This window comes from Rattus norvegicus, chromosome 7 (genome assembly GCF_036323735.1).
Source record: "Rattus norvegicus strain BN/NHsdMcwi chromosome 7, GRCr8, whole genome shotgun sequence".
NCBI lineage: Eukaryota > Metazoa > Chordata > Mammalia > Rodentia > Muridae > Rattus > Rattus norvegicus.
In genome coordinates this window covers 37,936,174-38,008,262 of record NC_086025.1, presented here as the reverse complement: position 1 = coordinate 38,008,262, position 72,089 = coordinate 37,936,174, and positions in this window count along the sequence as shown.

Sequence of the window (72,089 nt, the reverse complement as noted above, 5' to 3'; positions counted from 1 at the left end):
TTCTTTCCAGGACTTTTATCATGAAGGGGTGGTGAATTTTGTCAAATGCTTTCTCAGAATCTAATGAAATGATCATGTGGTTCTATTCTTTCAGTTTGTTTATATAATGGATCACGTTGATGGTTTTCCGTATATTAAACCATCCCTGCATGCCTGGGATGAAGCCTACTTCATCATGGTGGATGATTGTTTTGATGTGCTCTTGAATTCGGTTTGCCAGAATTTTATTGAGTATTTTTGCGTCGATATTCATAAGGGAAATTGGTCTGAAGTTCTCTTTCTTTGTTGTGTCTTTGTGTGGTTTAGGTATAAGAGTAATTGTGGCTTCGGAGAAGGAATTCGGTAGGGCTCCATCTGTTTCAATTTTGTGGAATAGTTTGGATAATATTGGTATGAGGTCTTCTATGAAGGTTTGATAGAATTCTGCACTAAACCCGTCTGGACCTGGGCTCTTTTTGGTTGGGAGACCTTTAATGACTGCTTCTATTTCCTTAGGAGTCATGGGGTTGTTTAACTGGTTTATCTGTTCCTGATTTAACTTCGATACCTGTTATCTGTCTAGGAAATTGTCCATTTCCTGAAGATTTTCAAGTTTTGTTGAATATAGGTTTTTATAGTAAGATCTGATGATTTTTTGAATTTCCTCTGAATCTGTAGTTATGTCTCCCTTTTCATTTCTGATTTTGTTACTTTGGATGCACTCTCTGTGTCCTCTCCTTAGTCTGGCTAAGGGTTTATCTATCTTGTTGATTTTCTCAAAGAACCAACTTTTGGTTCTGTTGATTCTTTCTATGGTCCTTTTTGTTTCTACTTGGTTGATTTCAGCTCTGAGTTTGATTATTTCCTGCCTTCTACTCCTCCTGGGTATATTTGCTATTTTTTGTTCTAGAGCTTTTAGGTGTGCTGTCAAGCTGCTGACGTATGCTCTCTCCTGTTTCTTTCTGCAGGCACTCAGCGCTATGAGTTTTCCTCTTAGCACAGGTTTCATTGTGTCCCATGAGTTTGGGTATGTTGTACCTTCATTTTCATTAAATTCTAAAAAGTTTTTAATTTCTTTCTTTATTTCTTCCTTGACCAGGTTATCATTGAGTAGAGCATTGTTCAATTTCCACGTATATTTGGGCAATCTTCCCTTATTGTTATTGAAGACCAGTTTTAGGCCGTGGTGGTCCGATAGCACGCATGGGATTATTTCTATCTTTCTGTACCTGTTGAGGCCCGTTTTTCATATTTCTATTCTTTTATTTCCTTTAATTGCTGTCATACAGTTGGTGTGTAATCACATATACATACACACACCCCACACCCCACACCCCACACACACACCCAAACACACACACACACACACACACACACACACACACACACACACATATATATATATATATATATATATATATATATATATATATATATATATATGAATCAATGTCTATGTGCCGGTGAGTGCAGGCACAAGGTAAGGCAAAGCCTGTGATTGGGCAGTGAAACAGAAAGGTGGAGGCAGAGGTTTTGAAAGGTGGGCAACATAGGAGAAGAGCAAAAGAAGAGAAGATGGAGGAGAAGGATGACCCAATATCGTGTGACTATCTTATAAGGGATGGATTACTGTAGGATAATTTGTTTTATCTAAGTGGGCAGTTTATATAAATATCAGTTGGCTCTGAATTTATTGTGTGGGCATTTTGTAAAGTGAGAATTTATTGATATAAATCTGATTGATAAATTATAAGCTTCGAGAGTTTTGATTTTACCGGGTTACTGGGAATTATAACTATGACCACAGGGGTCAGATGCTGGGAATGTGAGCAGAGTCTGCAGCAAAGAGATAGGTGGCCACTACATGTGGCTAGCCATGGGGGTGGAGAGACCTCCAGAGAGAGAGTGTAGCCAGCAGTAGCATGGCATGGTTTGTGCCTTCATTTTTTTTAATATTTCCTGTAACCAATATGTTTCTAAATACATAACTACAGCCTGCTCATTCTGTTTTCAAGGGTGACCATTTGGTATTGTAAAAATAAGTGCTGTGTTCTTCCCCAGGGAATACTACTGCCCCTCTCAGTATTCCTTAGTTGGCTGTATTTCTTCATCTATGGTTGATGTGTGGGGAGCTTTGTCCCAACCATATGTGCATATTTATTAGTATTGTCCCTGTTCAGGTCACGTTTTGGCATCCATATTGGTGACGCTTTATGAGTATAGACTTTCACATTTCTAGGTGATTCTATCTCACAGCAAATTTCCTGTTCTTCTGTTCTTCTGTCTCTTAAAATTTCCTGCCCTCACTGGGACAGTCTTTCTTTCTTGGTATTTTGATTAGTTGTGAGGGTGTTTGAGGTTGTTGTTGTTGTTGTTGTTTGTTTGTTTGGTTGGTTTCATTTGGTTTCGGTTATTTGTTTGTTTGTTTTTTTTTTTTTTTTTTTGGTAAGGGTCTCTGTGTCTTATTAAGAGATGTTTCCTTAATGAAAGATGAGGGCTCCATTATCTGTGGCTATAATGATAAATAAGTAGAATGCTGATTTATTAAAGTGGTGGTTGTAGCTTCTCCAAAACTCACAACTTGACCAGACCTGGGCAGATGACTAGGTTTTCAGTATCAGGCATCATTTCCCTCCTGTTGATTTGATCTTAAATCCTATTCCCTTCTCTACTGCTCTACCATACACCCAAACTGGTCCATTTTTATATCCCTGGTCTCTGTGCTAACTCCAGATTATGCAGTCATATTTGAAGAGTTGTAGCGGGGAACCGAGGGGAGGATATACAGCATTTCTGTTTTCTGGACCTGGGTTACCTCACTCAATATGATCTTTTCTATTTCCACCCACTTAGCTGCAATGAAGAGTTACAAGGATATAAACTGATGTGCCAGTGTGTAGCATTTCTTTAGAATTACATATTTGTTAATGCTAATTAACATCAAAACATCAAAATTCTGTTAACATATTGATGTGTAAAAATCTTAGAGTTAAGATGAGAAAGTTTTCCTAATTTATTAAATCCAAGTTATAGAAAAAGAACAAAATCACATATTAATTTCACTAGTGCTGATATTGTAATGTTAATGTAGATTCATAAAAGAGGAAGAAATAATTATGCCATTATATATAAAATCATGAATCTTATTATCTTCCTTATCATTTAATACATTCAAAGAAAATCAGATTAAAATTGCAATGTATAAATCTCAGTTCATTTGAAAATAATATAACTTTTAACTGTTAACAACTCTAGAAAAGTCATAAAAACAAGATTATGACTAGGCACCATAAAATAAAATTATGAACTAGAAACAAAATGAATCCAATAAATACAAATGTGTAAATTCACTTGTTATAAAAGTCACTATAAACTAGAATCAAATAGTTCAACTTTATTTCACCTTTTCTTATCTTTGGTTCACAATTTCTTTAAGACATTTTTGATGATGTATTTGAAATGAATGAATATTTTTACAATTACAACAAAGGAGTTCTGGAAAGAAAAGAAAATTTCATATAGCAGGTAAGGGGAAATATTTACCTACTTTAAAATATTAGCAAGGCCTGTTAAATGATTTCGGGAGGCTAAAGGTGCTTATCAAAAAGGCTGAAGACTTGAGCTTATTTCTGAAATCTACACTGTGGAAGGATAAAATCGATTCCCGTAGTTTTCTTTATATTTCCACTTTACCCCATGATAACACACATACACACACACACACACACACACACACACAGAGAGAGAGAGAGAGAGAGAGAGAGAGAGAGAGAGAGAGAGAGAGAGAAATGATAACAATTTAAATAGGCTATTACCTTACATTTTGAAAGCAATAGGCATAAACAGGAATGCTACATGTTCCAAATACAATATCTCTCTGAAAAGCAAGCAAGATGGAACATGTGACCCGTGTCTGTATTTACAGCTTCCTTCAAACTATGATATTGACGTCATCAGTAGGTTATGAAGTAGAAGCCCACAGCTCCTTTACACTCAATTTCATTATTTTATCTTGTTTGGAGATTTTCCACGGAGAGTGTACACCAATGACACTCACACATTTTTCTTTGGAGAAGATGTAAGGCAATGCCAAGAAATGTGTTTTTTTCTCAGAAGAAAATGTTCATATGATTTTACTAAATAGAGCACATGGTGCTACTAGATTTGAGTAGTCCTGTCTCACAACCCTATTAGCTTGTTTTAAAAACTGATTCTGAAGGAGATGTAAACAAATTCAGTTGAGCCCCCCTTGTGACAATGCAGTTAATCTTAGAACATCAAAGTAGTAGTAGATTTGTAGTTGAAACGCCATCTCTACTACCCCATAGAACATGAAAGAAAATGTAAGGGGCTTTTAATAAATCCACTGAATAAGAACAGAGTTGAAACCAATGTGATAAAATAAAGAAATCACAAAGTGGTGTTCAGAAAAATAATAACAAATATTTTCTCTTATTTCTATACAATGTATCCCAAATTTCTACTATGAATATCACCATGTGGGTGTCTAATCTGGTGGGAAGGATACTGAGTTATAGATTGGTACAATAAGAACCTGATTGGAGTTAATGGGGCAGAGTAATCCTCTGCATGATCCTTCTGAAAAATATAAAAGCAAAAAGAAATGAAAAAATGAAGAAATGGGAAAAAAGTAATGAAAAGAATCCAATAACTTTATCATTTATTCATTTGCTAATTCTCCTGGTAACCAAAGAGTTGCCACTTTTGAGCCTGAGGAACTATCTAGAGTTTTAGACAAAGTTCTGGATATTGTAAATCTTGATATTTGATATGTCCATTCTCCCAATCTATCATTTCCTTAAATTCAAAGTGTGTGTGTGTGTGTGTGTGTGTGTGTGTGTGTGTGTGTGTGTTTGAAAGGCATCTGTTGCTAGGTATTTGTATCATAACCTCCTCAGTTAACATAACATTTGCAAATGATCTGAGTAGCATAGATAATCCTATAATAGAAGATAATTTCTGTGCACTTGTGATAAGATGAAGAAATCAGCTTAGTGAGATTAAGGGTCATGTTTCCTAAATGGTGGGGTATTCAAGAAGATTGTACTCAAAACATTGGTTCACTGAAAAACTTTTCCCCATCAATTTTATAAGGACAAAGAATCTTTGTTTCAAAAGACTTTTTCTATTCTATTTGCTTTGATTGAAAATATTTTTTCTTCATACAATATATTCTAATTATATTTTCCTTTCCTCTACTCTTCCGGTCCTCTTCTCTATTGCAAATCCAGTCCCTTTCTTCATCTCATTAGAAAATAACAGGCTTTTAGAGATGAAAAAGTGAAATACAAGGTAAAGCAAAAACTTAAAGATCACATTTGGGCATGGTAGCCCAACAAGAAGAAAGGAGTTTCAAGTTTCGAAAAGAACTTAAACACAAGAAAGTCCAAAATTCTAGAAGCAGTTAGATGTCATAATTGAGACTGTGGACCTAACCAAAGAAGGTAAAGCTCTAACTTCCATGTCTCTTTCTCCAAATGGGAAGAGCTAACAACAGGAAGACTAAACACAATAAAAATTCAAATTCTTTGCTGGCACACATATTATGTTATCACTTTCAACCACGAATAATTCTGTTTAATATGTGTGAATTTCCCTTTCTGTTTTTACAGATAAGAACATGTAATTTCAGAAATGCAGCAGAGACATTGAACCTATCAGTTGAACAAATACATGAACTAATTAAGCTAAAATTGGTGCTTTGAGACTCAGTTTCAAAAGTTATTGTCTACATGTAAAAGGCACCTTCTAAATAGACAATTAAAAATAATTAATTCTAGCATTAAACATTCAAAGATAAAAGAGTGGAATAAAACTTTTTGAAACTTTATATTTTGGAGGGTAAATGTGTCCAGAATAGTGATGTGTCTATATAAAGGGAAATGAGATAATACTTATTGATTCCAAAATTAACTTTAACTTAGTAAGCCCAGAATTCCATGAGGAATGAGACTAGATGTTAAAGCATAATTCTGGATTCTGGGAGCTATAGGGAAGCAATTCAAAAGTAATTTGAAGGGAGACAGATGATTCTTTTGAAAAGAAACATATTTTTATAACCCTAGCTAGAAAGTTTTAGCATACTATGCCTTGATAACATATTGATATATAATTTATATATAATCTTTTGTGTGTATCTTTAACATGCTACCCCAGCCTACTGAGCTCAATTGACCTAACAACTGAACCTTCCACATTCTTCATTCTGAAGATTACCACTGACCACTTCATTTACTTAAAAAAAAAGGTGTACATGAAAAACATAGCAGGAAACATAATGCATATGGATAAAAGTATGACAAATATGTTCTGAAAATCTTGATAAAAAAATCTAAATTTGAACTTAAAATGTATTTTTGATATTAAGCTCTTCAATTTGTGAAAGAAATTTTAAATTTTATTTTGATTATAAATAGGTTTCAATCAGTATTTCAAGTTATAATATAGATTGATCAGAGGCATAATGCCTCTTTCAGATACTAATAACAGTGATTAAGGAGTCATAGAAGAACTATGGAAATTGATGATAAAGCTGGGAAAAGATGTTTCTTGTCTCCATCTTTGCCCAGAGATAAGGCTGTCTCACAGCTTTTTATACCCAAATCCTGCCCTGAGAGAGATGGTTTTCCAGGAGTACTCTCAATCCTAAGTTCATGGACTCATTACCCAAATGGAGAAACTAACACCAGAAAGAGACAGCAAGTCCAACTAACACCACAGATAACCACATGACAAGAGACAAGCACAAAAATATAAGCAACAGAAACCAAGGATATTTGGCATCATCATAGTCCAGTCCTCCCACTGTAGCAAGTCATGGGTACCCCAACACACAAGAAAAGCAAGATTTGAGATTAAAAATCACATCTCATAGTGATGATAGAGGACATTAAGAAAGACATAAACTTCCTTAAAGAAATACAGGAGAACACATAAAAAGGTAGAAGTCCTTAAATAAGAAACACAAAAATCCCTTTAAAAATATAGGAAAACACAACAAAAGAAGAGAAAGAATTTAGTAAAACTATCTAGGATCTAAAAATGGTAATAGAAACAATAAAGAAATCAGAAAGAGAGACAAACCTGGAGATAGAAAACCTAGGAAAGAGATCAGGAGTCATAGATATAAGCATCATAAAAAGAATACAGGAGATAGAAGAGATAATCTCAGGGGCAGAAGATTCCATAGAACACACTGACACAATAATCAAAGAAAATGAAAAATGAAAAAAAATCTCTTAACCCAAAACATGCAGGAAATCCAAAACACAATGAGAAGACCAAACCTAAGGATAATACATATAGAAGACAATGAGGATTCCCAATTTAAAGGATCAGTAAATATCTTCAACAAAATTATAAAAGAAAACTTTCCTAACCTAAAGGTGGAGATGTCCATAAACATACAAGGAGCCTACAGAACTCCAAATAGGTTGGACCAGAAAAGAAATTCTTCCCCTCAAAAAAATAGTCAAATCACCAAATGAACAAAACAAAGAAATAATATTAAAAGGAGTAATGGAAAAAGCCAAATAACATATAAAGGCAGACCTTTCAGAATTATACCAGACTTCTCACCAAAGACTATGAAAGCCAGAAGATCCTGGGCAGATGTCATACAGACACTAATAGAACACAAATGTCAGTCCAGGCAAAAACTGTCAATTAACATAGATGGAGAAACCAAGATATTCTATGACAAAATAGAATTTATACAATATCTTTCCCCAAATCCAGCCCTTCAAAGAACAATAGATGGAAAATTAGACAAAGAGGGAAACTAACCTGAGAACAAGCAAGCAAGTAATCATTTTTAAACAACCCCAAAAGAAGATAGTCACACCAACATAATTCCACATATAACAACAAAAAATAACAGAAAACAACAATCACTACTACTTAATCTTTCTCAACACCAATGAATTCAGTTCCCAAGTAAAAAGACATAGAGTAACATAGTAGAAGTAACATATAAAGAAGACAAGCATTTTGCTGTATGCAGGAAACACACCGCAGTGGCAAGGACAGACATTACCTAAGAGTAAAAGGCTAGAAAAAAAATTTTCCAAGCAAATGGTCCCAAGAAACACACTGGAGTAGCCATTTGAATATCAAATAAAATTGACTTTCAAACAGAAGTCATCAAAAAAGACAAGGAAGGACACTTGATACTTATGAAATAAAAAAAAAATGAACTGTGAGTTCTGAATATCTAAGCCCCAAATTCAAGGTCACCCACATTCATAAAAGAAACTTTATTAAAGCTCATATCACACATCGAACCTCACTCAATAATAGTAGAAGACTTCAATCCCCCCACTCCCATCAATGGAAAAATTATGGTAACAGAACCTAAACATAGACACAGAGAAACTAACACAAGTTATGAACCAAATGGATTTAACGGATATCTATAGAACATTTCATCCTAAAACAAAAGAATACATCTTCTTCTCAGCACCTCATGGTACCTTCTCCAAAACTGAGCATATAATTGGTCACAAAACAGGCCTCAACAGAAACAAAAAGATTGAAATAATCCTATGCATCCTATAAGATCAAAATGGATTGAGATTGATCTTCAACAACAAGAAAAACAATAGAAATCCCACAATGTGGAAGCTGAACAATGCTCTACTCAATGACAAATTTGTCAAGGAAGAAATAAAGAAATTAAAGGATTTTTAGAATTTAATGAAACTGGAGGCACAACATACCCAAACTTTTGGGATACAATGAAAGCAGTGCCAAGAAGAAGACCCATATCTCTGAGTGCCTCCAAAAAAGTAATGGGAGAGAGCATATACTAGCAGTTTGACAGCAAACCTGAAAGCTCAAGAAATTAAAGAAGCAAAGATGAGTAGATGACAGAAAATTTTCAAACTCAGAACTGAAATCAACCAAGTAGAAACAAAAATAACTATACAAGGAATCAACAAAACCAGGCGCTTGTTCTTTGAGAAAAACAACAAGATAGATAAACCCTTACTGAGACTAACCAGAGGGCAGAGACATATTATAAAAATTAACCAAATCAGAAATGAAAAGGGATACATAACTACAGAAATTGAGAAAATTAAAAAAATATCAGATCCTACTACAAAAGCCTATACTCAACAAAACTGGAAAATCTGGATGAAATGGACAATTTTCTGGACAGATAGCATGGAGCAAATTTATATCAGATTCAAATAAACCATCTAAACGGTCCCATAACACCTAAAGAAGTAGAAGCAGTCATTAAAAATCTTACTATCAAAAATAGCCCAGGATCAGATGGGTTTAGTGCAGAATTCTATCAGACCTTCAAAGACCTTATAACATTACTCTTCAAATTAGTCCACAAAATAGAAACAGAAGGAACTCTATCCCAATTCATTTTTGAAGGCACAATTATGCTTATACTTAAAACACAAATATCCTACAAAGAAAAAGAAATTCAGATGAATTTGCCTTATGAATATCAATGAAATATCCTCAATAAAATTCTCACAAACCAATTCCAAGAACACATCTAAACAATCATTCACCATGATCAAGTAGACTTCATCCCAGGGATGCAGGTATGGTTCAATATACAGAAATCCATCAAAATAATCCAGTATAAACAAAGAACAAAATGCATGATCATCTCACTACATGCAACACCCCTTCATGAAAGTCTTGGAAAGATCAGGAATTCAAGGACCATACCTAACATAGTAAAAGCAATATATAGCAAACCAGTAGCCAACATCACAATAAATGGAGAGAAACCTGAAGCAATCCCACTAAAATCAGGGACTAGACAAGGCTGCCCATGCTCTCCCTACCTTCAATGTAGTATTTGAACTCCTAGCCAGAGTAATCACACAACAAAAGGATGTCAAAAGGATAGAAAATTGAAAAAAAAAGTCAAAATATCACTGTTTGCAAATAATATCATAGTATACTTATGTGACCCTAAAAATTCCACCAGGATCTCCTACAGCTGAGAAACAACTTCAGCAAAGGGGCTGGATATAAAATTAACAAATAAGTAGCCTTCCTTTACCCAAAGGGTAAGTAGGTTGAGAAAGAAAATAGGGAAACAACACCCTTCACAAAGTCACAAATAATGTAAAATACTTCGGTATAACTCTAATCAAGCAAGTGAAAGATCTGTATGACAATAACTTCAAGTCCCTGAAGAAAGAAATTGAAGATCTCCCATGTTTATGGATTGGCAAGATTAATATAGTAAAAATGGACAACTTGCCAAAAAACAATCTACAGATTCAACGCAATCCTCATCAAACTTCCATATTCCAAAACTCAATTCTTCAAGGAGTTAGAAAGCAATTTGCAAATTCATTTTGAATAACAAAAAAAAAACAGAATAGTGAAAACTATTCTTAACAGTAAAAGAACTTCTGGAGAAATCACCATCCCTGACTCATGCCATATTACAGAGCAATATTGTTTAAAAAAAAACTTTAGGTTATCAGTACAGAGACAGGCAGGTAAATCAATGGAGTAGAATTGAACACTCAGAAATGAACTCACACACCTATGGTCACTTGACTTTTGACAAAGGAGCTAAAACTATCCTTGGGAAAAAGACAGCATTTTCAGCAAATGGTTCCAAATCAATTGGAGGTCAGCATGTAGCAGAATGCAAAGTGATCCATCCTTATCTCCTTGTCCAAAGCCAAATCTAAGTGGATCAAGAAACTCCTCATAAAAGCAGATACACTGAATCTAATAGAAGAGAAAGTGAGAAAGAGCATCAAACACATAAGCACAAGGCAAAATTACTTGAATAGAATACCAATGGTTTATGCTCTAACATCGTGAATCTACAAATGGGGCCTCATAAAATTGCAAAGTTTCTGTAAGTCAAAGGACACTGTGACTAGCACAAAAAGACAACCAACGGATTGGGAAAATATCTTCACCAATCCTATATCTGAGAGAGGCTTAAGATTGAAAATATACAAAGAACTCTAGAAGATAGACACCAGAGAACCAAATGAAGCTATTAAAAATGGGGTACAGAGCTGAACAAAGAATTTTAAACTGAGGAATATTGAATGGCCATGAGGCACCTAAAGAAATATTCAACATCCTTAGTCATCAGGGAATTGTAAATCAAAACAACCCTGAAATTCCACCTCATACTAGTCAGTATAACTCAGGTGACAGCAGATGCTAGCGAGGTTGTAGAGAAAGAGGAACACTCTTCTACTGTTGGTGGGATTGAAAGCTGGTACAACCACTCTGGAATTCAGTCCAGCAGTTCCTCAGAAAACAGGACTTAGGGCTACCTATGCCAAAAAGGCATATCCCAAAAAGATGCTCCAACATATAACAAGGACACATGCTCCACTATGTTCATGGCAACCTTATTTCTAATATCTATAAGAGGGAAAGAACCCCGATGTCCTTAAACAGAGGAATGGAAACAGAAAATGTGCTACATTTACTTAATGGAGTACTACTCACCTATTAAAATCAATGACTTCATGAACTTCTTAGGCAAAATGGATAAAACTAGAAAATATCATTCTGAGTAAGGCAACCCATTCATAAAAGAACACACATGGTATTCACTCACTGCTAAGTGGATATTAGCCCCAAATCTCGAAAAACCCAAGATAAAATTTATAGACTATATGAAGCTCAAAAAGAAGGAAAACCAAAATGTGGATTCTGTAGTCCTTAGAAGAACAAAATACTCATGGGAGGAAATATAGGGACAATGACTGGATCAGAGACTAAAGGAAAAGCAATCCAGAGATTACACCCCTGGGGATCCATCCCATATGCAGCCACCAAATCCAGTCACTATTGCCAATGCCAAGAAGTGCTTGCTGACAGGAACCTAATATGGATATCTCCTGATAGGCTCTCTCAAAGCCTTACTGATACAGATGAACATGCTTGCAGCTAACTATCAGACTGAGCATGAGGACCCCAATGGAGGAGGAAGAGAAAGGACTGAAAGAGCTGAAGAGGTTTGCAACCCCATAGGGAGAACAACAATATCAACCCATCAGACCCCTCAGAGCTCCCAAGAACTAGTCCACCATCCAAAGAATACACATGACAGGACCCATGTCTCCAGTCACATATGTAACAGAGGATGGAATTGTCTGGCATCAATAGGAGGAAAAGCCTAGGAAATCTTATGAAGGCTTGATTCCCCAGTATAGGGGAATAGCAGGGTGTTGAGTTGGTGGGTGGGAAGGGGAGCATCCTCACAGAAGCAGAGGGGAGGGGTATGAGAGAGGGGGGACTGGGAAAGGGGATAACGTTTGAAATGTAAATACATAAAATATCCAATAAAAATTTCAAAATACTAAACAAAACAAAATAGTGAGGAAATAAAATGAATTCATTGGAAGAGATCACAGCTTAGAATATAACTTCTATATTTATTAACTTCACATTTTATAAAGCATAGAATTTCATGAGGGAAATTATTTTATAATATTTTAAAGTATTTCAATGCTTTTTTGGAATAATCAATTGGTATTAAATTAATATATGAAAACACATGATTGTTTTAAATTCAGCAAGAGTTCCCTCAAAAGATGAACGCATTTAAATACATTTGAAATAAAATACTCACAAAATTTCTTGGAGACTGAGATTCAAATGAGACCTATAATTTGGGAGGCCAACAATAATAACAACAATCAAAAATTATTAGCAGATACTGATATAATAGAAAAAACAATCCCACCCCAAGATTAAGGACTGAAAAAGAGTAACATGTGAGGGACAATACACATTCTTTCTGATCTCCCTAAAATTCTGCTTCAAGTGATAATTCATGGACATAAAGGTTGACCATGTGGACAACTTTATGCCCTTTTGAGAAATGAGTAAGGAGAGGTTGTTGAGCTCAATTTAGGCAGTAAATTCACATAACTGTCATGTCTGACAGAACTCCAGAAGCCTTCAAACCCGATTGTTTTATTTTTTTCTTAATGGCAAAAGTTAACAGTATTTCTATTCAAGCAGAGAACTAGACCCTAAACATCTTCCAAACCCTAATTTTTCTGTGCTTTGAAAAGAAATTCATTCTTTTCTTTCTATTATGATTTTTTGTTTGTTTTTATATTGTGTTTATTTTTGCCAGCAAACCAAGTGATGGATTTCATTATGCACTTACACACATATGTAGTTATTATATTTTGTTTTTACTCCCTTGCCACCCTCTCCCATGGTAGGTCTGTTCCCCACATATAGTTATCTCTTCAGGTTTCATGTTACATGTATTTGGTACCCTTTCATACGAATCCATTGTTCCTCCCTTTAGGCCTCTTCTCCTCTTATAACCTTCAAGTTATCCTATAGACACACACACACACACACACACACTCACATAAACACACACACACACTCACTCACAGACACACACACATACAGATGTACACACATATGCAAGCATGCACATGTGCATGTACTCACAAATGCATGGCAATTCTAATCCATATGTTAGCTATTGCCAAGATGAAAGCAATTTGTTTTGATTTCATTGGAAATATATTGTTATTGGTTATTTATTTACATTTCAAATGTTATCCCCCTTCCTGGTTTTCCCTCTGAAAATGCCCCATTCTACTCCCAGTCCACCTGCCACCACGCCCGTGCTCCTCCACTCAACCATCATTTTATTGTATTGTTTTCAGCTTTGTCTTCATGTGGTTTCTATCTATAGTTTGGGAGAGAAAGCACAGATGATTTCATCTCAATTAAACAGTCTTTTGATATCATGATAAGTTCAGTGTGGGCTTCAGATGTACATTTTTTATCTCCCTTGCAACTCAGAGAAGAGAATGTCACTATAGGAAAGGTCCTGAGAAAGAACTTTGATGAACAAGTCTTGTGAATTATTTACTCACATGTGGTCCATTACTATTCGAGAGAAAATTAATTCTTCTTATGAATGCTGCTACTGCCATGAGAATTAAACGTATGGCAACAGAATTTTCTAGCTACATCTTAGATCCTACGTTTAAAGATAAAGGTGAATTATTTTACTTAATTTATACATTGAAACGATTCACGCTACATACATGATTTATTAAGGAGCAGGAGCATACAAGGAGGAACCTAAAGAACTTAAAGAAAGTTCTGTGTGACAAAGAACCTCATTTAGTCAAGGAATCAATGAGTGTATGGGTAAAAAATGAGTGAAAACCATATTTCATGTTTACACATTGCTATTCATAAAATTCAAATGCTCCTGAAAGAACTGTACATTGTATTGAAAAATACAATGTTTATTTAAAAATATTTATTAAGAGATAATAAATTTTGTACCTTCATTGAAATCATATCTTAACATGTATAGTTTTGCACACATATTAAGTGAATAAAGTAAAATAACCATGAGTATTATAGTTAATAATGAGTTTGTGCTTGGAATATTATCGATTACAAGTTATAAACCACATGGCCATGAAGAAGAGTTTGATGAACTGACTCCATCTTCTATGTATTTTAAGGCCACCCATGTAACCCTGGTAAAAATGTTTAGACTACAACCATTAGAAAATAGTACATATAGTCCCCCATCATCATTATGCCCAAATGGCAAACAGCTGTCACCAAATGGGAAATAGCTGAAGATTCACAGTACATGCTTAGAAGCCTGACAAAGTTATAAGTGTTTTCTTAAAGCTGAGATCAAGTGTAAAGATTTTGGCATACAGAGTTCAGTTAACCATCACTTACAGAAATCTATACTAATTCTCCAGAAACATGTGTATGAGGTTAACACTTATAACCTGGAGAAAAAAATAGAAAATAGTAAAATCAGAATCAAAATGGTTGTTTGTATTAAAAGCCAGAGCACCTTATTAGAATAGCAAAATGTGTAATCTAGAGAGTACTGGAAGAATAGCTGCACATTTTAAACTGTAGTTTTACAAGACTGAAGCTGTAACTTAGTTAAACTTGACTAGAAAAGTGTTTTTATATCTTTTTAAATATTGCTTCAAAATTATTGCTCTTATGGGAAAAATTGTATTTGGATAATGCTCTTAGAAACACATACTTTAGACAGCTATGACAATGCAAACCTATAATACTAGCATTTGGAATGTAGAGGGAAGAGGAAAAGTAGGGAGACTGTAACTCAAAAATAAGGATTAATCTCCTTTTGAGGCAGTGTCTCATATAGAACAGAATGGACTCCAATTCATCATAGAGTCAGGCAAGTCTTTAACTCCTGACACTTCTGACCCTCCCCCATCCTGGAATTATAATTATTCACCATGAAACATGAAAAGAATATTGTATAGTCAAGTAACTGGAACATGTTTAACAGGTTAATAAGTTGAAAAAGGAAAAATCAGGAGATCATTGTAAGGGTAAAATTTTAGATATTTTTAATATGCAAGTCTTTCAACGACAGTGGCGATACAATGTTTAGACATCTCAGAAGAGAAGAAACACACACACACACACACACACACACACACACACACACTAAAAATAAGTAAATAAAGCCCACCCATTCTCATAACACAATTATGAAAGAAAGAATAATTCTTGGAAAGTTTTAACTTAAAAGTCCATGTTTCTAGAAAGTTTAAATTGAACCACATCTAGTTCTTATCACTTGTTAGTAGGGGTTATGTAATTGAAAATTCCCCCCCAGAATAGTAAGGCCTATTTATATTCAGTCTCATGCTTGAACTACTATGACTCCGTCAAAGGAATCAATATATTTAGGGTCTAGTGAAATTTCTTTATAGTGCTTTCCATGGACTGAGCTATTTCATAGAACAATTGGGAGCCATAATGCAGCTCTTCATAGAGGCTTTATAGTTCTTTGTTGAAACTTTAGAAATGTAACCTTACATAAGGGAGTATGATAAGCCAATTTTTGATAAAAGTTCTTATTAATACCGTGTAAGTATTGTACACAACTTGACTACTTCACAGTCAAAGCTTGTATCTTTAAATAACAATTTGCAAAAGAAAAAACATATTTATGTGCATTCTAGAATTTGTAATCAGTTCATGTTTATGATTATATCTATTTTATTATATACATATAATTACTGCATGTCATAATATAGACATCAGTTAAGACTATTGCTCTATTCCTTACAAGCAATAACTGGCTACAATTGAAGAGTATATTGCGGTATGTTATTAAGCCATTTGCTCTTGGACTCTCCTCCCACCTGTCTTCCTTCTGACTCTTTAAACTGTCGTCCATTGTATTCAATGGAGCATCATAAAATACCAGGTTCTTTAAACAGCACAGCAGGTGGGTATTTATGAAGCATATCTGATGTATTCAGCAACAGTCAACAGATTAATGTGACTGCTCACAGAATAAGGCAGAAACCACTATATAAAAATAAAACTATTCACTTCACACAATGAAAGGAAATTTTACAAAATATCATAAAGTGGTCTCATTAGACAGCTCAATGTGAACAATTTTTTTTCTTCTTTTAGACTGGTTTTTCTGCTTATTTGTCTCTAAATACATTAATATCCATATGGTTAATATATTAACTCTGAGTTCATTTTCCTTAAAAGTAATAACTAGATTAGCCTTATTTATAAGCCAGTTATTTTTAAGCAAAATGAACTCATGGTTCATTTAGACTGAGATAAATATATTTAAAAATGAAACCATATATAAAACATAATTAAACTGCCTGAAGTTTTGCTGTGGGTCTCTCCATCTGTTTCCACGAGCTGTGGGATGAAATCTCTTAGAGGACAGTTATGCTAGGGTCCTGTAGTAAACTGTAGATGAAAATCATTCTTAGTGTCAGGGACGGGCTCTCTCTCTATCTCGTGGGACTCGGGTTGGGCCAATTATTGGTTGGTCATTACCTCAATTTCTGTTCCATCTTTAGTGCTACATATTCAGTAGACAGACCAAAGAGTGGGTCAAAGGTATTTTGGGTAAGTTGGTGTCCCTATTCCTTGACTGGAAGGATGTCTCACTTGGTTACAGGAGATGGCCAGTTCAGATTTCACATCCTCTATTTCTTAGCTACAGTCACCATCATAGGTTCCTAAGAGTTTCCATTGTCATGGGTTTCTAGTTCAGTGGAGCTAAGAGAATCTTGTAGAAGTGGAGCAGAAAGAATTGAACGTGTTGGAGGGGTAAATAACAACACAATGAAACCTACAGAATCAACCAATCTGGATCCATGAAAACTCAAGGAGACCGAACCATCAACCAAAGGACATGCATGGGACAGACCTAGGTCCCCTACACATATGCAACAGATGTACATCTTGGTCTTTCTATGGTCCTATAACAATTAGAGCATGGGCTATCTCTGACTCTGTTGCTTGCCTGTGAGCCCTTTCCTCTAAGTGGGCTGCCTTGTCTAGGCTCAATGGGAAAAGAAGTGGCTACTCCTGCAGCAACTCAACATGCCAGGGTGGGTTGATGTCCCTAGGAGAGGGAGTGGGAAGGGAATAAAAGGTGAGAGAGAAGGACTGGGAGGAGAGGAGGGAGGAGAAGCTTCTATCTGGTTGTAGATTAAATAAATAAATAAAATTTAAAAAACTAAAAAGAAGACATAATAAAATCACTAAAAATATTTTCAAGGTTGGTTAGTATAAAAAGTTTAAAGGCCAACCACATCATAAAATTGCATGTTTAGATCTTCCTGGTTGCTGCTGCCGTGGAGAGCTCGTAAGCAACACCCCACGAGCAAACTTGAGCCTCGGGGCCAGAGATAAGACAAACCTTCCTGCTCCATGCGACCTTCCTGGTGAACTCAGGACACACAAAGGCAAAATTCCTCTAGGACCAGGCACTTCCAGTGTTTAGCGGGAGTCTCAAACCCACGGATCCCTGCCCGTAGCAGCTCTCTGCTCCCAAACCCCGTGGGAGAGAGACCTCACCTCCTGGACAGGTGGGCATTCCTGAGACTGCAGAGCAGAAGAGACCACCAACACTACCCACCCCTGCTCACATCCCTGGCCCAAGAAGAAACTGTATACAGCCGCTGGGTTCCCTTAGAGGAGCGCCCAGGAGCAGCAGGTCCACTGCGTCTGAGACACCTCCACAACCTGCAGGGACCGACCGGATAAACAGTTCTCTGCACCCAAATCCCATGTGAGGGAGAGCTAAACCTTCACAGAGGCAGACATGCCTGGGAAACCAGAAGAGACTGCACTCTGCCCACATCTCTGACGCCAGAGGAAAACACCAAACGCCATCTGGAACCCTGGTGCACAGAAGCTCCCGGGAAAGGGTGGCGCAGATCTTCTTGGTTGCTGCAGCTGCGGAGAGCTCATAAGCAACACCATACGAGCAAACTTGAGCCTTGGAACCACAGGTAAGACAAACCTTCCTACTCCAAGCGACCTGCCTAGTGAACTCAGGACATAGGCCCACAGGAACAGCTGAAGACCTGTAGATATGAAAAACTACGTGCCCGAAAGCAGAACACTCTGTTCCCATAACTGGCTGAAAGAAAACAGTAAAACAGGTCTACAGCACCCCGACACACAGGCTTATAGGACAGTCTAGCAACTGTCAGAAATAGAAGAACAAAGTAACACTAGAGATAATCTGATGGCGAGAGGCAAACTCAGGAATCCAAGCAACAGAAACCAAGACTACATGGCATCATCGGAGCCCAATTCTCCCACCAAAGAAAACACTGAATATCCAAACACACCAGAAAAGCAAGATCTAGATTTAAAATCACATTTCATCAAGATGCTGGAGGACTTCAAGAAAGACGTGAAGAACTCCCTTAGAGAAACACAGGAAAATATAAATAAACAAGTAGAAGCCTACAGAGAGGAATCACAAAAATCCCTGAAAGAATTCCAGGGAAAACACAATCAAACAGTTGAAGGAATTAAAAATGGAAATAGAAGCAATCAAGAAAGAACACATGGAAACAACCCTGGATATAGAAAACCAAAAGAAGAGACAAGGAGCCTTAGATACAAGCTTCACCAACAGCATACAAGAGATAGAAGAGAGAATCTCTGGAGCAGAAGATTCCATAGAAATCAACGACACAACTGTCAAAGATAATGTAAGGCGGAAAAAGCTATTGGTCTAAAATATACAGGAAATCCAGGACTCAATGAGGGGATCAAACCTAAGCATAATAGGTATAGAAGAGAGTGAAGACTCCCAGCTCAAAGGACCAGTAAACATCTTCAACAAAATCATAGAAGAAAACTTCCCTAACCTAGAGAAAGAGATACCCATAAACATACAAGAAGCCTATAGAACTCAAAATACATTGGACCAGAAAAGAAACACCTCCCGCCACATAATAGTCAAAACACCAAATGCAAAAAATAAAGAAAGAATATTAAAAGAAGTAAGGGAAAAAGGTCAAGTAACATATAAAGGCAGACCTATCAGAATCACACCAGACTTTTTGCCAGAGACTATGAAAGCTAGAAGATCCTGGACAGATGTCATACAGACCCGAAGAGAACACACCTGCCAGCTCAGTTTACTGTATCCTGCAAAACACTCAATTAACATAGATGGAGAAACCAAGATATTCCATAACAAAACCAAATTTACACAATATCTTTCTACAAATCCAGCACAACAAAGGATAATAAATGGTAAAGCCCAACATAAGGAGGCAAGCTACACCCTAGAAGAAGCTAGAAACTAATCGTCTTGGCAACAAAACAAAGAGAAGAAAAGCACACAAACATAACCTCATATCCAAATATGAATATAACAGGAAGCAATAATCACTATTCCTTAATATCTCTCAACATAAATGGCCTCAACTCCCCAATAAAATGACATAGATTAACAAACTGGATATGCAACGAGGACCCTGCATTCTGCTGCCTACAGGAAACACACCTCAGAGACAAAGACAGACACTACCTCACAGTGAAAGGCTGGAAAACAATTCCAAACAAATGGTCAGAAGAAGCAAGCTGGAGTAGCTATTCTAATATCAAATAAAATCAATTTCCAACTAAAAGTCATCAAAAAAGATAAGGAGGGACACTTCATATTCATCGATGGAAAAATCCACCAAGATGAACTCTCAATCCTAAATATCTATGCCCCAAATACAAGGGCACCTACATACATAAAAGAAACCTTACTAAAGCTCAAAACACACATTGCACCTCACACAATAATAGTAGGAGATTTGAACACTCCACTCTCATCAATGGACAGATCATGGAAACAGAAATTAAACAGAGACGTAGACAGAGTAAGAGAAGTCATGAGCTAAATGGACTTAACAGATATTTATAGAACATTCTATCCTAAAGCAAAAGGATATACCTTCTTCTCAGCTCCTCATGGTACTTTCTCCAAAATTGACCATATAATTGGTCAAAAAATAGGCCTCCACAGGTACAGAAAGATAGAAATAATCCCATGCGTGCTATCGGACCACCACGGCCTAAAGCTGGTCTTCAATAACAATAAGGGAAGAATGCCCACATATACGTGGAAATTGAACAATGCTCTACTCAAGGATAACTTGGTCAAGGAAGAAATAAAGAAAGAAATTAAAGACTTTTTAGAATTTAATAAAAATGAAGGTACAACATACCCAAACTTATGGGACACAATGAAAGCTGTGCTAAGAGGAAAACTAATAGCTCTGAGTGCCTGCAGAAAGAAACAGGAAAGAGCATATGTCAGCAGCTTGACAGCACACCTAAAAGCTCTAGAACAAAAAGAAGCAAATACACCCAGGAGGAGGAGAAGACAGGAAATAATCAAACTCAGAGCTGAAATCAACCAAGTAGAAACAAAAAGGACCATAGAAAGAATCAACAGAATCAAAAGTTGGTTCTTTGAGAAAATCAACAAGATAGATAAACCCTTAGCCAGACTAATGAGAGGACACAGAGAGTGTGTCCTAATTAACAAAATTAGAAATGAAAAGGGAGACATAACTACAGATTCAGTGGAAATTCAAAAAATCATCAGATATTAATATAAAAGCCTATATTCAACAAAACTTGAAAATCTCCAAGAAAAGGACAATTTCCTAGACAGATATCAGGTACCGAAGTTAAATCAGGAACAGATAAACCAGGTAACAACCCCATAACTCCTAAGGATATAGAAGCAGTCATTAAAGGTCTCCCAACCAAAAAGAGCCCAGGTCCAGACGGGTTTAGTGCAGAATTCAATCAGACCTTCATAGAAGACCTCATACCAATATTATCCAAACTATTCCACAAAATTGAAACAGATGGAGCACTACCGAATTCCTTCTATGAAGCCACAATTACTCTTATAGCTAAAACACACAAAGACCCAACAAAGAAAGAGAACTTCAGAACAATTTCCCTTATGAATATCGACGCAAAAATACTCAATATAATTCTGGCAAACCGAATCCAAGAGTACATCAAAACAATCATCCACCATGATCAAGTAGGCTTCATCCCAGGCATGCAGGGATGGTTTAATATACGGAAAACCATCAACGTGATCCATTATATAAACAAACTGAAAGAACAAAACCACATGATCATTTCATTAGATGCTGAGAAAGCATTTGACAAAAATTCAACACCCCTTCAAGATAAAAGTCCTGGAAAGAATAGGAATTCAAGGCCCATACCTAAACATAGTAAAAGCCATATACAGCAAACCAGTTGCTAACATTCAACTAAATGGAGAGAAACTTGAAGCAGTCCCAAAAAAATCAGGGACTAGACAAGGTTGCCCACTCTCTCCCTACTTATTCAATATAGTTCTTGAAGTTCTAGCCAGAGCAATCAGACAACAAAAGGAGGTCAACGGGATACAGATTGGAAAAGAAGAAGTAAAAATATCACTTTTTGCAGACGATTTGATAGTATATTTAAGTGATCCCAAAAGTTCCACCAGAGAACTACTAAAGCTGATAGACAACTTCACCAAAGTGGCTGGGTATAAAATTAACTCAAATAAATCAGTAGCCTTCCTCTACTCAAAAGAGAAACAAGCCAAGAAAGAAATTAGGGAAACGACACCCTTCATAATAGACCCAAATAATATAAAGTACCTTGGTGTGTCTTTAACCAAGCAAGTAAAAGATCTGTACAATGAGAACTTCAAGCCTCTGAAGAAAGAAATTGAAGAAGACCTCAGAAGATGGAAAGATCTCCCATGCTCATGGATTGGCAGGATTAATATAGTAAAAATGGCCATTCTACCAAAAGCAATCTACAGATTCAATGCAATCCCCATCAAAATACCAATCCATTTCTTCAAAGAGTTAGACAGAACAATTTGTAAATTCATCTGGAATAACAAAATACCCAGGATAGCTAAAGCTATCCTCAACAATAAAAGGACTTCAGGGGGAATCACTATCCCTGAACTCAAGCAGTATTACAGAGCAATAGTGATAAAAACTGCATGGTATTGGTACAGAGACAGACAGATAGACCAATGGAATAGAATTGAAGACCCAGAAATGAACCCACACACCTATGGTCACTTGATTTTTGACAAAGGAGCCAAAACCATCCAATGGAAAAAAGATAGCATTTTCAGCAAATGGTGCTGGTTCAACTGGAGGGCAACATGTAGAAGAATGCAGATCGATCCATGCTTATCACCCTGTACAAAGCTTAAGTCCAAGTGGATCAAGGACCTCCACATCAAACCAGATACACTCAAACTAATAGAAGAAAAACTGGGGAAGCATCTCGAACACATGGGCACTGGAAAAAATTTCCTGAACTAAACACCAATGGCTTATGCTGTAAGATCAAGAATCAACAAATGGGATCTCATAAAACTGCAAAGCTTCTGTAAGGCAAAGGACACTGTGGTTAGGACAAAACAGCAACCCACAGATTGGGAAAAGATCTTTACCAATCCTACAACAGATAGAGGCCTTATATCCAAAATATTCAAAGAACTCAAGAAGTTAGACTGCAGGGAGACAAATAACCCTATTAAAAATGGGGTTCAGAGCTAAACAAAGAATTCACAGCTGAGGAATGCCGAATGGCTGAGAAACACCTAAAGAAATGTTTAGTCATAAGGGAAATGCAAATCAAAACAACCCTGAGATTTCACCTCACACCAGTGAGAATGGCTAAGATCAAAAACTCAGGGGATAGCAAATGCTGGCAAGGATGTGGAGAAAGAGGAACACTCCTCCATTGTTGGCGGGATTGCAGACTGGTACAACCATTCTGGAAATCAGTCTGGAGGTTCCTCAGAAAATTGGACATTGAACTGCCTGAGGATTCAGCTATACCTCTCTTGGGCATATACCCAAAAGATGCCCCAACATATAAAAAAGACACGTGCTCCAGTATGTTCATCGCTGCCTTATTTATAATAGCCAGAAGCTGGAAAGAACCCAGATGCCCTTCAACAGAGGAATGGATACAGAAAATATGGTACATCTACACAATGGAATATTACTCAGCTATCAAAAACAATGACTTTATGAAATTCGTAGGCAAATGGTTGGAACTGGAAAATATCATCCTGAGTGAGTTAACCCAATCACAGAGAAACACACATGGTATGCACTCATTGATAAGTGGCTATTAGTCCACACGCTTGAATTACCCTAGATGCCTAGAACACATGAAACTCAAGAAGGATGATCAAAATGTGAATGCTTCACTCCTTCTTTAAAAGGGGAACAAGAATACGCTTGGCAGGGAATGGAGAGGCATAGATTAAAACAGAGACAGAAGGAACACCCATTCAGAGCCTTCCCCACATGTGGCCCATACATATACATCCACCCAATTAGACAAGATGGATGAAGCAAAGAAGTGAAGGCAGACAGGAACCGAATGTAGATCTCTCCTGAGAGACACAGTCAGAATACAGCAAATATAGAGGCGAATGCCAGCAGCAAACCACTGAACTGAGAACAGGACCCCCGTTGAAGGAATCAGAGAAAGAACTGAAAGAGCTTGAAGGGGCTCGAAACCCCATATGAACAACAATGCCAAGCAACCAGAGCTTCCAGGGTCTAAGCGACTATACATGGACTGACCCTGGACTCTGACCTCATAGGTAGCATTGAATATCCTAGTAAGATCATCAGTGTAAGGGAAGCCCTGGGTCCTGCTAAGACTGAACGTGATTGTTGGGGGGAGGGCAGCAATGAGGGGAGCATGGAGAGGGGAACACCCATAAAGAAGGGGAGGGGGTGGGATTAGGGGGATGTTGGCCCGGAAACCAGGAAAGGGAAAAACACTCGAAATGTAAATCAGAAATACTCAAGTTAAAAAAAAATAAAAAAATTAAAAAAAAGAAAAAGAAAAATAAAAAAGAAACATATCTAATAAAAAATAAATATAAAAAAAGCAAAAAAACTTGCATGTTTATTCTTCTGTTCCTTTATCCATTAAAATAGTAATGAGATAACACTTGGAAACATTTCCAAATGAAAGAAAATTTTGGAATATGAGAACATAGAAGTTAAAATTCCTATTCCAATATTCTCACCTTAGGAGAAGAAAATTAAAGCGATTAGCCAATAAATTATTTTAGGCAAAGTAGAGCAATGACTTAGGATCATAGCTCATAGAACCCTGTGGAATGTTTGTGCAAGCTAATTCGCCTCAAGACCCCCCTCATCTCTTATCCAAAAGCTCCATGATCATTTATAATTCCAACCAAAATTCCATAGGCACATTACCCCTCAATCATTTAACCATAAATTCTGCTCTTTCAGTCTCCAAACAGATCCATCAAGCTAGGAATTCCAGAGATCCACAGAGGGAAAACAGAAGAATTAAACAAATTCTAAAACTTCTATAGCAAATAAAGTATAAATGGTAACATATACCCACATAAACCTCAATAATTTGGATCGAGCCAAGTTAGTCAAGAAGCAATATCACAAGGAATCTCTAAATGAACTAGTTATCATTAAGAGTCAAGAATTATTGAGGGATTGCCACATTGATTTCCATGTAGCTGCACCAGTTAGCACTCCCTCCAGAAGTAAGTGCCCCTCTTTCGCCAGAGTCACATCAGCATCTATCTGTCATTTGTATTATTTTGGATGTTGCCATTGTTGTTTACAGTTTTTGTTTGCTTTTTGTTTTTGTTTTATTTCATCTTAGCCTTTCTAACTGGAGTAAGCTGAAATCTCAAATTGGTTTTAATTTGCATTTCTCTGGCGGCTAACAATGTTAATATTTTTAACGGGAGGGAATAAGAGACTATGGAATGGGAATGTCCAAGTCTAAATGGGATGTCTATATTGTACTCTGATGTCTCAGTGATCTTTGCAAAGGGCTCAGAATGAATGTTAAGAGCCAGTGTCAATGGATGTCTTCAAGAAAACTCTGTCTTCCAGACACAGGTGTGCATCTGAACCTAGAGCTTATCTCACGTCAAAGACTCAGTGGGTAATACATTTATTATTTCTCCCACCTAATCATTTATTTTTCCTAACATTGTCTAAATACTAAAAGTAATACTACTTCTATCAATAACAGTTATTTTAAAATGTATTTAACTATATTATTATTGCCCAGCTTTCTTCTGTGAACAGAATATAGAGTTAACAGAATAATCAAGGCTCCCAAAAGTTATAATGCTGTAAGTATTGGTGGGTATGGAAGATCTCCAATTCTCATTCTGCAATAGATTATTAGAAAATTCACATGGCTTCAAAATTACTTGACTTAAGATAAGAATAAGATTTTTTACAATTTACGTAATCTGAGACTATTAAATCATTGGTTAACATATTAAACATGCTAGTCCATTTTATTCTACCATGATGCATTGACTTTATAATTTGATTACAAGCTATTTTTAATTCATTTGTATTTTATTACTTACTTTTACCTTAATACTTAATGCTTTTAGTTTTAAGTTCTCTTTAAAGGTCAAGAATTTCATTTATGTATTTGAATAGGTTATTCTGGTGAATAGCCTTAACTATACAAGTGTTATACATTATGAAAAATGGTTTCAAATCTAAAATCTTTTAGATCTTACCTTATGATATTTTCGCTACCTATATTTTTAATATGTGGGGAATATTCTTGATTTGCCTTTCTTTTTAAAACTGCTATTTTGCTTCTCTAAAAGAAATGTTTCTGCTAGATATAACTTCTTAGCGGACAGTACGATGGGCTTCTGTAGACAAGCATAACAGAGTATCATTAATAGTGTCAAAAATTGCTTCTTGCCAATAGGATGGGTCTCAATTTGAGACAGTCATTGGTTGGCCACTCCCTCTCTCTGCTCTTTCTTTAGCCATGCAAATTTTGTACTCAGAATACAGTTTGGATTGAAGACTTTGTGGGTGGGTGGACATGCTTATCCTTCCTCTGGGAGTCCTCCTTATTTTCAGGAAGTGGCCTCTTCAGAATCCAAATCCCTAACTGCTAGGAATTTCATCTAGAGTTGCCCCCTTATAACCTTTTTGAATCTCAGGTTTCTGGCACCACAGATAGATTGCCTCCCCACACCCATCTCACTTATCTCTCTAATCCCCCTATGTATGATCTTCCACCTCCCTAGCCCTCTTCTCTTACCATCCCCCCCTCTTCTACCCGTTTCTATCCTTACATTGATCTGTGAAATCTATTTTGTTTCCCCTTCTTAAAAAGATTCAAACACTCTCCTTGTGCCCTGCTTGTTATTTGCCTTTTTTGGATCCATTAATTATAGATAGTACGGTTATCCTTTACCTTATGGATAATTTCCACTTATAAGAGAGTACAAAACTTCCAGTTTTGGCCTGTGCCCAGAACTGACCCAGTCCAACAGCTCTCAGTACCCAAATCCCATGGGGAGAGTGCAGGACTCTTAGAAGTGCAATCTTGAAAGTACAGGGGAGACCACCTCTTCTGCTCACATTCCTGGCCCAGGAAGAACCTGCCTAGAGCCCTCTGGACACAGGAACCTAGGAGCAGTAGGGGCAGCATCCCTCCAGCTTCTGCCTGTTCCCAGAGCTGAAAGCTAGTCTCTAGGAACACAGACACACCAGAGAACAGAGGTAAGAACAACACTTCTGCTCCAAGGAACCCACCAGGTGCCCTCAGGACACAGGAACCCAGGAGCAGACTGGGACAGGATCCTTCTGGTTTCTACCTGTGCATGGAGATGACCCTGTAACACAGAGCTATATTTCCAGATCCGGAGGGGGAGAGAGCTGGATTCTCAGAAGTGCAGTCAATCCTGAGTATAAAATGGTGACCACTTTGGCTCACATAACTGGCAACTGGCACAAGGGGAACCCACCTGTAGCAGTCTGGACAAAGGAACTGAGGAGCAGTCTGGGACAGGATACTTCTGGTATCTGCCTGCACCTGGAGCTGACCGGGTGACAGAGCTCTCTATACCCAGATCCTGCTGGGAAAAAGCTGGTCTCCAGAACTGCTGACACAAAGGATTACAGGAGGGTAAAGCCATTGTAAGAGACAGCAAGACCAGCTACCACCACAGATAACCTGATGGCAGGAGGAAAGTACAGGAACATAAGCAGCAGAAAATGAAATTCCTTGGCATCATCAGAGCACAGTTCTTCCACAAAAGCAAATGCTGGATATCCAAACACAACAGAAAAGCAAGATACGAATTTAAAATCACATTTTATGATGATGATAGAGGACTTTAAGAAGAACATAAATAACTTTCTTAAAGAAATACAACACAACACAGGTAAACAAGTAGAAGTCCTTAAAGAGGAAACCAAAATCCCTTAAAGTATTACAGGAAAACACAAACAGGTGAAGGAATTGAACAAAACTACTCATGATTAAAAAGAAAAAAATCACAAAGAAAGACAAACTCTAAGTAGAACACCTAGGAAAGAGATCAGGAGTCATAGATGCAAGCATCACCAACAGAATACAAGAGATAGAAGAAAGAATCTCATGAGCAGAAATCCCCATAGAAAACATTGACAAACCATCAAAGAAAAATATAAAATGCAAAAAACTCCTAACCCAAAACATCCCGGAAATCAAGGACACAATGAGAAGATCAAACCTAAGGATAATAGGTATAGAAGAAGAGTGAAGACTCCCAACTTAAAGGGCCAGAAAATATATTCAAAAAAATCATAGATTAAAACTTCCCTAAAGAAAGAGTTGCCCATCAACATACAAGAAGCCTACAGAACTCTAAATAGATTGGACCAAAAAAGAAACTCCTCCCATCACATAATAGTCAAAACAACAAATGCACAATACAAAGAAAGAATATTAAAAGCTATAAGGGAAAACGATCAAGTAACATATAAAGGCAGACCTATGAGAATTACCCTAGACTTCTCAACAGAGACTATGGAAGCCAGAAGATCCTGGACAGATGTCATACATATCCTAGGAGAACACAAATGACAGCACGGGTTACTGTATCCAGCAAAACTCTCAATTAACATAGATGGAGAAACCAAAATATTCCATGACAAAACCAAATTTAAACAATATCTTACCACAAATCCAGCCCTACAAAGGATAATAGATGGAAGACTCCAAGACAAAGAAGGAAGCTACACCCTAGAAAAAGCAAGAAAGTAATTTCCTTTCAACAAAACCGAAAGAAGAGAGCCACACACACACATAATTCCACCTCTAACAACAAAAATAAAAGGAAGCAACAATCACTATTCCTTAATAGCTCTTAAAAATTAATGGATTCAATCCTCTAGTAAAAAGACATAGACTAACAAACTGGATACCTAAAGAGGACCTAGCATTACAATGCATATAGGAAACACACCCCAGTGACAAAGACAGAAACTGCCTAAGAGTAAAAGGCTGGAAAATAATTTTCCAAGAAAATGGTCTCAAGAAATAAGTGGGAGTAGTCATTCCAATGTCAAATAAAATCGAATTTCAACCAAAATGTATCAAAAAAGATAAGGAAGAACATTTTATATCCTTCAAAGGAAAAATCCACCAAGATGAACTATCAACCCTGAAATCTATGCTCCAAATGCAAGGGTACCTACATTCATAAAAGAAACTTTACTAATGTTCAAAGCACACATTGCACCTCATACAAAAATAGTGGGAGACTTCAATCCCACACTCTCATCAAGGGACAGATCGGGGAAACAGAACATAAACAGACACACAGAAACTAACAGAAGTTATGAACCAAATGGATTTAACAGATTATCTATAGAACATTTTATCCTAAAATAAAAGAACATACTTTCTTCTCAGCACCTGTGGCGACCATATAATTGGTCATAAAATAGGCTTCAACAGATACAAGAAGATTGAAAAAATCCCATGCATCCTATCAGATCACAACAGACTAAGGCTGGCCTTCAATGACAGCGAAAACAACATAAAGTCCATATACACATGAAGGCTGAAAAAAGCTCTACTCACTGACAACTTGGTCAAGGGAGAAATAAGGAAAGAAATTTAAAGAACTTTTAGAATTTAATGAAAATGGAGGCATAGTATGCACAACGAACACAGTACTAAGACTGTGACACAATGAAAGCAGTACTAAGAGGAAAACCCACATTTCTAAGAATCTCCAAAAAGAAAGTCGAAAGATCATATAGTAACAGCTTGAGAGCACACCTAAAAGCTCTAGAACAAAAAGAAGCAAATACACCTAAGAAGTAAGCAAACTCAGGACTGAAATAAACCTAGTAGAAACAAAAAGAACTATATGAAGAATCAACAAAACCAGGAGCTGGTTCTTGGAGAAAATCAACCAGAAAGATAAACCCTGAGTCAGATTAACCAGAGGGCACAGAGAGAGTATATAAAATAATAAAATCAGAAATGAAAAGGCAGAAATTACAGAATCTGAGGAAATTAAAAACACCCATCAGATCTTACTACAAAAGCCTATACTCTACAAAACTGGAAAACCTGGATGAAATGGACAATTTTCTAGAGAGATACCAGGTACAAAATTAAATCAGGATCTGATTAAACTATCTAAAAAGTCCGATAACTCCGATAAAGAAATAGACATAGTCATTAAAAATCTCCCAAACAAAAAAAAAGCCCAGGACCAGATGAGTTTAGTACAGAATTCTATCAGACCTTCATAGGAGACCTAATACCAATACTGTCCAAACTACTCCACAAAATAGAGCCAGAAGGAAAACTACCCAACTCCTTCTATGAAGCCACAATTATGCTTATACCTAAAACACAAAGAGATCAAAGAAATAGAAATTCGGATTTATTTTCCCTTCTGAAGAATATGGAGGCAAAAATATTCAATAAAATTCTTGCAAACTGAATCTAAGAACACATCAAAATGATCATGCATCATGATCAAATAGGCTTCACCCCAGGGATGCAGGGATGATTTAGTAAATGGAAATCCATTAATTCAATCCACTACATGAACAAACTCAAAGTAACAAAACTATAGATCATCTCCTTAGATGCTTAGAAAACATTTGACAAAATTAAATATCCCTTCATGATAGAAATCTTTGAAAGATCAGGAATTCAAGGCCCATACCTAAACCTAAAGGACATATACAGCAAGCCAGTAGCCAACAACAAACTAAATGGAGAGCAATTTGAAGTAATCCATCTAAAATCGGTGACCAGACAAGGCAGCCCACCCAACTATTCACTGTAGTACTTGAAGTCCTAGTCACAGCAATTAGACAACAAAAGTATGTCAAAGGGATACAAATTGGAAGGGAAGAAATCAAAATAACACTACTTGCAGATTACATGACAGTATACTTAAGTGACCCCAATATTTCTAACTCCTAAGCCTGATAAACATCTTCAGTAAAGTGGCTGCGTATAAAATTAACTCAAACAAATCAGTATCCTTCCTCTACTCAAAGGATAAACAGGTTGAGACAGAAATTACGAAAACAACACCCTTCATAAGAGCCACAAATATTATAAAATACCTCAGCGTGACTCTATCCAGAAAGTTAGATATTTATGAGAACTTCAAGTGTCTAAAGAAAGAAATTAAAGAAGATCTCAAAAGATAGAAAGATATCCCATGCACATGGATTGGCAGGATAAATATTGTAAAATTGGCCATCTTGTCAAAAGCAATCTACAGATTCCATGCAATCCCCATCAAAATTCCAACTCAATATTTCATGGACTTAGAAAGAGCAATTTGCAAATTCATTTGAGGTAAAAAAAAAACCTAGGAGAGCAAAAACTATTTTCAAGAACAAAAGAACATTGGGGGAAAATCACCATTTCTGATCTCAAGTTGTATTACAGAGCAATACTGATAAAGTCTGTATGGCATTAGTACAGAGACAAGCAGGTAGATCAATAGAATAAAATTGAAGGCCCAGAAATGAACCCATTCGCCTATGGTCACTTGATTTTTGACCAAGGAGCTAAAACCATGCAGTAAATAAAAGATAGCATTTTAACAAGTGGGGCTAGTTCAACAGGAAGTCAGCAGGTAGAAGAATGCAAATTGACCCATTCTTATTGTCCTGTACAAAGCTCAAGTCCAAGAGGATCAAGGATCTCCACATAAAACCAAATACTCTCAAACTAATAGAAGAAAATGTGGTGAAGAGCCACATAAACATGGGAACTGGGGAAATTTTTCTGAACAGAACTCCAATGGGTTATGTTTTAAGATCAAGAATCAACTAATGGGACTTCATAAAATTGCAAGGCTTCTGTAAGGCAAGGGATACTGTCATTAAGATAAAAGGCAAGCAGCAAATTGGGAAAAGATCTTTGCATCCAGTACAGGGCTTTTATCCAATATACAAAAAGAACTCAAGAAGTTTGACTCTGGAGAATCAAATAATCCTATTAAGAATGGGGTACAGAGCTAAACAAAGTATTCTCAGCTGAGGAATAGTGAATGGCTGAGAAGTACCTAAAGAAATGTTCAGCATCCTTAGTCCTCATGGAAATGCAAATCAAAACAACCCTGAGATTCCACCTCACACCACTCAGAATGGACAAGACAAAAAACTCTGGTGACAACAAATGCTGGCAAGGATGTAGGGAAAGAGGAACACTCTTCCATTGTTGGTGGGATTGGAAGCTAGTACAACAATTGTAAAAATGAGTCTGGAGTTTCCTCAGAAATTTTGACTAGTACTACCTGAGGACCCAGCTATACCACTTCTCGGTATATACCCAAAAGAAGCTTCAACATATAACAAGGACACATGCTCCAGTAAGTTCATAGCAGTCTTATTTATAATAGCCAGAAACTGGAAACTACCCAGATGTCCTTCAACAGAGGAATAGATACAGAAAATGTGCTACATCTACACAATGGAAGACTCAGGTATCAAAAACAATGACTTCATGAAACCCATAGGCAAATGGATGGAACTAGAAAATATCATCCTGAGTGAGGTAACCCAATCACAAAAATCACACATGGTATGTACTCACTGATAAGTGGATATTAGTCCAAAAGCTCAGATTACCCATGATGTAATCCACAGACCACATGATGCTTAGGAAGGACAACCAAAAGTGTGGATGCTTCAGTCCTTCTAAGAGGGGGAACAAAAATATTCATAGGAGGAGATATGGAGACAAAATTTTTAGGAGAGACTGAAGTAATCACCATTTAGTGCCTACACAACCTGAGTATTCAGTCCATATACATAGAGCCACAAATCCAGGCAATATTGCTGATGCCAAGAAGTGCATGCTGACAAGAGCCTGATATAGCTGTCTCCTGAGGGTCTCTTTCAGAACATGACAAATACTGAGGTGAATGCTAGCAGCAAACCATTGAACTGAGAATGGGGTTACTATTGAAGGAATTTGAGAAAGTATTGAAGGAACTGAAGTGGTTTGCAACCCCTTAAGAGAAACAATATCATCCAACTAGAGTTCCCAGGGACTAAACCACCATCTAAATGGTGTACATGGACAGATCCATGGCTCCAACTGCATATGTAGCAGAAGATGTCTCCAGCAAAAGGACAAGAAGCCCTTTTTCTTGGCGAGGCTGGACATCCCAGTGTAGGGAAATATCTAGGGGAGGAGGTCAGAAGAGGTGGGTAAATGGGAGGGAGAACACTCTCATAGAAAAGGGGGTCATGGGATAGGGGGTTTATGGATAGGAAACCAGGAAAGAGGATAACATTTGAAATGTAAATAAAAAATATCTAATAAAAATATGTAAGTACATACCATGCATGTACATTTGGCTTTCTTTTACCTCACTCAGGATGATATTTTCTAGTTTCACCTATTTGCCTGTGAAATTCATGATGTGCATGTTTTTAGTGGCTAAGTCATATTTCATTGTGTAAGAACACATTTGCTATATATCTATCCTTCAGTTGAGAGACATCAAGGTTGTTTCCAGTTTCTAGCTATTACAAATAAAACTGTTATGAACATATTCGAGCAAGTGTCCTTGTAGGTTGGCATACCATCTTTTAGGTATATGCCCAGGAGTGGTATAGTATGGTCTTGAGGTAGAATCATTCCTAATTTTCTGAGAAACTGACAAATTGATTTCCAGAATTGTTGTACAAGTTTGCACTCTTACCACCAGTAGGGAGTATTCCCTTGCTCCACACCATTATCATCATGTGCTGTCCTTTGAGTCACTGATCTCAGCCATTCCATTCTGATGGGTGGAAGGTGAAATCTCAGAGTGGTTTGGATTTTCTTTTCCCTGATAACTAATGACTTTGCACAGTCCTTTAGGTACTGTTTGGCTATTTGCAACTCTCTGTTTACCTCTATACCCCATCTTCTAATTGGGTTATTTGGATTTTTGGTGCCTAGCTTCTTGAGTTTTCTAAACATTTTGAATATTAGCCCTCTGTCAGATTTAAGGTTAGTGCCAATCTTTTCCCAATCTCTAGACTGTTGTTTTATCTTGGTGATGGTCTCCTTTTTCTTACAGAAGTTTTGTCCTGTGAGCAGGTCCACCCAGATCCAATAGAAAGACATAAATAGATTCACACACAAACATTAGATACACCTCAAGGAGTTTATGGAAGAGTTGAACGACTGAGGGACCCACAAAGGACAGAGACTCCACAAGAAGGCAAACAGTACCAACTAACATGGGTCTTTTGGAGCTTCCAGCGACTAAACCACCAACCTAAAAGTGAGCATGGGCTGGACCTAAACCCTTTGCAAAATATGTTGGTCTTCTTTTGGGATAACTAAACAACTGAAGATGAGGCTGTCCCTGAGCTTGTTGCCTGCCTGCCTCTCTGTCCTGTGCCTACAAATGTACAACCTTATCTGGCCTCAGTAGAAGGGTTGTTGACACACAGAGGTGTTGCCACCTCTGACACTCACCCCTCCAAGAGAATGGGAAGGCCTTGTGTGAGGAGGTATTAAGAGGAGAGGAAGGTCTGAAACTGGGTTGTAAAGAAAATAAAGAAATAAATTTAATAATAAAACAATAAAAGAAAAGCTTCTGTAAAGTGAAGGACACTGTCAATAGAACAAAACACTAGCTAACAGAATGGGAAAGTATCTTCACCAACTCTATGTCCAGTACAGGGATAATATCCAAACAGCAGATGGCTAATATAAAAACAGCACAGGAAGTTATACACCAGCAAACCAAATAACCCAATTAAACAATGAGGGTACACAGCTAAACAGAATTCTGAACATATTCTCTAATGGCCAAGAAACCCTTAAAGAAATATTCAACATCCTAACTCATCAGGAAATGCTAATCAAAATAACTCAGAGATTCCTCCTTACACCCATTAGAATGGCTGAGATCAAAAACTCAAGTGACAGCCCATGTAAGAGAGAATGTGGAGAAAGAGGAACTCTTCCATTGACGGTAGGTGCAAAGTTGCACAACCACTCTGGAAATCCATTTGGTGATTTCGTTAGAAAATTGGTAATCAAGACACAGCTATAACATTCCTGAACTTATACCCAAAAGATGCCCCACCTTACTGCAATATTTGTTCAACTATGTTCATAGCAGCTGTATTTATAAGACCCAGAAACTGTAAACAACCCAGATATTCCACAACTGAAGAATAGAAGAGGTCATTTATTGACACAATGGAATACTACAGAGCTATCAAAAACAAGGACATCATGAAATTTGCAGGCAAGTAGGTGGAGCTAGACGATACACTAAATGAAGTAGCCCAGATGCATATCATATGCTCCTAAGTGGGTATTATCCATAAAGTACAGAATAACCATGCTACCATCCACAGACCCAAAGAGGCCAAATAACAAGGAGGACCCAAGGGAGAATTCTTGAATCTCACTTAGAATAACAAATAAATTAGTTGTGGAGAAGGATGGAGGAAGAGATCTGGGTAAAAGAGGGGATGAGAAGGGAAATTGCAGGCAGTGGCAGCATCAAAATCAGGTGTAGGGAGAAGTAGGGAGAGAGGAACAGTTTAGTGAATAGAAATCAGTGGGGGTAAGGTAGATTTCAGGACATAGCAGAGATCTGAGGCAGGAGAGGCTCAAGGGAGTCTGGGAGGTAGACTCTGGCTGTGGCTTCTAGCAGTGGGAGATATGGAGCCTGAACTGGACACCTCCTGTAGCAAGGCAGGACTCCCACTAGAGAGATAAGGACATCAACCCACCAACAAAACCTTAGACTTAAAATGTGTCCTGCCTACAAAAAGTGCAGGGTAAAAGATGAAGCAGAGGTGGAGGGAATGGCCAAGCCATGACTGACCAAAACTGAGACCCAATCTATGGGCCATAACCAATCCCTGACACTATTAATGATATTTTGTAATATGTGCAGATAGTAACCACTCATAACTGTCCTGTAAGAGGCCCCATCCACCAGCCAATGGAAACAGATGCAGATACCCACAGCCAAACATCAAAAGGAACTTGGGGAACCATATGGAAAAGTTGGGGAGAAAGGATTCAAGAACGCTGAGGAGATAAGGGATCCACAGGAAGACCAACATAATTAACCTAGACCCTTTGGTGTTCCCAAAGCATACCTAGGCTGGATCTAGGTGCCTCACACATTTATAGAAGATACACACCTTGATCTTCATGTCGGTCCCTCATCAATTGGAACAGAGGCAGTATCTAACTTTCTTGCCTGCCTATGGATCCCGCAATTTGGTTGCATTGTCTGGCCTTAGTGGGAAAAATATCTCTACTCTTGCAGTAACTTGATGTGCCAGAGTAGGTTGGTATGGGAAAGAACGGAGAACCCTCTTTCTCAGAAGAGAACGGGAATTATGTATGGGAAAGGGGCTGGGTGGGGGAGGGGACTGGGAGGCAGGGTGGGATCAGGATGTAAATTGAATAAATAAATAAATGTGGGTAGAGAATTTTCCTCTCTCACTCAATATTTTTTTCTCCTATGCAGGGCATGTTGGTGCACACCTTTAATTCCAGAATTCATGAGGCAGAGGTAGGAAGATCAAGGACAAGCTGGTCTACAAATAGAGTTACAGGACAGTCCGGGCTACACAGAGAAACTCTGTCTCAAGGAAACAACCTTCTTTTTCCTATTTTAAATGTATCTTTTAAAGCAGAATCTCCTATTCTTCAGTGTCCTTCTTATACACATTTAAAAATAAAATGATTATAATTAATCAAATTATAATCAACAAAATCATTTATAATAAGATGCACACAGAACAGATATTCTATTTCAAAATGAATTTACAGATACTAAGGACATAACATGTGACAAGAGAAATTCAATCACAATTATAGAACACAACCAAAAGTATGGTTTAGAGGAAAAATCATGTTAGAAACAATGAACAACCAACACTTCTATACTTAGTGGACCTTCTCTTTTCCCAAATCAGTTACTCCTGTGATTATCAATGTTGATCCCATTTACATTGCTCAGAAAAGGAATCTGAGGTTGGAAGTGGAAATGTGAGAATCAGTTTTAACTTTATTTGGAAGTTAGGACACTCTACTCTCCTTCATAAGCAGTTATCTTGGCCTTTATTTTCAACTACTGTTAAGAGTCGAAGAAAGACCTGAGACTCAAATAATTTGCAAAAACAAAGAGCTTTTTTATTCAACTGAATTTTCTGCATGCAGGGGTCTCACCATTTGGGAATGGAGATCCCTAGCAGACTTGCAGGCCCAGCTTTTACTAACAGTGGAATTCTAGGAAGGGGTAAATGCCCCTTTACCTTGATTGGTCAGCTTTATATCTAGGGTTATAACTGATTATATAATTGGTTAGGCTCTGGAGTCTTCTCATGGGGTGGCTTACTCGTTCTAAATAACTATTCTTACTTCAGGACACATGGCAAAATGTCCTCAGATTGACTGCCCACTACTGTGGTTGGATGGACACAGGTTCTGCCAAACTTCCCATGTACAGCTTGTCATGGAGTCAGCCGGCTCTGGTTAACTCAGTCCTCTCACTACTATTGGAGGTGTCTAATCCCAACACATCGTAAACTATGTTAGCAAACCACTCAGGCTTCACATGAATACCTGCCAACTCTCTTGATGTTTCTCAGTATATAAAAACATTTCTACATTTTCTAGTATGTAGAACATTTTGCATAGTAAATAGGCCAGGATGTTTTGTGTTTGCAAACTTAGGCAAGTATATTTGAAACTTTACCTAACTGCTGTGTCTATCTTTGCAGAAATATCTAAGATAGTAAGTAAATTTTCCAGTTTCTATCACTTTCTTTGAAGTACTTAGATGGAATATGTACATAGTAAATATTCAAACTGGTTTTAAATAGATCTTTATTGATATGTAACATATATGTGCAATCATAAATGTGTAGCTTGATGAATTTTGCATACCCAATGCACCATGAATATCTATTTGGATCACAAAGGAAAATAAAATACCTTTAGCATACATAGTTCTCATTCATGTTTCATTTGTCACTATTTCTCCTCTTAAAAGTAAGTAGATTCTAGAGTTTTAAATCTATCTATATGTTTTTCTACTTGAACATAATAATGTGGCATATATCCTTTTGGTTACATAGTATCTTAATTTTCCATGTATGCTATGTTTTCTTAATTTATCCTCACTGTATTTTAAAATTAAGTTGTATATAAATACAATGCAAAATATTTATCAGTTCTAATGCTAATTTGGAAACAAAACCATATACACACAATTCAGTAAGGCATAGATTATAGAAAATTCTTAGTTAATATAATATGCATATTTACCTTAAATAAATATTGATAACCTTTAAAATAGCTACATAAAACACACTCTGAGATGATCAACAAAATAACAAACTTTAAATTACATTAACCAAGATAAAAAGAATAATATTCAAATTTCTAGAATCAAAAGTAGTGAATAGGACACTATTATGTATTTCTTCTCATGATGAGACGTTTAAAAAGTCATCATTTCATCCTAGGTAGGACACTGATAAAATACAAAAGAAATGATTCCATCTAATTCTGGATCTGTGAATGAATCAATTTATTGATGTCTGAAGTGGGAACTTCTGGTTTCGTTGGAGACTTGGTTGTATCATGTGATGCTTTCCCAGAAGCTGTCTTAGGAGAGGATGTTTTGCTGAAGCTGACATGTGGAAGCACGTCTTACTGAGAACAGACTCACGGGATTCTTCTGGAAACTGTTTGGTGAAAGGGCATGTGCTATTTCACTGGAGCAGAGGCTTGAGAAGACAAGTGACGATGAAAAAAATATAAGAACAATCCAACAGACAGTGACAACACTGGCATTGGTTCACCTTGCTTTCTGCTTAGCTGACTTCACTTGTTGTTACTTTGTAGAGAAAAATGCACAAAGTCCTTCTGGTGGTATTCCAGCTGCTTCTTGCTGCCTCAGAGGACTTGTGCAGATGAGTGGAGTCTTGCAGTTTCTTTTGGATTGAGCTGCTGCAGATTCATGTATGGTGTTTTACTAGTGGACTGGACTGCTGACAGAAAGATTGGAATCTCCTCAAAGAAATACTTCTAAACAGGTCCACATCCTCCTTCTCCCATTATCCATTTTATCCACTACCTTTGATCTGTGGTCTATAAGGGATTTTGAAGCATTTAAGAATTCTTCTTGGTCTTCCTGGTTGCTGCCGCTGCAGAGAGCCCCTGGGCAGCACCCCACGAGCGAACCTGAGCCTCGGGACCACAGGTAAGACCAAATTTTCTGCTGCAAGAAAGCTGCCTGGTGAACTCAAGACACGGGCCCACAGGAACAGCTGAAGACCTGTAGAGAGGAAAAACTACACGCCCGAAAGCAGAACACTCTGTCCCCATAACTGACTGAAAGAGAGGAAAACAGGTCTACAGCACTCCTGACACACAGGCTTATAGGACAGTCTAGCCACTGTCAGAAATAGCAGAACAAAGTAACACTAGAGATAATCTGATGGCGAGAGGCAAGCGCAGGAACCCAAGCAACAGAAACCAAGACTACATGCCATCATCGGAACCCAATACTCCCACCAAAACAAACATGGAATATCCAAACACACCAGAAAAGCAAGATCTAGTTTCAAAATCATATTTGATCATGATGCTGGAGGACATCAAGAAAGATATGAACACACTTAGGGAAACACAGGAAAACATTAATAAACAAGTAGAAGCCTACAGAGAGGAATCGCAAAAATCCCTGAAAGAATTCCAGGAAAACACAATCAAACAGTTGAAGGAATTAAAAATGAAAATAGAAGCAATCAAGAAAGAACACATGGAAACAACCCTGGATATAGAAAACCAAAAGAAGAGACAAGGAGCTGTTCATACAAGCTTCACCAACAGAATACAAGAGATGGAAGAGAGAATCTCAGGAGCAGAAGATTCCATAGAAATCATTGACTCAACTGTCAAAGATAATGTAAAGCAGAAAAAGCTACTGGTCCAAAACATACAGGAAATCCAGGACTCAATGAGAAGATCAAACCTAAGGATAATAGGTATAGAAGAGAGTGAAGACTCCCAGCTCAAAGGACCAGTAAATATCTTCAACAAAATCATAGAAGAAAACTTCCCTAACCTAAAAAAAGAGATAACCATAGACATACAAGAAGCCTACAGAACTCCAAATAGATTGGACCAGAAAAGAAACACCTCCCGTCACATAATTGTCAAAACACCAAACGCACAAAATAAAGAAAGAATATTAAAAGCAGTAAGGGAAAAAGGTCAAGTAACATATAAAGGGAGACCTATCAGAATCACACCAGACTTCTCTCCAGAAACTATGAAGGCCAGAAGATCCTGGACTGATGTTATACAGACCCTAAGAGAACACAAATGCCAGCCCAGGTTACTGTATGCAGCAAAACTCTCAATTAACATTGATGGAGAAACCAAGATATTCCATGACAAAACCAAATTTACACAATATCTTTCTACAAATCCAGCACTACAAAGGATAATAAATGGTAAAGCCCAACATAAGGAGGCAAGCTATACCCTAGAAGAAGCAAGAAACTAATCGTCTTGGCAACAAAACAAAGAGAATGAAAGCACACAAACATAACCTCACATCCAAATATGAATATAACAGGAAGCAATAATCACGATTCCTTAATATCTCTCAATATCAATGGCTTCAACTCCCCAATAAAAAGACATAGATTAACAAACTGGATACGCAACGAGGACCCTGCATTCTGCTGCCTACAGGAAACACACCTCAGAGACAAAGACAGACACTACCTCAGAGTGAAAGGCTGGAAAACAACTTTCCAAGCAAATGGTCAGAGAAAGAAAGCTGGAGTAGCCATTCTAATATCAAATAAAATCAATTTTCAATTAAAAGTCATCAAAAAAGATAAGGAAGGACACTTCATATTCATCAAAGGAAAAATCAACCAAGATGAACTCTCAATCCTAAATATCTATGCCCCAAATACAAGGGCACCTACATACGTAAAAGAAACCTTACTAAAGCTCAAAACACACATTGCACCTCACACAATAATAGTGGGAGATGTCAACTCCCCACTCTCATCAATGGACAGATCATGGAAACAGAAATTAAACAGTGATGTAGACAGACTAAGAGAAGTCATGAGCCAAATGGACTTAACGGATATTTATACAACATTCTATCCTAAAGCAAAAGGATATACCTTCTTCTCAGCTACTCATGGTACTTTCTCCAAAATTGACCATATAATTGGTCAAAAAACGGGCCTCAACAGGTACAGAAAGATAGAAATAATCCCATGCGTGCTATCGGACCACCACGGCCTAAAACTGGTCTTCAATAACAATAAGGGAAGAATGCCCACATATACGTGGAAATTGAACAATGCTCTACTCAATGATAACCTGGTCAAGGAAGAAATAAAGAAAGAAATTAAAAACTTTTTAGAATTTAATGAAAATGAAGATACAACATACTCAAACTTATGGGACACAATGAAAGCTGTGCTAAGAGGAAAACTCATAGCGCTGAGTGCCTGCAGAAAGAAACAGGAAAGAGCATATGTCAGCAGCTTGACAGCACACCTAAAAGCTCTAGAACAAAAAGAAGCAAATACACCCAGGAGGAGTAGAAGGCAGGAAATAATCAAACTCAGAGCTGAAATCAACCAAGTAGAAACAAAAAGGACCATAGAAAGAATCAACAGAACCAAAAGTTGGTTCTCTGAGAAAATCAACAAGATAGATAAACCCTTAGCCAGACTAACGAGAGGACACAGAGAGTGCGTCCAAATTAACAAAATCAGAAATGAAAAGGGAGACATAACTACAGATTCGGAGGAAATTCAAAAAATCATCAGATCTTACTATAAAAACGTATATTCAACAAAATTTGAAAATCTTCAGGAAATGGACAATTTCCTAGACAGATACCAGGTATCGAAGTTAAATCAGGAACAGATAAACCAGTTAAATAACCCCATAACTCCTAAGGAAATAGAAGCAGTCATTAAAGGTCTCCCAACCAAAAAGAGCCCAGGTCCAGACGGGTTTAGTGCAGAATTCTATCAAACCTTCATAGAAGACCTCATACCAATATTATCCAAACTATTCCACAAAATTGAAACAGATGGAGCCCTACCGAATTCCTTCTACGAAGCCACAATTACTCTTATACCTAAACCACACAAAGACACAACAAAGAAAGAGAACTTCAGACCAATTTCCCTTATGAATATCGACGCAAAAATACTCAATAAAATTCTGGCAAACCGAATTCAAGAGCACATCAAAACAGTCATCCACCATGATCAAGTAGGCTTCATCCCAGGCATGCAGGGATGGTTTAATATACGGAAAACCATCAACGTGATCCATTATATAAACAAACTGAAAGAACAGAACCACATGATCATTTCATTAGATGCTGAGAAAGCATTTGACAAAATTCAACACCCCTTCATGATAAAAGTCCTGGAAAGAATAGGAATTCAAGGCCCATACCTAAACATAGTAAAAGCCATATACAGCAAACCAGTTGCTAACATTAAACTAAATGGAGAGAAACTTGAAGCAATCCCACTAAAATCAGGGACTAGACAAGGCTGCCCACTCTCTCCCTACTTATTCAATATAGTTCTTGAAGTTCTAGCCAGAACAATCAGACAACAAAAGGAGATCAAAGGGATACAGATTGGAAAAGAAGAGGTCAAAATATCACTATTTGCAGATGACATGATAGTATATTTAAGTGATCCCAAAAGTTCCACCAGAGAACTACTAAAGCTGATAAACAACTTCAGCAAAGTGGCTGGGTATAAAATTAACTCAAATAAATCAGTTGCCTTCCTCTATACAAAAGAGAAACAAGCCGAGAAAGAAATTAGGGAAACGACACCCTTCATAATAGACCCAAATAATATAAAGTACCTCGGTGTGACTTTAACCAAGCAAGTAAAAGATCTGTACAATAAGAACTTCAAGACACTGAGGAAAGAAATTGAAGAAGACCTCAGAAGATGGAAAGATCTCCCAGGCTCATGGATTGGCAGGATTAATATAGTAAAAATGGCCATTTTACCAAAAGCAATCTACAGATTCAATGCAATCCCCATCAAAATACCAATCCAATTCCTCAAAGAGTTTACAGAACAATTTGTAAATTCATCTGGAATAACAAAAAACCCAGGATAGCTAAATCTATCCTCAACAATAAAAGGACTTCAGGGGGAATCACTATCCCTGAACTCAAGCAGTATTACAGAGCAATAGTGATGAAAACTGCATGGTATTGGTACAGAGACAGACAGATAGACCAATGGAATAGAATTGAAGACCCAGAAATGAACCCACACACCTATGGGTACTTGATTTTTGACAAAGGAGCCAAAACCATCCAATGGAAAAAAGATAGCATTTTCAGCAAATGGTGCTGGTTCAAGTGGAGGTCAACATGTAGAAGAATGCAGATCGATCCATGCTTATCACCCTGTACAAAGCTTAAGTCCAAGTGGATCAAGGACCTCCACATCAAACCAGACACACTCAAACTAATAGAAGAAAAACTAGGGAAGCATCTGGAACACATGGGCACTGGAAAAAATTTCCTGAACAAAACACCAATGGCTTATGCTCTAAGATCAAGAATCGACAAATGGGATCTCATAAAACTGCAAAGCTTCTGTAAGGCAAAGGACACTGTGGTTAGGACAAAACGGCAACCAACAGCTTGGGAAAAGATCTTTACCAATCCTACAACAGATAGAGGCCTTATATCCAAAATATACAAAGAACTCAAGAAGTTAGACCGCAGGGAAACAAATAACCCTATTAAAAAATGGGGTTCAGAGCTAAACAAAGAATTCACAGCTGAGGAATGCCGAATGGCTGAGAAACACCTAAAGAAATGTTCAACATCTTTAGTCATAAGGGAAATGCAAATCAAAACAACCCTGAGATTTCACCTCACACCAGTGCGATTGGCTAAGGTCAAAAACTCAGGTGACAGAAGATGCTGGCAAGGATGTGGAGAAAGAGGAACACTCCTCCATTGTTGGTGGGATTGCAGACTGGTAAAACCATTCTGGAAATCAGTCTGGAGGTTCCTCAGAAAATTGGACATTGAACTGCCTGAGGATCCAGCTATACCTCTCTTGGGCATATACCCAAAAGATGCCTCAACATATAAAAGAGACACGTGCTCCACTATGTTCATCGCAGCCTTATTTATAATAGCCAGAAAATGGAAAGAACCCAGATGCCCTTCAACAGAGGAATGGATACAGAAAATGTGGTACATCTACCCAATGGAATATTACTCAGCTATCAAAAACAACGAGTTTATGAAATTCGTAGGCAAATGGTTGGAACTGGAAAATATCATCCTGAGTGAGCTAACCCAATCACAGAAAGACATACATGGTATGCACTCATTGATAAGTGGCTATTAGCCCAAATGCTTGAATTACCGTAGATCCCTAGAACAAACGAAACTCAAGACGGATGATCAAAATGTGAATGCTTCACTCCTTCTTTAAATGAGGAAAAAGAATACCCTTAGCAGGGAAGGGAGAGGCAAAGATTAAAACAGAGACTGAAGGAACACCCATTCAGAGCCTGCCCCACATGTGGCCCATACATATACAGCCACCCAATTAGACAAGATGGATGAAGCAAAGAAGTGCAGACCGACAGGAGCCGGATGTAGATCGCTCCTGAGAGACACAGCCAGAATACAGCAAATACAGAGGCGAATGCCAGCAGCAAACCACTGAACTGAGAATAGGTCCCCTATTGAAGGAATCAGAGAAAGAACTGGAAGAGCTTGAAGGGGCTCGAGACCCCAAAAGTACAACAATGCCAAGCAACCAGAGCTTCCAGGGACTAAGCCACTACCTAAAGACTATACATGGACTGACCCTGGACTCTGACCCCATAGGTAGCAATGAATATCCTAGTAAGAGCACCAGTGGAAGGGGAAGCCCTGGGTCCTGCTAAGACTGAACCCCCAGTGAACTAGACTATGGGGGGAGGGCGGCAATGGGGGGAGGGTTGGGAGGGGAACACCCATAAGGAAGGGGAGGGGGGAGGGGGATGTTTGCCCGGAAACCGGGAAAGGGAATAACACTCGAAATGTATATAAGAAATACTCAAGTTAATAAAAAAAATAAATAAATAAAAAAATAAAAAAAACAACAAAAAAAACAAAAAAAACAAAAAAAAACAAAAACAAAAAAAAAGAATTCTTCTTAAAGTAGGTTTTAAAAAATATGAGCATACAAATATCACATATAAGAACATAAGTGAGTGCTTATGAGAACATGGGTTACGTGTAATTAGTTCCATTACAGAGATGCTCACCCCAGCATGGATAATAAGCACAAGAGAACTGTCAAGATGCTCTCTACTTAATTTAAGCAAATTTTATCGGAAAGTCACCTTTCATAAGAGATAGTTTTTAATAACCAACTTAAACCTAGGAAACCGTCTGCTGAATTGAACTAACTAAACTTCCAAACAGTACAGGTGACCTTAATTCTTTCATTTTTTTTTTGAAAATTATATACCCAAGTACTCTACTTTCCTTATTTTACAGTATTTCAGCCCTGTAACAGCTCTACATATTATCTGCCTTCATGATTTCTGGAAGTAATGTTTAATTTCATAGGGAATAGCTGCACAACAGACTCTATTACCAACCTTATAGGAATAAGTCAAGTTTTAAAGAACTATTATTAAAATTATATGCCAACAGTGTAGATCACTTAGGTCAACTAGATAAACAAATCCCAGAAAGATTAGAACTACTTAATTATACCTCCCAAAAAAAGCCAGTATGAAAAGGCTTATACAAACTAAAAATACTTAACTAATAATCAAAAATATTACTGAAATAACAGATTAAGACAGCCTTTTACTTTGAAACTTTTAACTCTACTTCATATTTTAAGATTTAATGTAAGCTAAATATTACTTCAATAATTCAGATTTTATCCTGATACAAACAAAGGTATTTCACGAAAATTCAGGTATCACTCATAAATATGGAAGCCAAGAGCCTCACCAAATCATTATTAAAATTACCTTAACAATATATTAAAGTAATTACAATTACCAAGAGGCATTTATCCTAGGAATGCAAGTTTAGCTTAATATCTGACAACCAACTGTACTCGTCCCCTTTGTTCCTAAGACCCTTTGGTGAATAAGTCACTTCCTGTTTCTGTGCTTCCCACATTTCTCCTAATCCCTTCCAGACTTCTACCCAACAGTGGTCATTCTCAAACCAAACATCCTAGCTCCATATTTGTGGCCTCTGACCTGCTTTATTTAAGAGCTACTTTCCTCTCCTGTGCATTTCCCCACCCAGTGACATCTCTGCATACCACGGTCTAGCTCCAAACTGAAATTTTGTAGGACACCATTCCCTGATCTGATTATGAAGCATATCCATCAGCTTTATCTGATCTGTCTCAGATCATGCATCTCCTTCCCTGACCCAGTTAAAGGCATTTTACAGATTATTACAAAAAAATACATAGGCATATTACAGATTATTACAAGGCATATAAAAAGGCATATTACAGATTATTACAAAAAAATACAACCAAAGAAAAACTTCCACTCACCTATGTCAAATCTCAAAAATAAAAACAATACGAAGGGTGAAGATATCATGTCTCCTGTTAGAACAACTAGTATTATAGAAGTTTTCTCTAGATGAACTACCTAGATGAACTAGGATACCAAATGTAAAAGAATTCCCCTACATTTGTAAAAGAATTCAAAGAAGACACAAATAAAAGTGTAAATATTTCATTGAACTTCAAGCAAACAGCTGTGCATGCTAAAGTGAGAACTGTGGGAAAAAACAAATATGTGGCTAAATGAAATAATGGATAAATGAAATGGCTAAATGAAATAATGGATATAATTCAGGACTTGAAAACTGGATTCAACAACAAGGAACATTGGAAGAAATACAAGTTGAAATTAAGAAGAAATTTAAACTCAAAATCCCAATTAGAAAATCTATGAAAGAGCCTTGCAAATAGAATAAATTAAGCATGACTTTAAGGTAATTTAGATATAAGCATAGAACATGAAAGAAGTAAAATAAAGGAAATGAACATGCATAAAATATGTGATATTATCAAAAGACTAACACTTTGAATTATAGGAATAGATGAGCAATAAGATTTTTATATCAAAGGCATAGACCAAATCTTCAACAAGATCATGAAAGACTACTTCCCTAAATTAACATAAGATATACTCATATTAAAAAAAAAAAACACTTAGAACTCCAAATTGACAGGAATAGAAAGAAAAGACCCTATGGCATATCATAGTTAAACGCTAAAATGGTACACACACAAAACTCTAGTAAGATTAAATGGCTAATTACTGAACAATAAAAGGAATCAATAAAGGAATAAAAGTAAGTCTGAAAGTAAATAAAAATAAAAACACAAACAATAAAACGTCCAGGACACATTAGAAGTAGTTCTAAGAAGGAAGTTTATGGCCATATTGCACATCTGAAAAATCATTAAATGTAAAAATAACTACGTGATGCAAATCAGGACTCTGAAGAATGAGAAACCCAAATCCTTCAGACAGCAAGAAATAAGAAAAAGCCAACATTGATGTTAAAGAAATAGAAACAAAGAAAATAGATCAAAGAAGTATTGGCTCTAAGAGCTGTTGTTTGTTTGTTTGTTTGTTTGTTTGTTTGTTTGTTTGTTTGGGGGAGATAAAAAAGAGTGAGTGATTTTCATCTCAGCTAACCTAAAGAAAGAACAAGATGACCCAAGTTAACAGATTTAAAGAATGTGCAGGAAAATATTGCAAATAACAAATAAATATACAATTTTGTACTAGAATACTTTATAAATCTGTACTCCATTAAGTTGGCAAATATAAAAGAATTGGATGAATGATTTGGTTCATACAAGGTTCTAAATGTAAATCAGGTGAAAACAAAAAGCAAAGGTGAGAACAGACCCATAACAAAAGCTAAAGTATTTATGAATACAAAATGTGCTGGCCCTGATGGATTTATAGCAGAATTCTACCAAACCAAACTGTAGTCAAACTTTCTAAAACTCCCCCAAAATAATGGAAACAAATGAATCAGTCCTGAAGTCATCCTATGAAGCCAGTATTAGTTTAATATTCAAACATTGTAAATAGAACCAAATCTCAAAACTATAGATTAATATCACTGGTGAATATGGACTCAAAATCCATAATGAAAGGTCAGCAAATCCAATAGAAGCACATGCTAAGAAGATAATACATTCAGATCAAGTTGGCCTTATCCAGAAGTGCACTAAAAATAACAAAGCTCAACGTGAATATACTATACATGACAAAACATTAGTGAACATTGTCTTATGGAGAACCACTCAAAGCAATTCTAGTTAAATCCTGAATGAGGCTAGCCATTCACTAAAGAACACACATGGTGTGCACTCACTGATAAGAGGATATTAGCCCAAAAGCTTGGAATACCTAAGAAAGAATTCACAGATCATATGAAGCTAAACAAGAAGGAAGAATAAAATGTGGATGCTTCAGCCCTTCTTAGAAGGGAGAAGAAAATACTCAAGGGAGGAAATACAGGGAAAAGGAGTGGAGCAGGGACTGAAGAAGAGGTCATCCAGAGACTTCTCCACCTTGAGATCTATCCCATATGCAGCCACCAAACACAGTCACTATTGCTGATGCCAAGAAATGCTTCCTGACAGGAGTCAGATAGGAATATCTCCTGTATCAGAACCCGACTGATACAGATGAGGATGCTTGCAATTAACCATTAGACTGAACAAGAGGACCCCAATGGAGGAGTTAGAGAACTGACTAAAGGAGCTGAAACATACATGTAAGCTAATAGCATATAATTGAAGGCCCAAACATAGATACTCATAACTACCTTCATCTGATACTTGACAAAAAGGAAGAAAAAACATACATAGAAGAAATTTCAGTAAATGGTGCTAGGAAAACTGGTTGTCCACATCCAGAAGAGGGGACATTATATCCATATCTCTCGTGCAGGATGAAAATTAGATACAAATGGATTAAAGACCTCAACTTGAAATCACTGAATCACTTGTTAGTAAAATAAGCCAACCAAAAACAAACAACAGAAACAACAAAATACAAGCAGGTAGTTTTCTACAAGTTAAGTGTAGATATAACTTTCTGAACAAGACTGTTTCTTCAGGAATTAATGAGAATGACTGACAAGTGGGACTTAATAAAACTAAAAAGCTAAATGTCAGTAATTCAGGTGAAAAAGGAATTCACAGAATTAGAGCCTTTGCTAAGTATATACTAATAGAGGGTTATCATCCAGAATATGCAAAAGGTTAAACAAATGGCCCAATTTAAAATTGGACTATAGATTTGAGCAGAGTTCTCAGTAGAAGAAAAATGGGTGATACAAAATCTTACCTCAGAAAATATTCGTGAGCTGGAGCATGGCTAAGCAGCTAATAGCATTGGCTATTCTCCCAGAGGACACAGGTTCAATTCCCAGCACCAACATAGCAGCTCACAACTCTTTGTAACTCCAGATCCAGGGCCTCGGACTCCACAGACATGAATGTTGGCAAAACCACCAATGTAATCATGACCAATTATAGAAGTGCAAATTAAATCAACTTTGTCGCTTCAACTTAACCTAGTTAGAATGGCTAGGATTAAAGAAAACCTCTGTCAATGAGTGTTGCAGAGGTTGGAGAGAAAGTGAAAGCCTCCTTCACTGTTTGCGAGAATACAAGTTGGTGGAACCCCTCTGAGAATCAGTATGGAGGACCAAAACAAAACATAACAACAAAACCAAAACAAAACAAGAAGACAAGCAGCAAAAACAATTAAAATTAAATTTATTAAATGATCCTGCTCTTCTATTCCTTGGTTTAATAACAAAGAACTCAACATCCTATTCTATGGAAACTTGTTGAGTTATGAAATTTTAATTAAAATTAAAAAGTTAAAATTATTCTTACAGGAGTTTCTATCCCACCTTTGATCATTCAGTTCCCAGATAAATGGCACAAAACTTTTATATTTATGATAAACTTTAAAAGCACTAGATCTGGGCAGATATCCATCCTGTAAACTATTAGTATATATTTCCCTATCAATAACCCAAAGTTATAAATTGTCATGGTCCATCTGGGCCACTCTTAATTCCAAGGACCAGTCCTCACACTCATATTTTCTTGTCTTTTCTATCCCATGATGTCTTTTCCTCGCTCCATCTTCTGCTCCCTTCATGGTCCTCCTCAGACCCAAATATGAGAACTGAAACCCCATACGCCTCTCTTCTGTCCAGCTATAGGCTGTCTGCACCTTTATTCAACCAACATCACTCAGTGTAAGTGAACATTCTCTCCTCCCTGATATATTCAGGGACAGTATTTAAAATTACAATATGCAGCAACAGACCGAAACTCAAACATGATTGCAAAAGGCAAAAATTAGAAACAAACTAAATGTCCTTCAACAAATGAATGGGTATTTAAACATTGGAATATTCTTCAGTTAAAAATCAAAATGGGTACTTCAGGTAAATTGGTTGATATAGAATAGATTATACTGAGTTATGTGACAAAGTGAAGGTGGATGCTGTGGAAGCTGAAGAAGAAAAGGTAAGAATACATGTGATATCGAGTAGGAAAAGGGAAAACTTGGAAGAGGTTCCAGCTGGAAGGAAGATGAAGGGATGGTGGGATTTCACAATTTTTAATAAGGCCTTAGGGGGTGATATTATTGTATACTTTATAATTTTACACTATGACTGTAAGTGTAGGTTGGAGAGAACTTAGACACATTTGAAATGATACTGTTCCTACAAAAACCACAGACTATCAAAAACTACGGTAATAGGCACAAGAAGCATCCTTTGGCTGTTTGATCATGGTAATCTGCTTGGAACCTTGTAGCCTGGAGAGGTTTTGAGGAGAAACAGAGTTAGGACTCTGGTGTGGCTTTAAAGCCCTAGAGTCTCTAAACATTCTAGCTCTCTAACTGTACTGAAATGTTGATGATAACTTCTAAAAAGTCCTAAAAACTATCTTACACTTTCTAAGATTAAGTGCTACTGTCTTAGGGGATTGACACCAGTAGCCTAACAGCAGGGGATTAAGTAATGTGGTCTTTGTTCTATCTCAGTAGGAACTGTTCAGCTCTAACTTTCAGCCTGCTAGTAGAAATCACAGAAAGAAGGGGCACTTTGAAAAGTGATTATAGCGGTTATTACTAAGATATCACCTTTCCTATGAAAGCTCTCTAAGAAAAGGGGCGGGGGAATGGAATGAATGAAAAGGGAGAATAAGGGAAAATTCTTCTTTACCTCTTTGTCTAAGAAGTGCTCTGCCCAAAACAGTTCTCCCCAGTTCAGTTCTGAATTTTCTTTGTTCTCTCCTCTTATACATCTTTCAGAATACATGATCACATGTTAAAAAGTTCATCACAAGTTCACACATAAAATCAAATCATAAATTGAAATAGAAGTTTACAACAGTGAATGTTTATATGCATATCCATAAGGAGTAATTATCTGACTAACATTTATCACCTGTCACAGCTCCACAAGTTCACTGAGAGTTAAAAACATAACTAAGTTATTAGTAAGGTTTTGTAGAGATAAACCCAATCAACATTTTATCTTCTGTCCTAGCACCTATAATAAATCATGAGTTCACTTTTTATGATCTTTGCTTAATGGTTTTACAACCTTTTGGAATGTGTTTAGTGTAGAAGAAAGTCTGGTTACTATGAGGAAGCAATTAACTAACTGGTGACACATGGGGGACTGTCATAGTTCTCATTGCAGTTTTGACTATCAAAAAAGGATCTAATAAATAATCAGAGAGATTAGTAAATATTGATCTTGTTTTAAGAATTCTTTTAGGATCATTATAAAGAATTAAGAGTCATCCATTTGTCTACATAGCACCATTATAAGACAGTACATATTTGTAGATCGGCAGAGATCTGGTCAAAAAGCTAGGCTAATACCTACTGACTGTCATATAGGTTAATAAAAACAGAAAAGGCATATTAGTAGCAAGAATCCTTGCTAAAATGATTTTCCCTTGGGCCCATGCCTATAACAACAGAATATATATATATATATATATATATATATATATATATTGTGAATTATTCTTATAATCTGAGGCAGACCATATCAGGAGAATCACCTGCTAGTTATGTTTAAAAAGATTGTAAGAAACAGAGCACCAAAAAGTTACCCGTGAAACAGCATAAACTTCCACAAACAAGACCCAGACATTGGCAATATCAATAGCCGTGTTAATATGGAAGGGGCATTTTTCACTGGAACCTACCCCTAGACAATGAACTATGGGCAACTAAGGACAACTATGGGCAGAGATGGACAATTGCCCTCTTGCTCATTGTCCAATACTAAGTGTGCAGATACCATACTTGAAACTATATGCACATAAACTCCAGAGATGGACTTAGAATGTTATATTTCTATATTTCTACAAAGACACATATACAAATATAGGCCATCAAAGAAAATAAGGTATCATTTTGAATGGGGACAGACATAGGAAGAATTCAAGTGAGGAGACCTGGGTATGACTGGAGAGAGGAAAGAGAACCAGGAAAGTGATATAATTTTGTTTTAACGTGTAACATTTTAAACAATTACAAGTCTGTAGAAGTATCATCAGATCATAGTATAAGACAAAATAATTTGCTTCTAAATTTAACGTGGGCAAGAATATTTGCTCCCATTTGTTTCAGCATTATACTGAAGATGTTAGGTAAGATAATCGGACAACAAAACAAAAAATGTTTATGCTGGCAAGATAATACTTAAAAACATATTTAATTAGAGATTGTTTCGTTAATCCACTTTCCATTGTGGTGGTACAATGCCTGAGAAAAATCAAAAGAAAGAAAGGTTTCTTTGGACCTGCTCTTTCAGAATTTCAGTCCATGTTTCTCTTGACTTTGTGCTTTGGGACAACATCATGGACTTTTGCTTAAAAAGGAAAGTACAGTTTCTCATCTCATGCAGATGTTTTGACAGAGAGAGGGGGAGAGGGAGGGGGAGAAGGAGAGAGGCTATTATCTTAACGTTCATGACAGAAACCTGCCACAAATTACTACATTTTCCACTGAACCCTACCTCTCAGAGCCATTATTTTCCACCAGTATGTTTCAAAACAATGTAATGGTATATTTTCAGATTTTAAAATTGCAAAGGAATTCCCAAAATCTTATTACAGGTAACAATTTCAGCAATGTTACAAACCAAAGTACAAATTCTACTAAAAATTAAAAATATATAGCTTGAAAAGAATGTCAACACATTAGGTACAATATAATTTAAATTAACAATAGTAGGAAAAGAAAGTAGTTACAAATCATACTAGAAAAGAAATGCTAAACTTGTATCATGTAAGACAAAAATATTATTAAGATTAATCAAGCTAAATATTTGAAATGTACATATGCACTAATGAGAGCATGATAGTTTTAAGATATCAATGTCTTTTATAGTCATTTATATGCCTATAGAGTTAATTAAATATCTACTAGTTTATCACCTGAACTTTTGTTGTTGTTGCTTTTGTTGTTGTTGCTTTTGTTGTTGTTGCTTTTGTTATTGTTGATGTTGTTAATAACAACTTATGATCTAACTCTGAAAGTATATGTGAGGTTGTCCTGAAGTCAAACTACTTCCTAGATGATATGATAAAAAGGAGAAAAACCTGATGTCACATTTATGATCTCAAAATCACAAACAAAACAATAGATATGCAGTGTGAAAGTAAAATGCAGATTGATATGTAAATGAACAGAAATAGATCTCAGACATGGCCAGACAATTTTTTGACAAGGATGGGCAAGACTGTCAAAATAGTAAACAAAATTATTTTCAAAAGCAGTTTATAAACAATTGCATAGCTACAATGAAAATAATACAGCTTGGTTGTTAACTCTCAGACCTGTGTAAAAATCAAGTAAAAGTCAATAACCTAATAGAAGAGTCAATGTTTCGAGTCAGGAAAAATATATTAAAAAATAGGAATAAATCTTCATGATATTGGATGTGGATATAAAGATTCTTAAGTAGGACAACAGGGGAAAGGAAAAGATGAGATAATTGTAAGATACAAAAGAAAGAAAGAAGGAAAGAAGAAAAAAAGAAAGAAAGAAGGAAAGAAAGAAAGAAAGAAAAAGAAAGAAGGAAAGAGAGAGAGAGGGGGAGAGAGAGAGAGAGAGAGAGAGAGAGAGAGAGAGAGAGAGAGAGAGAGAGAGAGAGAGAGAGAGAGAGAGAGGAAACCCTCAAACAAAAGGAAAAACCCGTTTGTTGAAGAGGACATTGAAAAAAGTAAAATGACAAGTTACAGATAGAGAGAAATATTTCTTTTTTCGATAATATTTTTATTGTGTATCTGGAAATTTCAGATCATGAATCCTGAGCAAATTAACCTCCTTATTCTTCATATGTCCACCAGGCAAAGTCATAACTTTCCCACAAAAAAATTAAAAAGGATGAGAAAGAAGGAGCAGGACATGAAGAAGGACTTGAAAGAGGAGGAGGAGGAGGAGGAGGAGGAGGAAGAGGAGGAGGAGGAGGAGGAGGAAGAGGAGGAGGAGGAGGAGAAGGAGGAAGAGGAGGAGGAGGAGGAAGAGGAGGAGGAGGAGGAAGAGGAGGAAGAGGAGGAGGAAGAAGAGGAGGAGGAGAGGAGGACGACGAGGACGACGACGACGACGACGCACAGGACGAGGACGGCGAGGAGGAGGAAGAGGAGGGAGAGGAGGGAGATGGAGAGAGAGAAGGAGAAAGAGAAGAAGAAGGGAAAAGGATGTCTAATTCATGTTGGTCATATACTCACTGGGGCATCATCAAACCCTTGGTAGTCAGTCCACTGAGGAAAACTGAGCACTTCACCACCTTCACCTCCACCAGAAACCATGAATTATGGAGAGTTATACTTTAGCATGCATATTTCTAATCTTATATATGACCAGAAAATTGTATCCAGAAAAGGAAATCATAAAAAAGAAAACAATCATTTTTATGAACAGGTAAATGATTTAAATATGTACTTCTCTAAGTACAATATAAAAATGGCTAAGCACATAAAAGACAATTTTATTAGACATCTGGCATATGTAAATCAAACACAATCTGAAATCACTTCACTTCCACTAACAGTTTCTAAAGGTATATAATAAAAATAACTGGCAAATAGGAATAAAAAATGATTCAAATGTCTTGGAAAACAGCTGAACATTAGCTAAAGAAATACTTCACAAATAATAAAGCAGAGTAATCACAAATGGATTTTATACTTCTTTATCTTAAAATGCTGTAATTACTCGAAGGGAATGCTCATGCAGGCATAGTTATAAAATTTTTCTATCTTTCTTCCTCAAAATCTGCATGTTTTGTTGTTCAATTAAATGGAAATATGTATAATTTGAAGAGGTGCACAACTTTTTCATTAACTATGTAGCTCAGAATTAGGTATGGGAAAAGTTGATATGTACTAATAACTTTGTTCTTTCCTTGTGTGCCATAATCATAAGTAAGATGATGGACGTTCTCTCTGTTAAGTTCTTTCTCTAGTTTGGATAATTAAATGATTATTTTAAAGGAAGGAGAGTTCTACAAATATGTATTGGCTTAGTGTCAGAGTCACTGTTCAGGTCTTCTACGTTATCACTGCATATCTTTAAACTGCATTTTCATCAACAGAAGAACCCACACAAAATTCTCCATTTGGGAAGGTTGACACTGTCTGTTCTCAACATTTTCTCTATAACTTTTGACTTGTCAATTGATTTTGAATTATTTCCCAAATAAGTAGAAACAGTTATGATTAAATTATCTGTGTCAGGAGATTCCTTCACCGGAAACATTTAATTTCATGGTAATTTTAAATTTTATGGGTTGTATATTTCAGAAAGATTGTTCACTCGAATTTGTCAGACAGTCATGGATTTTATTAATCTCTTTTCCAAATTATTAAAAAATTTACTGTGGGAAGGTTTATCCATTTTTCATGCCTAATATTTTTGAGTTTTTATCATTAAACATTTTTATCTTAAAATAAAAAGTCAAGGCACAAATATTCATCTGTGTAATTTTTAAACTGAATTTTACAACATTAAATGAACACTTATAGCTTCAACATATTTTGATTTTCCATTTATTTAATTGAACTTTGAGATGTTTAGAATGTATTGTATGAGTTTTCAGCTTAAGAATTTTCTAACTTATTTTAAGGTCTTCAGGGAATAAATTACAAATTATTTTAAGTTATTGAATTTCATAAAGATTATTTTTATAAAGCAATATGTAATTGCTATTAATGGCATCCCAGGGACATCTATAAAGAACATATATTTTGTTGTTGTGTAAAATTCTGTTAACTTCATATGTAAGGTGTCTGTCCACTGATTTAAGTATTCATATTTTTCTTTTGGAAATCTCATTGATATTTTATCTTGTTCCCTTTCATTAACTAATAGGTTCTGTGAAGTCTTAAAAATGAATGTGGGTATCTTCTAAATTAAGCATTATAGAATTCTCCTTGATATATTTTGTACTACTCCTGTATACATCTTGTCAATCAAGATGGCTTTTGAAAATGTCCCCTTTTGTTTTCCTGCATGGCATTTGTGTTTTATTAGCAATGATACAGTGAAAAATAAGAAGATACCACAGAAGGAGAATCCATGGAGGACCAATGTATAAAGACATGAGCCAGATTGAGAATAGAGAGGAAGACTTGAGAAACTAAAATGGAAGTGAAGGCAATTGCTTAACTGGAAATCTGGACAGAATTAGGAAAGCAGAATATGAAGAAAGATCGCATGCACAGAAAGACATCCCTGCATTGTTATGGGGTCACATTTCTCTCAAATTCACAAGTTACATGGATGCTATAAAACTACCAATTCTCAGAAATTTTCATGCAACAAAACTACTAAACTACTAGAAATACTTCCTTGTGCTGGTCATCTCATACTTAAAACTCCTCCTTCTATTGATGTCTCTCTATTCTAAGAAATTCAGAAGTATTTTGGACTCCCTGGATTCTACAAATATGGAACAATACATCATTATTTTTCTGGCTAAACTGCAGACATCTCCAAGCATGTTTTCCCTATGAAACATATTCCATAAGCTCAGTATTCATATCTACAAATCATGAAAGCAGTGAGTCCTTGTCTTGTTAGGGTGTTACAGCTGTGATCAGACACCATGACCAAGGCAACTCTTATAAGGACAGCCTTCAGTTGGGGCTAGGTTACAGGTTCAGAGGTTCAGTCCATTATCATCAAGGCAGGGGCATATAGCCCCCAGGCAGGCATGGTGCAGTAGGAACTGTGTGTTATACATCTTGTTTTGAACAGAAGACTGGCTTCTAGCTAGGCAGCTAGGACAGGTCTTAATGCCCATGCCCACAAGGACACACTTACTCCAACAAGGTCATACCTACTAATGGTGCCACACCCTGGGGTAAACAAATGCAAGCTATTTATACTCCACTCCCTGGCTCCCATAGGCTTATTCAAACATATGAAGCAATGTGGACCATACCTACCCATAGCATAATAAAAATGTCCATCACTCTAATTTCCAAAGACCTCATAATCTATTGCAGGCTCAACAATTTTAAAAGTCCAAAGTTCAAAGTATCTGCTGAGATTCATCCAATCATTTAACTGTAAAACTTAAAACAATACAGGAAACTAGCTGGGCAAACTCCAAACTCTGCATCTCCATGTCTGATGTCAAAGCGGTCTTCAAATATTCACTAATTTTTCATCATCTTTGTTGACTGTAGCAATGTTCTTTCTCCTAGGCTGGTTCCATTCCCTGATAGCAGCTTGACCCCCCAGAGCCAGGCATTCCACGGCTCTGTCATTGTTAACATCTTGGGGTCTCCGCTTCAAATTCAGTTTCACAGCTTCTTGTTCCACTACGTGGGAACCAAACATTGTTTTCTGGGTTCCTTCAAAGGGCTGGCATAAATTCTCCAGCTCTGCTTTCTGTATCACTCTAAGCTCAGGTTTTTCTACTCTACTACTGATGCTGTTCTTAGTGATCATCCCGTTGTACTGGCATCTCCAATACACTAGTTCTTTCACTGCAACTAGGCTTCACCAATAGCCCCTTGTAGGCTCTCTTCATGCTGCCAAGCCTCAAATCCTTTGCAAGATCCCTTTAGCCTTGTGCCATCAACGACAACTGAAGCAGCGCCTTCACCCTTGGCCTTCCCCTGGTGTCTCACAGTTCTAAGCCCCAGCTGTTCTCCATGACTCCTTCATACCTTCAAAACCTGTACCACCTGGGTGACTCTTACATATTACCAAGTCCAACTGCAGCAGGAGTCACACCTTTGGCTATCCCAGGGAACACAGCTTCTTTTTGTTTTCTGAAAACACTTCCCAGAAGATTTCACCTAAGTGATGCTGTTATCTTCTCAATCATCACGAATTTCTTAGCTTGAGCTAACCAGCATCAATTGTCCAAGTAGTCCCTTCTATTCTGGACTCTAAAGCCAGAGCTACAAGTCCAAAGCTCCTGAGTTCTGCCGCTTGTTGTCCCAGGCTAGGCTTGAACCCAGAGATCTGCTTGGCTTTGTCTGTTGGCATTAAAAGTGATTACCACCATGTGTGGGCCTACACTTTTTATGGCCTCTATTCGTCAAGACCCAGATCAAATGCCTGTGTCTTCCAGCTACAATATCTGGATCACAAGTGTGCCCTCCATTTCTAGATTATAGTTCATTCCAGGTAAGACTTCAAACTATTTCTTGCTAAACTGTAAACACAAACAGTAACTTAGCCCTCAGTTGAAATCTTGCCCTCAGATCTCCATTCCCTTAATCTTTATATCTCCTTGAACACAGAATTCAGCTCCATTTTATTTTCTGGTACCCCTTTATTACTTAAATCATACAGTTACGTTTTTCTTTTCTAACCTTGGTATCCTTCTTCAAAACACTCTTCATGAGAATTAACCAAAGAACAAAGTCATTGTTGGGCCTTTTTGAAAATGCCTTTGTCAATGCAATTAATATAAATTTCTTTACTTTGGCTTCAGGTAAACTATTCATATTAGGGCAAAAAGCAGCCACAATCTTCTCCAAAATATCACAAGAACAGTCTCTCAGGCACATGTTAAAATTCTTCTCCTCTGAAACCTCTAGAACTAGGCTTCCACAGTTCAAATCACCCTCAGCAACAAAATCTTCTATATTCCTACTAGATGGACCATTAAGCCCCACTTAATGCATTCCACTGCTTTCCAAATCCAAAGGTCCAAATTCTATTCTTTCAAACAAGGGCATGATGACGCCTATCACACGAATACCCCATTCCTGGTATCAATTTCTGTGTTAATTAGAGTTTTACTGCTGTGAACAGACACCATGACAAAAGCAACTCATATAAGGAAAGCATGTAATTGGGACTGGCCTCCAGTTTCAGAGGTTCAGTTCCTTATTATCATGGCAAGAGCATGGCAGTATCCAGGCCAGTATAGTGAATTAGAGCTGTAAGTTCTTGATCAATTTTTTTCTGAAGACAAACAAGAGAAGACTGTCTTCTACGCAGCTAGGAAAGGTCATAAAGCCCTTAGGGCCACACCTGCTAATAGTACCACTCCCTGGGTCAAACATGTACAAATCACAACTCTTAGCTTATTTTACCTAAGATATTGCCCTTTCTCTTTTCTCATCCCACAACAGGAATCCATGTATTTATGCAACTCTGCCTTTTCCAGAGGTGAAGCAAGTAATGAACCTTGCTATACATTTCAAAAAGTTCCTTTTAAAGTTGTTTTTACAGTATACAGATTTCAATTTAAAGGATAAGGGACTGAAGATAAGGGACTTAGTGAAATCTTACCATGTATTGCGAGAGTAGAAGGCAATTTCAGGCAAAGCCAAATACCCAACATTAAATCTCATTAGCCCCATATCAACTCTTCTCTGAAAACTCAAGTGTCATGCTGTTTGCAATAAACTGAGATTCTAATGCTGTCCCAGAACTCCAAATTGCAATATGGAAATTCAAGTGTAAATAATTAAATGCACATATATTTAACCTGAATTGCCCTGCAGACATGCTGTTCTCACCTCCAGCCTCCCTTCAGACCTTGTCAGTTGTTGGTAAAATAATAACACGGCACAAGAGAAGAAAAGGAAGAAACAAGGGTAGTTAGAACATTATAGCCCTGCAGTGCTTAATCCATAAAACAGAAAGCACAAATTGGTGAATTGGAGCAACGACATAGTTACATTAAACTTCAGAAAAAGGCCCCTTAGGGTACTAGCAGGAAGCAAATTGTGTTCTATTTTGAGATGATGGTTCATTTACATTGTTGTAATTATTTAAATAATTAATTTCGAAATGAAAGATGTTTAGAAAAGCCAAGCTCTAGTTAGCTGCAAATCTAATATTTTTAATGTTATACCAGAGGTTCTTTTATTTTCCACAATGTCTTAATATCTCTGTTTAATAATAATAACTAAAAGTTCCTTTTAAGATAAACTAAAATATCCATATGACTAGTGGGTTCATCATCACAAAGAAATTGTTTTAGTTTTGTAGTATTTCAGGGGGCAATTTGTAGCATTTCCTACAAATTCACATCCACTATAACATGTAAATTTTATCACAGAAGCCTAGATAATCCATCATGGGATGGATGCATCATTTGGATAATGATGAAATTCAGAGTGACCATCAAAGGTGAGATAATTGCCCTGATTTATCTTATATTTTTACTTCAGTGATTTTGATTTTCAAAACAAAAGTGCTACCATACTTTTAACTGATGTAGAATGCACTTACATCGGATCTATTCAAACAATTTAAATAATTCTTTTAAAAATATATGTTTATTAGAGAAGCCTAATTAATTATTAATTATTTAATTATTTACATGTTCATCACTCCAGGTTTAGCTACCCAGGAAATGTCAGGAGTTTGCAAGGGCAAGATCAAGGGGAGTGAGGGAGAAGAATATTGCCAGAGAGTAGTGATCCAGTTCAGTAAGTTAACTGTCAATCTATAATAAACAGGTTAAGATCAGACCCAAGCTAGACAATATTAAATAAAGTATATGGGTTAAATGTCCCAAGTTAGGCTAGGGAGGTGACCTCAGAGTCCATGGTGGTTTCTGCGGAAGCAGGCAACAGGCTTCCAGGCTTGCATAGAGATTGAAAAAACAAGACAATCATCAAAATATCTGAATTCCAACACACATACTCTCTCTCTCTCTCTCTCTCTCTCTCTCTCTCTCTCTCTCTCTCTCTCATCTCTATCTCTCTTTTAAGGTGTGTGTGCATGTATGCATATGTGTGTGTGCCTGTGTGTCTGTAAAATCCAGTAGACAACCTCTAGTGCCTTTCATCAGGCATGGCCCAACCTTTTTTCACAGAGTCTCTAAGTGGCCTAGAACTCAGGCTGGTCAGGGAACCAAGTTAATTTGCCTTGTTTCCACCTCTTCAGCACGGGACGACAAACAGGAGCCGCTATACCTGTTTTTTCCTCACTTCTTTTTGTTAGGTTATACCAAGCTTAGATGATTGTGCTTGCAGTGCAAGCAAGTTACCAGCTGCGCTACCTCTCAAGCACTATCTCCTTCCTTCTTTACATATATAACATTCTAAGTGTCATTTCACCTCAACTTCATTCATAAAAATGGTTAAAAGACACTTAATTATAAGTAAGATTTTTTTGGAAATATCTCAGCACACTATTTGTACTATTATCATAATAAAGAATGTTCAAACTAATCCTAATCTTAACCCATGCCAAACTACCAAGACATCTTTGACAATTTGCAAGTTAAAATCCTGTAAATAATGCCATGCCTTTGGTATCTCGTATGCCGGCCTAAGCTCATGGGAATATGTATTCCATTATCAAAGGGTTACATTTATCTGTGGGTGTGGTTTTGGCTTTTGTTGTTGATATTGCGGTTTATCTTCTCACTTGGTTCCAGAACACGTGCACACAAGAATGGTATACATGTACCACCAACTCTCAGCCCTGTCATGCCTCAACATATATCTACTTCCTTTCGATCATGATGTTTTTGCAACCTCAGTGAATGTGAAATCTAGCGACTCAACACACAGGTACCAATGCTGTGGAATCAAGGTAGAATATACATTCCCTTTCAAAACTCTCTATGTAAGTAACACATGAGTTATGTAGTTCTGTGTTGTGGATGGCTTTTAAAAATAACACTTCTTTTAGTTGTCATTATTATTCCTTCTCTTATGTGATTCCCAAATGACATTTTAATACCACTGCAGACTATCTTCCTTCAAAAAATATTAAATAAAACAGAATTTTTATCCCCTCCCTAATTATGTGCTTCTTAAATTTGGATTATGATTGTACAAAGGATGAGAGAAAAAGAATAGGAAAAGGAGAAGAAGAGGGAGAGAAAAAAAGAATAAGAGGAAGAGGAGGATAAGAAGAAGAGGAGGAAGAAGAGGAAGAACAGAAAGAAAACAAGAGAGGAGGAGACTTCCGTTTAACATTGTAGAATTTGATTATTAGGACTTAAATGTGTGTTCTAGTTTCTATTCATTTTCCTTGAGTAAGGTACTCTAATTATACCCTAATCTCATAATGCAATTCCACCTACTGATTTATGTACTTTTATTTGTCTCAGGGTAAATAGTAGACTTGAAAATCTGGACCTCTAATTTGTTTATTTTCAAATGTATTTAAAGTAGCATCTGACTCTTGGCAGCATACAGTAAATGTTGCAGGAGATGACTAATGCCTATGTGCTAATTGCCTTGCAATTATCCCTCATTAGATTCTCTCCATAAGTCGTCTTGGTCTAGGTGCTGTATTATCCACTTAAACATGAAAGACACTGTGAGTTACAGAAGTTAACATATTTCTCGATGTCACATGTCCAATTAGCAGAATAAGTATTATCCAAGGCCAGAAATGCCAGTCTCAAAACTTTCGGTTATTTCTACTTTTACTTTGCTGTATTATAAATACCACACATAATTAACTGTGTATCTATTCTTATTTTTAATTAAATCTTTCAACTGTCATGTAAGATTAAAAAAGTCGAGTTGAATTTAATTACAGCTAAGTGAGCTTATGGGACCTCTTGACACTCATCAAAACAGCTTTTATGGATGGCTTTCATCAGAACACATTAGGGTCTATGCATTGCAACTCACACCTCCTGTATTAGGGATTACTGGGGATAGCTTCCAAGAGGATCTTAATACACATTAGGCACCAACTGCCTAAAATTTAAGAATAAATATGACACATGCAACTAAGAGTTGCATGATGAATAGTGGATCATATACTCATTGCAGATACTTTTATCAATCTTCCAATTAGAAAGAAGACCCAGAGAGTTATTTCAAAAGTCTGTATCGTATGTATATAAAGTAGGGAGATGAAAGAGCTAGCAAACAAACTTTATTAGTTTCACAGAAGGTCAGGCAGATGACAACAGAATTTATTGATTCTCAATGTCTTTCGATTTGCAGGCAAAGCAGAAAAGTTTCCCTTTCTAACTGTGAAATACATGTTTCTTTATGATGAGCTACGAGTACCAATTACAAGCAGAATTGAGTTCTGACATGAAACTGTGTGACTTCTTTGACTCAGCCTTCTATGATCCCCATCCCTGACTCAGTGAGCCAGTAGCTTGTTCACATGGAGATGCATGGAATAGAGAATAGTTTGAATAATAATGAAGTTCAGAGTGAACATCAAAGATGAGGTAACGGCCCAGATTTATTTTATATTTTTACTTCAGTGATTTTGACTTTCATAACACAAGTGCAATCATACTCTCAGCTGATATGGTACACATATACATCAGATTTACTCAAACAATGTTGTAAAAACATAAAAATATAAGTGAAAATATCACTCCTAATAATTATTTCACTAAGAATATACAGTTGGTCACTGATTTCAGTGGAGTGTAGCTCCCATGACCCTGTACTAAAAGATCTCTGACTTTGTTTCATGTAGGAGAGTTCCCAAGGAGGAAAAATGAAAACAATTCAATGAAATAATCTTCAATCTAGAATTGTCATCAAATGATTAGATTGGCTTTAGGATATATGCCCCCATACGATGTGTCTCAGGGTTTTAAAAGCTTAAAATTAATCTCCTTTGAACTGCTTTTGACTCGCAGCAACCTTAATTACAATTGCATCTCCCAAGACTAAAGAAAGCTACTAATGAAATTCCAGATAGACCTGAGAGAGTGTCTTATTAAAAGTTTTCAAAGCTGTTTATTGATATGCATATGAATGATCTTTATAATTTCCACAGTAATGAGGAAATGCAAAACATGATATAGTGCAAATCTTGAGAATATTGGATTTGTATGGGGCCATACAAAATGTTATGCTTAAATTTTATTCAGATATGGTGTATAAAGAACAGGCTTTAGTAGCTTCACTTAAACTGCCTAGCAGTGAACAGGGGAGCTGTCATGACACTGCTGGCTCTATTACTTTACTCTGGGAAGAAATCTTAAGGAATTATCTAAGTGTTGAATTGAAGTTCAACATAAAGGTCAATTTTTGAATATGTGTTATAAAGTCTTGATATTAAGTTTTGTGCTCATGTGCACATATGTGAGAGAGATCTTTTTCATTATATTCTGCTCAGGAATCAATTGACGAAAAAGTATATTCTGAAAACACAAATAGCAAAAAAGACTAAACAGGGAAAACTATAAGGACAAAAATCTCTCAGCTATGACGTACACTTTCATACTTCCTGTTTGTCTCAGTTAGTAAATCGATTTTTATATTCATTTCATAATTATTTAGTAGATAACAGGTCGTGCTGAGCTGCAAGAGGGGATGTGACACGTAAAGCGAGGTAAAACTCCTGCCTTCACAGCTATGTGTAACATGGGTATTTATCATTCACAACATGTCACTTAAATGTGAGTTGCTTAAGTGATTTTAAGAGAGAAGAGGCACATTGTTCTGAAAGAATAGTATATAAAAATAATGAAATTGTGAATATTATAAGATCATTCTTTATGGTGTTTCATATAAACTGATTAGAAACCCATCCAACAGAAGCTGACACACATCCATATATGAACTCCAGAAATAAAATGTAAGTACAAAGCATTACCTTGATAGTGATATTACTCTAGTATAGTTAGGAAGGAATGGAGTTTAGTAGACACAATTTTTCAAATGAGAGTTTGGAGAGAATATGGCTGGGAAACAAAAGTGTTTGATGACATATTAGGATGTTTTCCTTCCTTCTCTACTTTTTTTTTTAAACTCCTCCCATGTATACTTTTTTTTGTTTACAAAATCATCTTATTTAGTACTTTTTGCAGCAAGATTCATCCTAATTTGTGTTGCTTATAATATTTATTATGCACACGGAATCAACAAAATTAGAAAGGAAAGGACAAAATGGGAAATTAGGAAATTGACTTCAATGTTTTTAAACATACAGTCGCTAATTCTGCTGGTTAGTTCTATGTCAACTTCATGCGAGATGCAGTCATCTGAGAGGAAAGAACAAGCCAGTAACAAGCACTCCTCCATACATCACTTCCTACCTCCATGTCTCTGCCTACTATGGGTTCCTCCCTTTGCTTCCCTCAGTGGATAAGTAATCAAAATGAATGTTTCCAACCCAAGTAGTCATTGCAGTAGTATGACTATGCCTTACCATAGTATCAGGTAGAAATCCTTCTAATATAATGTAGAACATGTCATTCCCGATAATGCTCAGGCCATAGATGTAAATTGATAAAATCACTCAAGGCTACCAATCTTTCACCACAAACAGAATTATCATGTCTCTGTGTTGTGAAACTACATTGCACTTATATCATGTTATTTCTGATTTGATCATTAAAATGTTAACTAAGCACTTTGGAACCTGGAAAGTTTTTTTTTCTCCCCTCAATCAGAAGATTTTAACAAAGCAGGTTATTTGTTATTATAAAAATTTAGTTTGAAGATCCTTTGAATATAATTTTTAGAACAATAATATACATTGAAATCATTTCACTTCTTCCTAGACTACTTCCTCTCTCCCAAACATCATCATGATGACATATATATTACATATAGTTAAAATAAAATTTTCTCATACGAACTGACAATGCTTTTCCAAGCAGTCATTACAATCTAACTATAGCCTCAATACCAATCATGAGCATTTAGTTTATGGTTAGAGTTGTGCAAAAGTCTCCCAAAATGTTATAAGCTATCACTGTTGCTCTTGGTTGTCTACCAAAGGTAGAAAGCAATAAATTTGAGGGACAGCAATGAGCTATATTACAGACATTGTAGGGTGGAAGGGACATTAGAAATGATATATTATCAAATTCCCTAATATCCTTCATTTATTATTTCTAGATCCCAAACATACCTTATGATACATTTTTATTCTTGTTTTCTTAGCATCTTATAGCCTATGGTAATTGCTCATTCTCTTCTGACTTTTGATGATCATAGGATTTTTTTTTCAGAACCATTGGACAAGTACAGTGTTCAAAATGCCCCACTCATCACATTCCATCAAGGGTATATACTAGCAATTTGGATTGTAGTTTCAAAAATTGACATTGACCACATGGCTGAAGGCATGTTCAACAGGCTGGACAAAGCTGTTTGTGTCTACATCTTTCCATACTCTGCTCTGTGGAAGGATGTTAATAGTCACAGCTTGCAATGCCAGACAGGTGACATGCAAACTCTCTTTTAGAGTGTCATATCCACAATATTTATTTGAAATTATTTGCCATGGGAGTTTTGTCCATTCTGTACTTACTAATTTCCATAATTTATTTATATTAAGGTAGACTCATGAGTTTTCACTTTGATTAACAAACTGAAAGCACTTATAATTGGGCCTTCATATCCATGTCTCAAACATCTATGAATTCAGTGAAGTATACGAGCAAATATCAAAAAAACCAAAAACAAACAAAAAGCAAAAACTCTCCCGAGAGAAAGCCAGCTGTCTGTACCAGCTGTGGTAATTAACACTGATGTTCCATTCCCTTTAGTCTTTCTCAATTGATAGAGTGAAGAAATATTTGTAGTTATAACTCAGATATGTACAAATAGTCTTATTATATATAGGCATTTCTACATTTTAGCCACCTCTGTGTTGTATGAATCACAAAGGCTTATAGATACTGTAAATCCTCATCTATTATATTACCACATTGATCGTTCCCTTCTTTTCTTACCTTTGTTATCTATAAATTTCTATTTTGAATATAAATAGAGATCTGGGTAGGATAGCATCTATTTATATGTATCTGCATTTTCTACAATTCCAACCCAAATTCATGAATGCCACCACAATTAAACTCATCATCTCACAGAAAGGAAAAGACATAAAAGTAGGAGGAGAACTTGAGAAAAAGAGTCATCAGAATCAGAAGGTGATAAGGTCATGGAGTTTCCTATGATGAAATATATTGTAGAAATGTGGATAACTGTCAAAGACTAAATTTAAACATACCTAATGAGAGGATTCACCATTACTGTATAAAAAAATAATTCCACCAGAAGATATTTCTTAGCACTGGTAGTGTTGATGTCGCAAAAAGAATGTTTCTTAATGTTACCAGAACCCTTGTAAAGTATTATGACTTTATATAAAATTTTATACTTTATTAGTTAATTGTTCATCTTGTAATGGATACTATAAAATTACTATTGGTGATACTACAATAAAATTTAAATATTGTCTGATTAAATGCTTGTCTCTTCAAATAATGGTTTTAGAAAGCATAACAATTGTTTCAATAAAATATTTTATTTTAAGTAAGTCTTTATAATACTAAGTAACAGTTCATATAGATCATGATATCCTGAAAATATCTCTCACATATTGTTTGAGATTACGGTTCTATCTTTTTGTACCTCCAGGAAATTAAGAATACAATCTCCTTTACATATTACTTCGGTAGAAATTTTCAAGTTGATCATAAGTTTATAGGGCATTTGAAAGCAATAATGTTTTCAGCCAGCTGAAGAAGAAAAGTAAAAAAGAAAGATCAATATACTAAGAAATGAAATGGCTGAATTGTTAAAAGTTTAGAGAGATCACCCACTGAAGTGTTTTTCAAAATGCTAACACATTATTAAACAAGCATGATTCATTCTGAAATGCCCAATGGTATGCTCTGTAAGTCTTCACATGCTAGACTGGACAAAGAGCAAAACAAATCTTATTGAAACAAATGTGGTATCACTCATAGAAAGAGTGCTGTCCTCTGAGTGTCCCCATCAGATAACTAGAACAGACCAAATAACTAGAGCCAAACTTTGAACAGAGTTGGGGACTTTCATAGAAGAATTGGGAGGAGGATTTAAAGTCATGAAGTATATAGGGAACTCCACAGGAAACCCAACAGAGTCAACTAACCTGGATTCCTGGGAGCTGTCAGAGACTGAGACACCAGCTAAAAAGCATACACTGGCTCAACTGAGGACCCCAGGCATATAAGTAGCATTTGCTGCTCTGTCTCCATGGCTGTCTGGGTGACCTCATTGGAAGAGGATGTTTCCAATCTTGCAGAGCTTTGAGGAGCCATGCTGGGCAGATACCCATGGTAGGGCACCCTTTCAAAGGAGAAGGAGAGGTGGATGACAGAGGGATTCTGTGAAGAAAGAACTTGAAGAGGTGGAGCAGTATTTGGGCTGTTAATAAACAAACAAACAAAAGTATGCTTCTATTAGTTTCTGTGTCAGTTTTTAATTTTGAATCCTAACATTTTACTTTGAATGCTATCTCCAGAATTTACATATCTCAGGGAGTCATATGTTAAACACTACATTATAAAAGAAGTCTACATTAACAATTAAAATTGAGTGCTGCCAAGGATGTGCCTATGTAGTAAGTAGATGCACAAAAGTGTAATTATTAAATTGGTGATGAATTTCACTCTTACTGGAGCCTGCGGAAAGAACAGCTCAAATACAAATGTTAATTCTCTAATCTTGTATTTCCCTATTTTGATTTTTTCTGCAGAGCAGAGGTTGAAAAGATGCAGGCACACATGAATACATGTGAAGTCTCTTCTATATGTTTTACAGACTTGTTGTAATTTAAATTAGCTGTATATATGTTGAAGACAAATGTTCTGACATTAATTTTGGAACATTTGACATGACCAATATAAGATAAAATAAATAATAACTATCACTGAACAAAACGGTGACATTTATGAATGTATTTGATGAGAACTAGCTACAGCAGACCCAGAACAGGAAAAGCAATGAACTATTGAATAGTTAAAAGAAGAAACATAATATCAGAGAAGACATCACTTTGTCTAACCATTTTCCTCCTGGCTCTTTGTCTTCTGACCTCATTAACATTGGTCCTCATACTCATGAAAGTTGAATATATTTTTCCTCAGCAATTTTCTGGTGTTGTATGTGGGCCTAGGGGAATACTTTCCTCAAATAATAGTACCACTAACTTAATATTCTTGTATTGGAACTTTCTTGTTCATACATTATAAAGATAGGCATATCTTTATTCTCATTACTTTACTATCATATGTTCTGTGTGACCAGCCCTAGAATTTATATATATATGTGTGTGTGTGTGTGTTTATTTGTATATATGTATATATTTATATGTATGTATTATATATGCATATCTATATATGTATATCATATGTATGTATAGATATTGATAGATAATACATTCGTAGGTTTATTGAGATAATATATATCATATATAAGAACAAAAGAAATGTAGCGTAGATAATGATCTATCAGTATTATACATATCATATATATATGTGTGTGTGTGTGTATCCTTTGTCTCTCATTTCCTGATAGAACTAAACTTTCAATAGAACATAATTCATGTGTGCTTCATGACTATATCAACTTTCTATATTAGAGTAGGTGCTTATTATGTGTTTAGACTCCAATTAATAAATATCAGAATAAAATATTTCCTCAATCAAAATAAAATTAGTACCGAAAAGTTTCAGAGCTCTGAGTCTTATGACTGCTTATTGAATCCTGACTGAGCAAAACAGAGGAAGATTAATTCTATAACTGCATTAAAAAAAATTTGTGCCATGAACTAGTGAAAACAAAACACAATGAAGACTTAATAGAAGAGTTTAGAAGATTGTGATATGGAAAGGGATGTTCAGAAACAGTCTTGGAGAAGTTGTATCAATGGTGTTCTTTCCTAATGAAACACAAGATATTTAATATTTCTGAAGATGGCAGTTTTTTGGAGGAAATTAAATTTTCAGTAGAAATATGAAAAACAAGAATAGATTTTTAAGTAATGTAATATATTTTTGGAACACATACTCATAAAAGAAAGGAGGATAGACACAAGGTGTTTGCTGATTCAAATGAGTCTGGAATTGGAAAGATTTCAAATTCAGGGAAAGAAAAATGTTGCGTTGTAGAAAAACTCAAAATTCTAATTAAGATAAATGGTAACATTGTGTGAAATTTTAGTTGGCAATCTAAAATGGCTTAAATATGCAAAGAAATAAATTATACATAGGACATAACACTTTTTAAAATGTACTCACTGTGCTGGCCCATGAACGTTTCATCTTAATTTCTTTCTCAGCCTACCACCTCGTAACTATTCGGTTCACTGATGCTGTGAGAAGACGACACACTCCTGTTGATCTCAAATCCTCTGATCTCTCATTCTACACATCCTTTTGGTTTGTTTATGTGTCTGAGATATAGCTACCGGAATTTATTCTTCTAAACATATTTTAAAATAATCACTCATCATGACAAAGAAGAGAACAGAGCATATCATATAAAAACCCTGAACAGTAGAATACTGTGACAAAGAATATAGTATTTCTTTACTGTATACTATATATATATATATATGTGTGTGTGTGTGTGTGTGTGTGTGTGTGTGTGTGTGTGTGTGTGCATACCACAGACAGAGGAACTGGTATCAAATAAGAATTGTACACAACGTGAGCTACAGTATGAAGAGTGGATTTACCCAGGAGTTGTTAGAAGCAAAATTTATTTTTTACATTTTACATTGTGTCTTTATCTACACCATTGCCCCTCTAATATCTATTGTACATTAGACATAGGCAGCAAATTCTAAAACAATAATAATCTCTCCCATTACTGCTTCCCTTAAATCACCAGTCGAGCACACCTGACACATTGCTTGCAACCTGTTTTCTTGAACACATCAGACAGATTTCACACAGAGACTTTGCACTGCCTTAACTTTGTCTGGCATCTCCCTTCACTGAAAACAGCTAAAAGCTGTTAATTCTTATGTTCTCTGTCTGCATCTTGAATAGTTTAAAATAACCTAAACTGACAAGCCTATGAAAAATAGCCTCCAACCACAACCCTGTTACCAGCTCCTGCTTCTATTTGCATACAGCTCTTCAGCCCGAATTTCTAATGATTAAGAATTATGCAGGACTATATTTCTCAGTGTTAGCTAGAATGTAGTTGATTCTCAGAATTTATTTATTGAATGAATGATATGCACATTTTATCAAAATAGTTAAATTGTCTGGTAACTGGATAAGTAAACAAACTGGGGTACAGATTTTATAAGAACTAAGCACACGTACTATTTTCTATGATGGGCTGAGAATTTTAAGGTTTTGTCTTGAGAAAATGGGTTACTGAAATCAAGAAAATGCATTACTGAAATCAACTTATTCAGAAGGGAACATTAGCCAAATTTCAATTTCCAAGACAAGACAAGGAAGAAAGGATAAGAGCAAATTAAAGCAACCAAGAGGGTGGTCAAAGTTTCCTGTTAATAAAGTCTGAGGCAATCAGTATAGGTCAACATGGAGCATGGGTAGGCAGTGTCAGAGGACCGAACCCAGGACCTTGCGCTTGCTAGGCAAGGACACTACCGCTGAGCTAAATCCCCAACCCCAATAGTAAGCCTTTTTAAGTAAGGATAGATGATAAAGTGTTCTATTTAATTGACAAAAATGATGGGCTAATCATATCCTGGAATCACTTACAATACCTTTAGTGACTGAATGATTGAAGGCTGCATTTAATCACCTACTAAGGCAGGAGGCTTTCAGTTTATAAAAGATATAACTTACCCAACTACTTACCCAATAGCTGAAACAGAGAAAACAGAGTTTTGGTTCTCACTGCAATGCAAATATGGTAGGAAAACATGATCAGTAGTAAGGTGAAATGAAGAAATTAAAAGTCCAAACCATAAAAGAAATATCTACATAGATTTCATTAACATAACTACTGACTAAAGCCAATGGGATGGTTCTCTACTCCAAAGACAGTGAATAAAGAGAAAAAAAAAAAGGGGAGGGGGGGGGGAAATGGAGAAGAACACAGGCAGGTAATGCTAGAGAA